Consider the following 72,089-nt stretch of genomic DNA (forward strand, 5'->3'; position numbering starts at 1 on the left):
GAAGATGGGTCACGGCTGGGTCTAGTGGTATCACAATGATCCAAAAAGAACAAAAACAAGGCAACTAAAGAGCCGTTCTGTAGGGGCATTTCAAGGTTATAGAGTGGCCTAGAAAGTTAGACCTAAAACCAAAATTTTAGAAGGGAACTGAAACTCAATGGGGCAGATTTACTTACCCGATCCTGTCGCGATCCAGCGGTGCGTTCTCCGACGAGGATTCGGGTCTTCCGGCGAGTCCCCCAGGTGTCGCTGCTGCGCCGAGGTCCGCCGGAGTTCACCTGGTTCTTTTGAATCCATCGGGTTTTCCGAATCCATCGGGTTTTCCGCCGATTTCTGTCACGTGAAAGCCGGTGCTGAAATCCGATGACGTGCGCCAAAATCCTGGCAGAATTTGGTGCAAAACGGAAAAAGTCTGGAAACCCGACTAAAGTGCCCCAAATGAGCCCCAATGTTGCCCACAGAAAGCTGAAAAATCTGGAGAAGATTTGTATGAAGGCGTGGGCCAAAGTTCCTGCTGTCGTGTGTGCAAACTACAAGAATTACAAGAAACTTCTGACCTCCGTAATTGCAAACAAAGGTTTCTGTACCGAATATTAAGTTTTGTTTTTCAATTTTATCAAATAGTCATCTCATGCAATAAAATGCTAATAATTTTTTTTAAAAATCAGAGATATGGATTTTTTTTTAAGTCTGTAGATAAAAATTACAGACCTCTCATCTCTTTGTAAATGAGAAAATCTGCACGATCGGTAATGTATCAAATATTTATTCCCCCCACCCCACTGTGTATGTATACTGTATGCATCACCCCTACTGTAGAGCGAAATGTGAATTGTGATGGGTCTAGATACTGGTAATAGGTTCCTTTAAAATCATCTACTCATGTCCTTGAAATTTTATACTACTTTACCCTGGAAACCTGTAATTTGTTTCATCCCGGTGCACACCTCCTATTATCGTAGGTCAATTTTGTTTCAATGCTTTTACTATATGAGAATGGACTTTCCCTGATTCTAACCTTCAATTCAGTCTCAATCTTTTCATCTCCTCCCTATTCTTACTTCTAAAGGTCAACTGCTGATTCAGTTCCCGGGAATTTTCTTCTCTTTCGGTTGCACTGATTTCATCCACACAACAGCTATTGTAATGAGTGACACCTTTAACCATGTCCTTAATGGGGGTTTTTACACTACAATACTCAATGTCCCCTCAGGAAGAGGCTATGAAATGTCCTTTATAGCATGGAATTATTTCTGGTAACCACATCCTCGTGATGATTAATGGTCAGTACGTCTTATTTTGTGAAATACCGTACATACTCGAGTATAAGCCGACCCAAGTATAAGCCGGGGGCCCATAATTTTACCACAAAAACCCGGGAAAACCTATTGACTCAAGTATAAGCCGAGGGTGGGAAATGCATTGGTCACAGCCTCCCCGTTATATAGCCTGCTGGACCCTACCCCATAGTATATAGCCAGTACCTTCCCCCCAGTATATAGCCTGCCAGCCCATATCCCCCAGTATATAGCCAGCGGCGGGGGAAGCCGGAAAGGTGAGGTTTGATATATTTTTTGGACTCGAGTATAAGCCGAGTTTGGGTTTTCAGCACATTTTTTTGTGCTGAAAAACTAGGCTTATACTCGAGTATATATGGTAATTAGATTAAAATCCAATTGTCTGACTCCCGAAGCTCAAACTGATGTCTTGACTTGATATCTCAACACTGGATGGACATCGAAGCAGAAGGCTCCATCCATTGTATAGTGCTAGCTTAATGGTAGCCGCATTACCCCAGCTTGGCCACTATACTATGGTTGGAACTTTCTGCTTATGGTTCTGACCATTGTATCAGTGTGAATGACCAGAGGGTCCTGGTGTAGATATCGACAAGTATATTAAGGCCTGGAGTAGGAAGCTCCATTTTCCAGAAAGGTGAAGAAAAGCCTAGATTCCTCTCTCTCTCGTGCGGCATCCATGGATCTCGTCTTTGACCTCATATGACCTATTGCAGTAGTCATATACTCTTAGCTATTGGGTATTTATTTCAGATTCAGTCTTTTGCATATTATTTTATTTTTCCTTGAAGTAAGGTTTTATCCGATATTCATGCGCTGAGTCTTTATTTGCATAATTTAGCTGATAATCTCTAGGAAAACACAAGAAGAAGTCAATAAATTCCTTTAAGGAGTTTTTCAGGTAACTTATGTTAATGGGTCAAAGGCGAGTCTAAAGACGTTACGTTGGTTGAGGGAAAAATACGCTTTTACGAAATAGTTTACTATCAATTGGACAATGCTGTCTATGCCCTGCCATGTTTGTCTTGTGTGTTTGCATTGTGTAATGGGTTTGCAAAGCCGAAATTTATAAATCTGTTGACAGCATTAAATAAAAAAGAAGCAAATTATGTAAATCAGTTGAGGAAATGAAATTAATTTGGACCCTCTCCTTGTAGTTGTGGAGAAAAATAGTAAAAGAATGACCCATGACTGCAGCTTTAATGAAAAAGGGTTTATCTTCATAATGAAAATGTATTGGGGAGGAATTCCTTAAAGGGGTTTTCCTCCCACGAAGATAAGTTTCTAAATTATACTCAGGATAACAAAAGAACACATTCTCTAATTCACTGTTATTAACAAAAATACAGCATTTCACAGATATAATCCCAATCAGCCCTGGTGTTTACAATTTCGGTTGCCCTTGGTTTCCAACTCTTCTAACTTTAAAGTCGGCAGCCATCTTGCTTTTCTGTCTGATCATGTGATGCTGAGCACTTCTCTGCTCTCTGCCTTGAGCCCCGCCCCCTTACATTCCAGGATGAGCTCACACTGATACACACTGACTTCCTGCCAGCAAACATCAGCAGCAGTGAAAGGAGAACTAAAAGCTACAGGCAGATAAGTTCTTTATTCAGGGACAGGGAAGCAGATCAAATCAGTTTGTAGCTGAGATGTATCAAGAGCTGGAGAGTGTCATTGGGGCAGATTTACTTACCCTGTCCATTCGCGATCCAGTGGCGCGTTTTCTGCGGTGGATTCGGGTCTTCCGGCGATTCACTAAGGCAGTTCCTCCGACGTCCACCAGGTGTCGCTGCTGCGCTGAAGTCCGCCGTGGTCCGCCGGAGTTTACGATCCTATTCCTGGTGAAGGTAAGTGCGTGTCCCGCAACACTTTTTTAAAAAAAATTTGGCTGTTTCTCCGAATCCGTCTGGTTTTCGTTTGGCCACGAACGACGTGTTACCTGAATATTTCCGATTTGCGCCGATTTTCCCTCTATTGCCCCGGGATTTTGGCGCACGCGATCAGATTTTGGCGCATCAGCACTGTCACGCACGCGACGGAAATCGGGGGGCGTGGACGAACAAAAACCCAACGGATTCGGAAAAACCGGCGCATTTTTAAAAAAAATGTGTCGCGGGACTCGCGCTTACCTTCACCAGGTATAGGCTCGTGCATTCCGGCCGACCTCGGGGAACTTCAGCGCAGCAGCGACATCTGGTGGACAGTGGAGGAACTGCCTTAGTGAATCGCCGGAAGACCCGAATCCACCGCAGAGAACGCGCCGCTGGATCGCGAATGGGCCGGGTAAGTAAATCTGCCCCATTGTGTCAATCATTTCATATAACAAAGCCAAATTTGACACCATGAATTCTATTTTAAATTGAATAAAATATTTTTGTAGCTCTGTTTTTCGGTATTCCATGGTTTTACCCCAGTTAAGCGTGGGCTTGCCTTTTGTGGTAAGCTCTGATATCTGCACCTTGTAGGACCTGATGATTTGTTTTTTACAGAACCAGTTGTAGCTGTCTTTGGTAGTATTTATTTTATCGGACCCAGAGTCTAGTGTCTAGATGTCATAACAGCCAATGAATTGAGGGGGACTAATGGCATGAGAGAGGGAGCCGTATCCTCCTGAAGCCACTTACCGGTGGATGCTTTAGAGACAACTAAGATACCGATCCCTGCATTGGAGACCATAATAACCCTCGTGTTATCACAACCTCATGTTGTCTAATATTATGACATCACTACTTTGCATATTACACATTTCATCCTCTCATCAGATTCCTTAAATGTATCTTTTATTTATCTTAAAGATAATGATGTCCCGTTGTTTCCACAGCTACAAAACCTTATTTATTTGCCAATGTATCTGTGCTGGAACGTTCTAAGAATCTAATACTGTTACTGTATCGGCTGCTCTAATGCGGAGATGGAAGTAATGGTAAATATTTGATATCTTATCCTCGTCACATAGAGATTATGCTGCCAGATTCAGGGATTTCCAAGATTTTAAATAATCCTCCACCGATTACCATAACCAGTATTTCCTTAACAGTCCATGTCTTCACGACTTTAGCCGGCCACATCTATGAGGAAGCCAAATATTGTTTTACTAAAACTTTTGCAATATTAAAGGACAGCTGCCACCAATGATGAAAGACTGTATGCAAATGAGCCTGAGGGGCTTCATGCTCCATTAATACTTAGGGAGCTTGGAGCCCGTCAGGTTCATTTGCATACAGTCCTTCATCCTGGTGGTAGATGCGTAACTAGAAGCTGATTGGCCCCAGTGCAAAGTCTGTGCCAGGCCCCCGACTATAATGTATGGTTTATAGTAATAGTCTTCTCATATGGGAAAGTGACACCATAAGGGCCCCCTAAACCTCTTGGGCCCAGGTGCGAACGCAACCTCTGCACCCCCTAAAGTTACGCCCCTGTAGATGCCCTTTAAGTCTTATAAAGCCCCTGCCCCATGAGTGATTAGTGAAATATCTATTCCATGGATTATGATTATGGATACTTCATCCTAAGATAGGTATGGTCCAGGCGTAAGAGTGGCCTCCAAATTTCGGTCCCACTTGTAATATACAACCTGTCGTCAAAATCTGAAGCAACTATTAGTTTTGGGTCATTTGTATTAAGAGTTGGATCAGGTTTGTGAAAAAAAAGAAATTCAAATAACGTCAAAGAATTGACTTTTCCCATCACTCCAGACCTTTTGATCTTGAGAAGAACAGTCTGGTCACTGAGAAGACTTTAGATGACTTTCTTTAAAGGACAAAGAAAATGCGTAACTCATCCTTCCAATATTATATCCTTAAATTAAACAAACTTTTGCTGATTAGTGTCTGTAGTAGCCATGACGTAGAACACCACCATTGTCCCAAATTTCTGATCTACAAAAGAGCATAAGATTGCCATGCACAATGTCAACTATTGACAAGGCTGTTATAAAGAGTTCCACCTCTGGAGTCTGGAGACAAGGAAACCAGTTCATTGTATAGCTATAAACCAGTGAAGCCAACTGGGTTTGGTGGAGGCCTACTGTTAAATTTGGTGGAAGCAAGATAGGTCAATGGTTTGAGAATCACCCTTGTCCTGCATGAGTGTGCTCAAGTGCAAAAAGTAAGCTTCATCATGAGATGGTTTGTCAAATCAAAGAGGAACCCAATGCCCTGTCTGAAGCTCTGACCTCCACATTATCAAACACAGTCAAGATGAATTGATGGTCCTGACCTCCTCATTCATGGTACAATGGACCGGAACATGACTTAGACTTTTAAAACATCAACTTGAGACAGTGTAAGAGTTGATCTAGTACTTTATCTGAAGCCTAGATGGCTTTCTAATAGAGATGAGTGGACTCATGGGGGGATATTTATCAGGACCTCTGCGCACCGCCAGTGGCGCAGAGGCCCTGAAATAATCGCAAATGCTAGCTTTTACGATTATTTTCCCCAATCCGAAGGGGGGGCGTGGCCGGCTGAGCGGGGGGTGCGGGCGGACGGGAGTGGCCCGGCGCGGGGCGTTACTGTCCCCGCGCCTGTGCACTCGCTGCTGCTGGCGACTTTTCATAGGCCCTGCCTGGCGTAGGATAAATGCTGCGCTGCTGGCAGCCTGATACATCAAGAGGCGGAAGCCTCTTGATGTATCGGGCTGCGAATTTGCAGCGGCGGGGCTATCATATGATAAATATCCCCCATAGTTTCCATTCAGGTTATTAGCTCCGGTGACATAGACATATTGCCGAATCGGTGGCCAAACAGCCAGTCCGGCAAATTCATGCCTCTGGACAACTAGTTATGGATATGATTGGCCAGAGGTGTCCCCCTGGCCAATCACGGCTTTGCCAAATTGGCTGTTCAGCCGCCAATCCCGCAATATGTCTCCGTCACTCGGGACACACTCACACATGGAAACTTCATGTCCTCTTATCTCTAGTTTCTAACTAAATGGTACCTCCATAGCTATGATGGCTTTCCCCGTGATTGAATTTTCAAGGAACGGACCACTTAAAATGAATCAGTGTTAAAAGATAAGGGGGCTCATTTACTTACCCGGTCCATTCATGATTACGCAGCGCGTTGTCCGACGTTGATTCGGAGCTTGACGGGATTCACTACGGTCCGTGCGCCCGATATCCACTAGGTGTCGCTGCTGCGCCGAGGTCCGCCGGAGTTCACCATCCTCCTTCTAGTGCATGTAAGTGCGTGTCAAGCGACACTTTTTTTTTTTAAAATACCGCAGTTTTCCCGATTTCAGTAGCCTGAAACTTGGTGCCGATGCGCCAATCGCTTGCGCCAAAAACCCGAGGCAAAACGGCGCAAACCGGTAATTTTCGGAAAACCCGATGAAAATGAGCGATTCGGTCCCTTAGTAAACGAACCCCAAGGTGTTTGCATTGTGATCTTACTGTTACTTACTTAGGTTGTTAATCCCTTTAAACCTATAATGGGTCTAATTATAATAATATCTTAAATATATAAGAACTGCTCATTGTGTAGATGTAGATGGATATTTCTGCCCCCACGGATTAGAATTTCACAATCTATCAACCTTCACATAATAATTTATTTCATTATAAGTAACATGAGAACAAGGGAGGGGAGGAGTATACACAGCGCAGTTTATATAGTGGGTCGCAGAAGGCTGGAAGACATTAAGGGCACCATGTTCACCCTCTTCATTGTACTCCTTGGCTTCAGCCAAAACCTCGCAGTCAGCCTGGTAAGTCCTACTGGAAACTTCAGATTAGTAGTCATTAGTTTCTGTGTATTAATCCAAAACCATCTTCACTCGTTTCAAAACCTTCCTCACTCTTGCCTTATGGGACATAATCATTAGTTATATTGGTCGTAAGTGGCCACCAAGGGTGTTCTCTTATAAAATTAGACATGCAGCAGAAAAAATCCAAATCTTCAAAAACATCTACATTTTTATTAGTAAAAGAGCATGCTTCTTCCAAGCCATCTCTCTCTATCTCTGCCTGTCTTTGACTCTCTCTCTCTCTATCTCTCTCTCTGTCTTTGACTGTCTGTCTTTGTCAGTTTTTGACTGTCTGTCTCTGTCTGTCTTTGACTGTCTCTCTCTGTCTGCTTTTGACTGTCTCTTTCTGACAGTCTCTGTCTCTCTCTGGCTGTCCTTGACTTTCTCTCTCTGTCTGTTGCTATTTGTCTGTCTTTGACTTTCTCTCTCTGACTCTCTCTGTCTCTCTCTGTCTGTCTTTGACTGTCTCTCTCTCTCTGCCTGACTTTAATGTATATCTTTGACTGGCTTTCTTTCTCTGTCTTTGAATGTCTTTTACTGTCTCTCTCTGACTATCTTTGACTGTCCGTCTTTGACTGTCTTTCTCTGACTGTATTTGGCTGTATCCCTCTGCTAGTCTTTGACTGTCTCTCTCTGTTAGTCTATGAATGCCTGGCTTTGACTGTCTCTCTGTCTCTATCTCTCTTTGTCTGTTTTTCACTGTCTCTCTCTGACAGTTTCTCTAACTGTCTTTTACTGTCATTGACTGTCCCTCTATGTATTTTAATGTCTGTTTTTGACTGTATATCTCTATCTGTCTTTGACTGTCTCTCTCTGCCTGACTTTGATGGTATATCTAAGTCTGTCTTTGACTTTCTCTCTCTGACTGTCTTTGACTGTCTTTCTTTGACTGCCTCTCCGTCAGTCTTTGACTGTCTGTCTATGACTGTCTTTGACTGTCTCTGTCTGTCTTTGACACTATCTACCTGTCTCTGATTGTTTGTCTTTGACTAGCTCTCTTTGACTGTTCCTCTCTGTCACTCACTGCCTGTCTTTGACTATCTCTCTCTGTCTGTCTTAATCTCTCTCTTTCTCTGTATGTCTTTGACTGTCTCCTTGTCTCAGAGAGTGGCTGTGCAAAATTTTGTGATTGTAAATGTGACACTTGCGAACATACATACATGCATTAACACATACAAACACTCAGCTTTATATATTAAATTACCTGGCATCAGAGGGGTGTGTTTTGCTCAGCTGGCCCCTACCATCTACTACTCCCCATGTCCCATGCCTCTTCTCGGCGTGTGAAGTGGCCAGGGTGCTGTAATCTAAAGTCCTTTACACAGTAAGATTTGCAACTAATACCCCATGTATGTATAGGAGTAGAGGTCCATGGAGGATGGGGAGGAGTAGTCCATGATGGCATTCTGTAATTTCATGTTATCAGATACATATATGGGGTAGACATTGCAAACTGGGGAAAGGACCTTAGATGACATCATCCTGGTCACATGACATGAAGTGCTAAATGATGTAACAGAGCCCTCTCTGGTGATATTCCATATGGCAGCATGTCCAAGTAGTGAGACCTGTCAATCAGGAACAAGGAGTCAAGGCAATGCAAGTTAAAATTTAATATGGCGGACTCACTTAGCGCACTCACACAGTGAGATAGAACTCACATCAGTTGCATATACAAACAGTTTTTTAACATTACAGCCATGGAAAGGAACCATATAGGGATAAGGGAAATGCTTTTTAATCATAGGCCCACATTTATCAAAACTAATGCAGTCTGTACTATGTGCAGTTACCTGTGTAGTGTGCAGGGGGCGCCAGATACATCAAAACTGGCGCTAGCTCTTCATGAATCTGGCGCCCCCTGCACTGTTCGGAAGAGGGCACCATTTTTTGGGTGCACTTTGTTCATAGGGCAGAATTGTGGCGCAGGTCAGTAATAAATGTGGAGCAAGTTTGCCCCTTTAGGGGCACATTTTTTCTGTCTTGTTGACACAAAACTGCCACAGACACTTTAATAAATGTGGGTCATAGTTTTTATGAGTATTTATTTTGGGGGGTTCAATTGAAACCTTATAGTAGACATCAGGCCCCCCGAGTGGATACAAATACAAGCCCCACACCCCATTATAGCATTTTCTTATGACTGTATTATTGTGTTACTTGTTCATTGACTGAAACTTATGTTTCTATTTTTAATGTCCCCTATTAGCAGATTTATAACTCCACCGGCTCGCTGGATGAGCTGGGGGTCTGCCACTGCTCCGTGGTCCTCCCAGAATCCATCTTTCCAGCAGATCGATTAGAGAACTTGGAGATATCAAACCAGAACTTATCCATCACTGTGGAGGAGCAAATCACTAAGGTAATGGTAAAAAAAACTAAAACAACATATAATATACACAACCTCAGTCACTGTAATTCCATTATTATACTCAGATGCCAAATTAACTATATTACTGGTCCAGTACTACCCTCTACCTATATTACAGGTCTAGTAATACCCTCTACCTATATTACTGGTCCAGTACTACCCTCTGCCTATATTACTGGTCCAGTACTACCCTCTACCTATATTACTGGTCCAGTACTACCCTCTACCTATATTACTGGTCCAGTACTACCCTCTACCTATATTACTGGTCCAGTACTACCCTCTACCTATATTGCTGGTCCAGTACTACCCTCTATATATATATTACTGGTCCAGTACTACCCTCTACCTATATTACTGGTCCAGTACAACCCTCTACCTATATTACTGGTCCAGTACTACCCTCTACCTATATTACTGGTCCAGTACTACCCTCTACCTATATTACTGGTCCAGTACTACCCACTACCTCTATTACTGGTCCAGTAACTACCCTCTACCTATATTACTGGTCCAGTACTACCCTCTACCTATATTACTGGTCCAGTACAACCCTCTACCTATATTACTGGTCCAGTACTACCCTCTACCTATATTACTGGTCCAGTACTACCCTCTGCCTATATTACTGGTCTAGTACTACCCCTCTACCTATATTACTGGTCCAGTACTACCCTCTACCAATATTACTGGACCAGTACTACCCTCTACCTATATTACTGGTCTAGTACTACCCCTCTACCTATATTACTGGTCCAGTACTACCCTCTACCAATATTACTGGACCAGTACTACCCTCTACCTATATTACTGGACCAGTACTACCCTCTACCTATATTACTGGTACAGTACTACCCTCTACATATATTACTGGTCCAGTACTACCCTCTACCTATATTACTGGTCCAGTACTACCCTCTACCTATATTACTGGTCCAGTACTACCCTCTACCTATATTACTGGTCCAGTACTACCCTCTGCCTATATTACTGGTCCAGTACTACCCTCTGCCTATATTACTGGTCCAGTACCACCCTCTACCTATATTACTGGTCCAGTACTACCCTCTGCCTATATTACTGGTCCAGTACTACCCTCTGCCTATATTACTGGTCCAGTACTACCCACTACCTATATTACTGGTCCAGTACTACCCTCTACCTATATTACTGGTCCAGTACTACCCTCTACCTATATTACTGGTCCAGTACTACCCTCTACCTATATTACTGGTCCAGTACTACCCTCTACCTATATTACTGGTCCAGTACTACCCTCTACCTATATTACTGGTCTAGTACTACCCTCTACCTATATTGCTGGTCCAGTACTACCATCTACCTATATTGCTGGTCCAGTACTACCCTCTACCTATATTACTGGTCTAGTACTACCCTCTACCTATATTACTGGTCCAGTACTACCCTCTACTTATATTACTGGTCTAGTACTACCCTCTACCTATATTACTGGTCTAGTACTACAATCTACCTATATTACTGGTCTAGTACTACCCTCTACCTATATTACTGGTCCAGTACTACCCTCTACTTATATTACTGGTCTAGTACTACCCTCTACCTATATTACTGGTCTAGTACTACCCTCTGCCTATATTACTGGTCCAGTACTACCCTCTACTTATATTACTGGTCTAGTACTACCCTCTACCTATATTACTGGTCCAGTACTACCCTCTACATATATTACTGGTCCAGTACTACCCTCTACCTATATTACAGGTCTAGTAATACCCTCTACCTATATTACTGGTCCAGTACTACCCTCTACCTATATTACTGGTCTAGTACTACCCTCTACTTATATTACTGGTCCAGTACTACCCTCTACTTATATTACTGGTCTAGTACTACCCTCGACCTATATTACTGGTCTAGTACTACCCTCTACCTATATTACTGGTCCAGTACTACCCTCTACCTATATTACTGGTCCAGTACTACCCTCTACCAATATTACTGGTCTAGTAATACCCTCTACCTATATTACTGGTCTAGTACTACCCTCTACCTATATTACTGGTCCAGTACTACCCTCTACATATATTACTGGTCTAGTACTACCATCTACCTATATTACTGGTCTAGTGCTACCCTCTACCTATATTACTGGTCCAGTACTACCCTCTACATATATTACTGGTCCAGTACTACCCTCTACCTATATTACAGGTCTAGTACTACCCTCTACCTATATTACTGGACCAGTACTACCATCTACCTATATTACTGGTCTAGTACTACCCTCTACCTATATTACTGGTCCAGTACTACCCTCTACCTATATTACTGGACCAGTACTACCCTCTACCTATATTACTGGACCAGTACTACCCTCTACCTATATTACTGGTCCAGTACTACCCTCTACCAATATTACTGGTCTAGTACTACCCTCTACCTATATTACTGGTCTAGTACTACCCTCTACCTATATTACTGGTCCAGTACTACCCTCTACCTATATTACTGGTCCAGTACTACCCTCTACATATATTACTGGTCCAGTACTACCCTCTACCTATATTACTGGTCCAGTCCTACCCTCTACCTATATTACTGGTCCAGTACAACCCTCTACCTATATTACTGGTCAAGTACTACCCTCTACCTATATTACTGGTCCAGTACTACCCTCTGCCTATATTAATGGTCTAGTACTACCCTCTACCTATATTACTGGTCCAGAACTACCCTCTACCTATATTACTGGTCCAGTACTACCCTCTACATATATTACTGGTCTAGTACTACCCTCTACCTATATTACAGGTCTAGAACTACCCCTCTACCTATATTACTGGTCTTGTAATACCCTCTACCTATACTACTGGTCCAGTACTACCCTCTACCTATATCACTGGTCCAGTACTACCATCTACCTATATTACTGGTCCAGTACTACCCTCTACCTATATTACTGGTCCAGTACAACCCTCTACCTATATTACTGGTCCAGTACTATCCTCTACCTATATTACTGGTCCAGTACTACCCTCTGCCAATATTACTGGTCTAGTACTACCCTCTACCTATATTACTGGTCCAGTACTACCCTCTACCTATATTACTGGTCCAATATAACCCTCTACCTATATTACTGGTCCAGTACTACCCTCTACCTATATTACTGGTCCAGTACTACCCTCTGCCTATATTACTGGTCTAGTACTACCCTCTACCTATATTACTGGTCCAGTACTACCCTCTACCTATATTACTGGTCCAGTACTACCCTCTACATATATTACTGGTCTAGTACTACCCACTACCTATATTACTGATCTAGTACTACCCTCTGCCTATATTACTGGTCTAGTACTACCCCTCTACCTATATTACAGGTCCAGTACTACCCTCTGCCTATATTACTGGTCCAGTACTACCCTCTACCTATATTACTGGTCCAGTACTACCCTCTACCTATATTACTGGTCCAGTACTACCCTCTACCTATATTACTGGTCCAGTACTACCCTCTACCAATATTACTGGTATAGTACTACCCTCTACCTATATTACTGGACCAGTACTACCCTCTACCTATATTACTGGACCAGTACTACCCTCTACCTATATTACTGGTCCAGTACTACCCTCTACCTATATTACTGGTCCAGTACTACCCTCTACCTATATTACTGGTCCAGTACTACCCTCTACCTATATTACTGGTCCAGTACTACCCTCTACCTATATTACTGGTCCAGTACTACCCTCTACCTATATTACTGGTCCAGTACTACCCTCTACCTATATTACAGGTCTAGTACTACCCTCTACCAATATTACTGGTCTAGTACTACCCTCTGCCTATATTACAGGTCTAGTACTACCCTCTACCTATATTACTGGACCAGTACTACCCTCTACCTATATTACTGGTCCAGTACTACCCTCTACCTATATTACTGGTCCAGTACTACCCTCTACCTATATTACAGGTCCAGTACTACCCTCTACCTATATTACTGGTCCAGTACTACCCTCTACCAATATTACTGGTCCAGTACTACCCTCTACCTATATTACTGGTCCAGTATTACCCTCTGCCTATATTACTGGTCTAGTACTACCCTCTACCTATATTACTGGTCCAGTACTACCCTCTACCTATATTACTGGTCCAGTACTACCCTCTACATATATTACTGGTCTAGTACTACCCTCTACCTATATTACAGGTCTAGAACTACCCCTCTACCTATATTACTGATCCAGTACTACCCTCTGCCTATATTACTGGTCCAGTACTACCCTCTACCTATATCACTGGTCCAGTACTACCATCTACCTATATTACTGGTCCAGTACTACCCTCTACCTATATTACTGGTCCAGTTTAACCCTCTACCTATATTACTGGTCCAGTACTACCCTCTACCTATATTACTCTTCCAGTACAACCCTCTACCTATATTACTGGTCCAGTACTACCCTCTACCTATATTACTGGTCTAGTACTACCCTCTGCCTATATTACTGGTCTAGTACTACCCTCTACCTATATTACTGGTCCAGTACTACCATCTACCTATATTACTGGTCCAGTACTACCCTCTACCTATATTACTGGTCCAGTACTACCCTCTACCTATATTACTGGACCAGTACTACCCTCTACCAAAATTACTGGTCCAGTACTACCCTCTACCTATATTACTGGTCCAGTACTACCCTCTACCTATATTACTGGACCAGTACTACCCTCTACCTATATTACTGGTCCAGTACTACCCTCTACCTATATTACTGGTCCAGTACTACCCTCTACCTATATTACTGGTCCAGTACTACCCTCTACCTATTTTACAGGTCCAGTACTACCCTCTACCTATATTACTGGACCAGTACTACCCTCTACCTATATTACTGGACCAGTACTACCCTCTACCTATATTACTGGACCAGTACTACCCTCTACCTATATTACTGGTCCAGTACTACCCTCTACCTATTTTACAGGTCCAGTACTACCCTACTACCTATATTACTGGACCAGTACTACCCTCTACCTATATTACTGGACCAGTACTACCCTCTACCTATATTACTGGTCCAGTACTACCCTCTACATATATTACTGGTCCAGTACTACCCTCTACCTATATTACTGGTCCAGTACTACCCTCTACCTATTTTACTGGTCCAGTACTACCCTCTACCTATATTACTGGTCCAGTACTACCCTCTACCTATATTACTGGTCCAGTTCTACCCTCTACCAATATTACTGGTCTAGTACTACCCTCTACCTATATTACTGGTCCAGTACTACCCTCTACCTATATTACAGGTCTAGTACTACCCTCTACCTATATTACTGGTCCAGTACTACCCTCTACCTATATTACTGGTCCAGTACTACCCTCTACCTATATTACTGGTCCAGTACTACCCTCTACCAATATTACTGGTCTAGTACTACCCTCTACCTATATGACTGGTCTAGTACTACCCTCTACCTATATTATTGGACCAGTACTACCCTCTACCTATATTACTGGTCCAGTACTACCCTCTACCTATATTACTGGTCCAGTACTACCCTCTACCTATATTACTGGTCCAGTACTACCCTCTACCAATATTACTGGTCCAGTACTACCCTCTACCTATATTACTGGTCCAGTACTACCCTCTACCTATATTACTGGTCCAGTACTACCCTCTACCTATATTACAGGTCTAGTACTACCCTCTACCTATATTACAGGTCTAGTACTACCCTCTACCTATATTACAGGTCTAGTACTACCCTCTACCTATATTACAGGTCTAGTACTACCCTCTACCTATATTACTGGACCAGTACTACCCTCTACCTATATTACTGCTCCAGTACTACCCTCTACCTATATTACTGCTCCAGTACTACCCTCTACCTATATTACTGTTCCAGTACTACCCTCTACCTATATTACTGGTCCAGTACTACCCTCTACCAATATTACTGGTCTAGTACTGCCCTCTACCTATATTACTGGTCTAGTACTACCCTCTACCTATATTACTGGTCCAGTACTACCCTCTACCTATATTACAGGTCTAGTACTACCCTCTACCTATATTACTGGTCCAGTACTACCCTCTACCTATATTACTGGTCCAGTACTACCCTCTACCTATATTACTGGTCCAGTACTACCCTCTACCAATATTACTGGTCTAGTACTACCCTCTACCTATATGACTGGTCTAGTACTACCCTCTACCTATATTATTGGACCAGTACTACCCTCTACCTATATTACTGGTCCAGTACTACCCTCTACCTATATTACTGGTCCAGTACTACCCTCTACCTATATTACTGGTCCAGTACTACCCTCTACCAATATTACTGGTCCAGTACTACCCTCTACCTATATTACTGGTCCAGTACTACCCTCTACCTATATTACTGGTCCAGTACTACCCTCTACCTATATTACAGGTCTAGTACTACCCTCTACCTATATTACAGGTCTAGTACTACCCTCTACCTATATTACAGGTCTAGTACTACCCTCTACCTATATTACAGGTCTAGTACTACCCTCTACCTATATTACTGGACCAGTACTACCCTCTACCTATATTACTGCTCCAGTACTACCCTCTACCTATATTACTGCTCCAGTACTACCCTCTACCTATATTACTGTTCCAGTACTACCCTCTACCTATATTACTGGTCCAGTACTACCCTCTACCAATATTACTGGTCTAGTACTGCCCTCTACCTATATTACTGGTCTAGTACTACCCTCTACCTATATTACTGGTCCAGTACTACCCTCTACCTATATTACTGGTCCAGTACTACCCTCTACCTATATTACTGGTCCAGTACAACCCTCTACCTATATTACTGGTCCAGTACTACCCTCTACCTATATTACTGGTCCAGTACTACCCTCTGCCTATATTACTGGTCTAGTACTACCCTCTACCTATATTACTGGTCCAGTACTACCCTCTACCTATATTACTGGTCCAGTACTACCCTCTACCTATATTACTGGTCCAGTACTACCCTCTACCTATATTACTGGTCCAGTACAACCCTCTACCTATATTACTGGTCCAGTACTACCCTCTACCTATATTACTGGTCCAGTACTACCCTCTGCCTATATTACTGGTCTAGTACTACCCTCTACCTATATTACTGGTCCAGTACTACCCTCTACCTATATTACTGGTCCAGTACTACCCTCTACCTATATTACTGGTCTAGTACTACCCACTACCTATATTACTGGTCTAGTACTACCCCTCTACCTATATTACAGGTCCAGTACTACCCCTCTACCTATATTACAGGTCCAGTACTACCCTCTGACTATATTACTGGTCCAGTACTACCCTCTACCTATATTACTGGTTCAGTACTACCCTATACCTAAATTACTGGTCCAGTACTACCATCTACCTATATTACTGGTCCAGTACAACCCTCTACATATATTACTGGTCCAGTTCTACCCTCTACCAATATTACTGGTCTAATACTACCCTCTACCTATATTACTGGTCCAGTACTACCCTCTACCTATATTACTGGTCTAGTACTACCCTCTACCAATATTACTGGTTCAGTACTACCCTCTACCTATATTACAGGTCCAGTACTACCCTCTACCTATATTACTGGTCCAGTACTACCCTCTACCTATATTACTGCTCCAGTACTACCCTCTACCTATATTACTGCTCCAGTACTACCCTCTACATATATTACTGGTCCAGTACTACCCTCTACCAATATTACTGGTCCAGTACTACCCTCTACCTATATTACTGCTCCAATACTACCCTCTTCCTCAAACAGAAGAATCTGCATTTACAATTGTCAGGATACACAGATCAGATGCACAGATTCAGCAAACTGTTTGTGCTGGATTTGTGCAGTGAAGATCTTGGAGACATCAGAATTAAACAGAGATTTGAGAACCAAGCGAGTGAAGCTCGTAGTATATTCCTCAGAGAAGGCAACACTGCAATAGAAAATAATCCAGAGAAAGAACTCAATGAATTATTGGCAGTGTCGGACTGACCCACCAGAGTACCAGAGGAACTCCAGTGGTCCATCAGAAAACACCACAATTTGGAGGCTGCTAGAGTATATTTCCTGGGGAATAATGAAAAGTGGGCCCCCAAATTGATTTTATCTGGTGGGCCTAAGGAAACCCAATCCGACACTGATTATTGGGCACTTTTAAAGAGTTTTCCATCAAACAGTCTAGATAGAATCTGCTGGACAAAAAGAATTTTAGAACAATATTTAAAGGAGAACCTCATCGCTAGAGGCCGGAGAATTCCAATCCTTCCTACCTATGAAATCAGTAAACCAGGAAACCAGTGAAGAATAAATGGGAAACAATCTTATCTGCTCTAAGACGTTAATGTAGATTCTCATTGAAGATGAAAAATATATGCTGGAACAAATAGAGCCACAAATTAAGAGGACAATAGTAATTTTAGAAACAATGGGGCACATTTTCTTACCTGGTCCTGTCGCGATCCCGCGGCGCATTCTCGGTCTGCCGAATTCGGGTCTGCCGGGATTCACTAAGCTCTGTGCGCCCGATGTCCACCAGGTGTCGCTGCGCTGAGGTCCGCCGGAATTCACCTGCTTCTTTTTTAAATTCTGCGTTTTTTCTGAATCCGTTGCGTTGTCCGACAGCCACGCCCCCCGAAAGCGAAGAAAATAGGAGAGAAACGTCAAGAAGTGAGACATTACAAATAACATCACATCCAACAGCACAATCACAAATACCTCCGCCAATCCCAGAAGACCCTCCATCATCATTTTTTAAGAGATTGTATGAGATGGGGCTCCAGAGAACAAAGAAGAAAACAGACTTATCACAGAGGGAAAATGAGAGGAAGAGGAAGGGGGGAATACTAAAAGACAGACTGGAGACGGAGGATGACAACAGGTATATAATAGAGATGAGCGAACATACTCGTCCGAGCTTGATGCTCGATCGAGCATTAGCGTACTCGTAACTGCTCGTTGCTCGGACGAGTATTTCGCCCGCTCGAGAAAATGGCAGCTCCCGCCGTTTTGCTTTTTGGCGGCCAGAAACAGAGCCAATCACAAGCCAGGAGACTTTGCACTCCACCCAGCATGACGTGGTACCCTTACACGTCGATAGCAGTGGTTGGCTGGCCAGATCAGGTGACCCTGGAATAGACTAGCCCCTGCCCGCGCTGCTCGGATCATTCTGTCTCTGGATGCCGCTAGGGAGAGAGCTGCTGCTGGTCAGGGAAAGCGTTAGGCTGTTCTATTAGAATAGTGTTAGGCAGGAGTGATTCTACAACAACCCAACAGCCCTTCTTAGGGCTACAATAACGTTATACTTTTTTTTTTTATTTGCTTGTGGCTGGGCTTGCTGGCACTAGTAGTGCAGCTAGTACCATATTGTGAGGAATTAGCAGGGGGACTTGCTACCGTTGTGTTTAGCTCTTAGTGACACACATCCATCTCAAACACCAAAGTGGGAAAATTTATTAGGGGTTTGATTTCAATTAGGCACAGTCTGCCAGTTTCTTTTTATTTTACGTTTATTTTTTTAATAACTCAGTGTCATCTCATCTGGCATAGCAGTGTGCTTTAATACTTGGCTAGAAAATAGCCATAGGAGAATACAAACGGCTTAATTACGCCTACAGTAGCGTTATATATATTTGATTTCTGGTTGATCTGCTGGTGGCTGTAGTTGCTGCAGTGCATCTACTAGCAAATTGTGAGCAATTTGGAGTGAGACTTGCGACCACTGTGTTTTGCGCTTAGTGACGCACATATCCATCGCAAAGACCGAAGTGGGAAAATTTATTAGGGCCGGGGGTTGGATTTCAATTAGGCACAGTCTGCCATTTCTTTTTTTATTTTACGTTTATTTTTTTCATAACTCAGCGTCATCTCATCTGGCATAGCAGTGTGCTTTCATACTTGGCTAGAAAATAGCCATAGCAATAGGATAGCATCGTTTGGTTTTAAAAACTAAAAAACACACAAAAAAAAAAAAACACAAAAAAAAGTTAAAAAAAAAAAGTTATAACTCTCATTTTCAAAATGTTTAACCCGAGGGCTAGGGGTAGAGGACGAGGGCGGGGACGTGGGCGTCCAACTACTGCAGGGGTCAGAGGCCGTGGTCCTGGGCGGGGTGAGACACCAACCGGTTATAAGGGAGCAGGGGAACGCCGCAGAGCTACACTCCCTAGGTTCATGTCTGAAGTTACTGGGACTCGTGGTAGAGCACTGTTGAGGCCAGAACAGTGCGAACAGGTGATGTCGTGGATTGCCGACAATGCTTCGAGCAATTTGTCCACCAGTCAGTCTTCCACGCAGTCCAACCAAGTCACCGAAATCGGCAGTCCTCCAGCTCCTGCACCTCAGCCTCCTCCCCCCCAGTCTGCCCCCTCCCAGCAAAATTTGCCATTTGAACCGGCATACTCTGAGGAACTGTTTTCTGGACCCTTCCCACAGTCACAAACCACTTGTCCGGTTGCTGATGAGCAATTTTCCGATGCCCAGGTTTTCCACCAGTCGCAGTCTGTGGGTGATGATGACCTTGTTGACGTACTGGAAGAAGTGTGTAAAGAGGTGTCCGACGATGAGACACGGTTGTCAGACAGTGGGGAAGTTGTTGTCAGGGCAGGAAGTCCGAGGGGGGAGCAGACTGAGGGATCGGAGGATGATGAGGTGACAGACCCAAGCTGGGTTGAGAGGCCGGGTGAACACAGTGCTTCTGAGACGGAGGAGAGTCCTCGACCAGAACAGGTTGGAAGAGGCAGTGGTGGGGCCAGACGGAGAGGCAGGGCCAGAGCTGGTGCATCAGCGCCAAATGTGTCAACTAGTGAAGCTCCCGTGGCGAGGGCTCCTGCGGCGAGGGCTAGATTTTCAGAAGTCTGGAGGTTCTTTAAGGAAACACCGGATGACCGACGGACTGTGGTGTGCCACATTTGCCAAACCAGGATCAGCAGGGGTTCCACCACTAATAGCTTAACTACCACCAGTATGCGCAGGCATATGAATGCTAAACACCCCACTCAGTGGCAACAAGCGCGTTCACCTCCGGCCGTGCACACCACTGCTCCTTCCCCTGTGTCAGTCGAGGCCTTTCGCAGCCTCATGGCGGCGGCCGCCCCTCGGTATTCGGTCCCCAGCCGCCACTACTTTTCCCGATGTGCCGTCCCAGCCCTGCACCAGCACGTGTCAGACAACATAATCCGTGCCCTGACCAACGCCGTTTCTGACAAGGTCCACCTGACCACGGACACGTGGATGAGTGCTTCCGGGCAGGGCCACTATATATCGCTGACGGCACATTGGGTTAACTTGGTGGAGGCTGGGACCGAGTCTGACCCTGCGGCTGGTCATATACTGCCGACGCCGAGGATTGCGGGGCCTACCTCGGTCCAGGTGTTTCAGGCCTACTATGCCTCCTCCTCCTCCCACCCCTCCTCCACCTCCTCCTCCGAACGACCATCCGTGGGCATGGCGCCATCAGTCGGTAGCTCTAGGCACAGCAGCAGTGCCGTCGCTAAGCGACAGCAGGCGGTGCTCAAACTGCTGAGCCTAGGCGATAAAAGGCACACCGCCCAAGAACTATTACAGGGCATCACGGCGCAGACTGATCTGTGGCTGGCACCGCTGAACCTGAAGCCAGGCATGGTTGTGTGTGACAACGGCCGTAACCTGGTGGCGGCTCTGCAACTCGGCAGACTGACACATGTGCCATGCCTGGCCCATGTGTTAAATCTGATAGTTCAGCGTTTCCTCAAGACATACCCCAATCTGTCTGATTTGCTCACGAAGGTGCGCCGCATCTGTGCGCATTTCAGGAAGTCCAGCACAGATGCTGCCACTCTCAGGGCAGCGCAGCGCCGCCTCCAACTGCCCGCTCACCGACTGTTGTGCGACGTGCCCACGAGGTGGAATTCAACACTGATCATGTTATCCAGAGTTTACCAGCAGCGCCGAGCGATTGTAGACTGCCAGATGTCAACTTCCACCAGAACTGGTAGTCAGGTCAGTCAGCTTCCTCAAGTCTACAATGAGGAGTGGACATGGATGTCTGATATCTGTCAGGTGCTGAGTAACTTTGAGGAGTCAACACAGATGGTCAGTGGCGATGCCGCCATCATCAGCCTCACCATCCCGCTGCTTGGCCTGTTGAAAAACTCTCTGGTCAGCATGAAGTCGGAAGCTTTGCGCTCCTCACAAGAGATGGGGGAAGAAGATTCCCTTGTTGATAGCCAAAGCACCCTTAGATCTGTTTCTCAGCGCATATCGGAGGAGGTGGAGGTGGAGGAGGATGAGGAGGAAGAGGAGGAGAATGTTGGCGAGACACAAGAAGGGACCATTGTTGAGTCCTTCACTGTTGAGCGTGTTTGGGCAGAAGAAGAGGAGTTGGAGGAGTTGGAGGAGGAGGAAATGGACAGTCAGGCCAGTGAGGGGAGTGAATTCTTACGCGTTGGTACTCTGGCGCATATGGCAGATTTCATGCTAGGCTGCCTATCCCATGACCCTCGCGTTCAAAGAATTTATTCCAGCACCGATTACTGGGTGTTCACTCTCCTGGACCCACGGTACAAGCAAAATCTTTCCACTCTCATCCCTGGAGAGGAAAGGAGTGTGAGAATGCATGAATACCAGCAGGCCCTGGTGCACAAGCTGAAACAGTATTTCCCTTCTGACAGCGCTAGCGGCAGAGTGCGTAGTTCTGCGGGACAAGTAGCGAGGGAGAGTAGGCGAGCAGGCAGCTTGTCCAGCACTGGCAAGGGTACGCTTTACAAGGCTTTTGCCAGCTTTATGTCACCCCAGCAAGACACTGTCACCTGTCCCCAGTCTCGGCAGAGTAGGGCTGATCTTTACAGAAAGATGGTGAGGGAGTACGTAGCTGACCATACCATCGTCCTAAATGATCACACAGCTCCCTACAACTACTGGGTTTCAAAGCTGGACATGTGGCACGAACTGGCGCTGTACGCCTTGGAGGTTCTTGCCTGCCCTGCCGCTAGCGTCTTGTCCGAGCGGGTTTTCAGTGCAGCTGGTGGCATCATCACCGATAAGCGTACACGCCTGTCGACTGACAGCGCTGACAGGCTGACGCTTATCAAGATGAATAAAGCCTGGATTTCTCCTAATTTCCAATCTCCACCAGGTGAAGGAAGCTCAACCTGAATAATTTATCCACTCCTCCTCCTCCTCATTTTCCTCCTTCTCCTCCTCTTTGTACAGTAAAGCAGAGGAAACTGGCTATTTTTTGACAGGGCCCACTGGCTCTAGCTATAGTACTTTATGCATTTAATTTTTATGGAGGGCCACCGACCCGGTCCTCTGTTTTAAACAATTTTTGGGAGTGCCACATACAGGCACTCAATCTATTCAATTTTTCTGGAGGGCCACCTACCTGCTCCTCTGGTTTGAAAACTTTTTTGGACTGCCACATACAGGCACTCAATCTATTCAATTTTTCTGGAGGGCCACCTACCTGCTCCTCTGGTTTGAAAACTTTTTTGGACTGCCACATACAGGCACTCAATCTATTCCATTTTTCTGGAGGGCCACCTACCTGCTCCTCTGGTTTAAAAAGTTTTTTGGACTGCCACATACAGGCACTCAATCTATTCCATTTTTCTGGAGGGCCACCTACCTGCTCCTCTGGTTTAAAAACTTTTTTGGACTGCCACATACAGGCACTCAATCTATTCCATTTTTCTGGAGGGCCACCTACCTGCTCCTCTGGTTTGAAAACTTTTTTGGACTGCCACATACAGGCACTATCCAAATTGAATTGTCTCCATAGCAGCCTCTACACGTTGTCTCCATTGCTACCTCCAAAAGTCGTCCATATAGCTGCCTCCATACATCGTCCCTTTATCAAACGAGCTGTGTCAGGCCGAAATTTGGGTTGTTTTCATGGATTCCACATCAAAGTTGTTAACTTTGTCGCCACCCTGCTGTGTTATCCACAAAATACACTGGCAAACTTTTACCATTTACGGATATTATTTCAGCGCTTCTTGCGCATCTGTTTACATTCCCCTCACCCGCCATATCCTAAACTTATAAGAACGCTACTACACTTGATCTTATACAAAAGGTTCTTAGAAGTGCTGTTTGGGGAGTAGCCTAGAGACAGGGGCTTGGATTGGCGAAAGCTCGCCTGGCAGCGGAGCGCCAGCTCCATGCCAAGAACCAACTAACATAGTTTTAACTGCAGCACCTTTAATCTACTACTAGTTCACTGCCTCCATACATGGCCGCCTTATCAAACGTGCTGTGTCAGGCAGAATTTTGGGTTGTTTTTATGGCTTCCACAACAAACTTGTTAACTTTGTCGCCACCCTGCTGTGTAATCCTCAAAATATACTGGCAAACTTTTACCATTTACGGATATTATTTCAGCGCTTCTTGCGCATCTGTTTACATTCCCCTCACCCGCCATATTCCAAACTTATAAGAACGCTACTACACTTAACTTGGTGCAGGCTGGGACCGAGTCTGACCCTGGGGCTGGTCATATACTGCGGACGCAGAAGATTGCGGGGCCTACCTCGGTCCAGGTGTTTCAGGCCTACTATGCCTCCTCCTCCTCCCACCCCTCCTCCACCTTCTCCTCCTCCGAATTACCATCCGTGGGCATGGCGCCATCAGTCGGTAGCTCTAGGCACAGCAGCAGTGCCGTCGCTAAGCGACAGCAGGCGGTGCTCAAACTGCTGAGCCTAGGTGATAAAAGGCACACCGCCCAAGAGCTATTACAGGGCATTCCACATCAAACTTGTTAACTTTGTCGCCACCCTGCTGTGTAAGCCACAAAATATACTGGAAAACTTTTTTCATTTACGGATATTATTTCAGCGCTTCTTGCGCATCTGTTTACATTCCCCTCACCCGCCATATCCCAAACTTATAAGAACGCTACTACACTTGATCTTATACAAAAGGTTCTTAGAAGTGCTGTTTGGGGAGTAGCCTAGAGACAGGGGCTTGGATTGGCGAAAGCTCGCCTGGCAGCGGAGCGCCAGCTCCATGCCAAGATCCAACTAACATAGTTTTAACTGCAGCACCTTTAATCTACTACTAGTTCACTGCCTCCATACATGGTCCCTTTATCAAACGAGCTGTGTCAGGCAGAATTTTGGATTGTTTTCATGGCTTCCATGTTAACTTTGTCGCCACCCTGCTGTGTAATCCACAAAATATACTGGCAAACTTTTATCATGTATCGATATTATTTGAGCGCTTCTTGCTCACCTCCTTTGGTTCCTCTCTGCCACCCATTGGTTTGAAGCCTGAGTCCATTTAGGGTATGTTGCCATGACACTCTCTAGCCTGCCGCTGCTGCCGCTGCCTCTGCATGCCGTCCCCTATAGTGTCAGGGTCAATTATTGGATGTTTTAGATGCTATCTAGCCTCATTCTGTCACTCTGTCATGGCCATGCTGTTGCCCATAGTTTTGGCATAATGGTGCGATTAAGCAGCCTCAGAGGCATCCATGCATGCTGCCCCTGCTGTTTCCTGTCCATTTCCGTGGTGTTTCCATCCTTTTCTGAGGTTCCCAGGTGTTTGGCCAAGCTTCCCTGTGCAGAGCCTTGGTCCCCTTGAAAAATGCTCGAGTCTCCCATTGACTTCAATGGGGCTCGTTACTCGAAACGAGCACTCGAGCATCGGGAAAAGTTCGTCTCGAATAACGAGTACCCGAGCATTTTAGTGCTCGCTCATCTCTAGTAGATAATACAATTATCTCATGTACTCACAGGAGCACAGGCTTCAGCACTCAAGAAGGGTTTTCATTTTTGTCTACCAAGACTTCCCAACAAACATGAAATAATTAAGGATCTACCTTTATTTGGTAGAACATTCGTGTACAAAAACATTTTTAAGCCTAAAAAAAAAAAGTTTAAAGAGAAAACAGAGGAAGAAGAGAAGCTCTGGCAAAATTAGAATCTCTAATGTCAGAAAATTTTGTACTGAGAATACAGAGGATGATCGAGAAGCATTATTACATCTAATATCCAATTCTGAAGAAGTAGAAGGGGAAAATACTAAACAAACCAAAATCTAAAAATGTAACCATTCTGGAGAGGAGCCAACAAGTAAAAGTCTTCATAGACGTAGTAACATCTGATATCATGGCCCTCACAGAATAAGAAAATTATAAAAGTAATTTAACCAAAATTGAGAAGATTGCCCGCTGAGAATTGAGGGATTTAGATGATGTAGTGTCAAAGAAATTGGACGCGGGAGGCAACGCTGTCCTATAGCCTAAGGACATGTATGTGACGGAAGCTAATAAACAACTTCATAACCAAAAATGTTATAAAGTCCTACGGGCCGATCCAACCACGGACTCCGGGGAAGAATATGCAGATTCTCATTGCAGATGGCCAGGAAAATCGAGCAATAACGAAACAGGAAGAAGCTTTCCTCAGCAATAAACATCCTAAAGTGTTGACTTTATACATGTTATCGAAAGTACATAAGAATGTAGAATGTCCTCCTGGAAGACCGAATGTATCGGGCATTGGCTGTCCAACTGATAAGGCAAGCCAATGGCTGGACAATGAATCACAAAAATATCATACCAATTACCATCTTATACCAGGGGCACCATGTAGATCGTAGAGGATCTGGATGGTGTGACCCTTGAAGATGATGAGATTCTAACCACTTGTGATGTCGAAAGTTTAGGACATGATTTGGGTTGTAAAGCAGTAGAATTTTTCCTGCAAAAAGATTCTGAATACAACCCAAAACTGAGAAAATTTATCCTGCAGCTGTTACGCTTCATGCTTGATTTTATTTCCAATGGCCGATTCTATCTGCAAATCCATGGAACGGCCATGGGCGCCGCCTGCGCACCACCTTTTGCCAACCTATTTTTAGGATGGTGGGAGGAGGAGCATGTATTCAAAGAAGACCACCGAGGTCGGAAGAAACACATCGTTCTACGGTGTTGATACATAGATGATGTGGTATGCATCTGGAAAGGAAAGAAAACCGAACTTCTTGAGTATTTTGAAGCTCTCAATGAGAATGAACTGAACATAAAATTAACAGTAGAATACAGCAAAAATCAGGTTCATTTTCTGGATCTTAATATCTATAAAGGTGAGGACAAAAGGATCGAAACAAAGCTCTTTAGGAAGAAAACAGCAACTGACAGCATATTAGATGCACGTAGCGGCCACTTACCAAGGACCATCAAAGATGAAAGTGTTCAACCTTTGAAAAATTCAAAGAGGAAGCTCAAGAACTAAATATACGGCAAAAACAAAGACAAAGACATTATAGCAATAAATCAAAATAGCGCACAATGTAGCTTTAAGAACACAGAGAAAGGAATTGTTGAAAGTAAAAGAAAAAAGTAAGGAGGAAGAAATAAGGTTCATCATACGTTTCCCCACGCAATGTTTTTAATGTTTTTCTGCCCTCTACCTGTACATTTACTGTACTGCCCTCTACCTGTACATACACTGTACTGCCCTCTACCTGTACATACACTGTACTGCCCCCTACCTGTACATACACTGTACTGCCCTCTACCTGTACATACACTGTACTGCCTCTACCTGTATATACAATGTACTGCCCTCTACCTGTACATACACTGTACTGCCCTCTACCTGTACATACACTGTACTGCCCCCTACCTGTACATACACTGCACTGCCCTCTACCTGTACATACACTGTACTGCCCTCTACCTGTACATACACTGTACTGCCCTCTACCTGTACATACACTGTACTGCCCCCTACCTGTACATTTACTGTACTGCTCTCTACCTGTAGATACACTGTACTGCCCTCTACCTGTACATACACTGTACTCCCCTCTACCTGTACATACACTGTACTGCCCTCTACCTGTACATACACTGTACTGCCCCCTACCTGTACATTTACTGTACTGCTCTCTACCTGTAGATACACTGTACTGCCCTCTACCTGTACATACACTGCACTGCCCTCTACCTGTACATACACTGTACTGTCCTCTACCTGTACATACACTGTACTGCCATCTACCTGTACATACACTGTACTGCTCTCTACCTGTAGATACACTGTACTGCCCTCTACCTGTACATACACTGCACTGCCATCTACCTGTATATACACTGTACTCCCCTCTACCTGTACATACACTGTACTGCTCTCTACCTGTACATACAATGCACTGCCCTCTACCTGTACATACACTGTACTGCTCTCTACCTGTACATACACTGTACTGCCCTCTACCTGTACATACACTGTACTCCCCTCTACCTGTACATACACTGTACTGCCCTCTACCTGTACATACACTGTACTGCTCTCTACCTGTACATACACTGTACTGCCCTCTACCTGTACATACACTGTACTGCTCTCTACCTGTACATACACTGTACTGCCCTCTACCTGTACATACACTGTACTCCCCTCTACCTGTACATACACTGTACTGCCCTCTACCTGTACATACACTGTACTGCCTCAACCTGTACATACAATGCACTGCCCTCTACCTGTATATACACTGTACTACCCTCTACCTGTACATACACTGTACTGCCCTCTAAATGTACATACACTGTACTGCCCTCTACCTGTACATACGCTGTACTGCCCTCTACCTGTACATACACTGCACTGCCCTCTACCTGTACATACACTGTACTGCCCTCTACCTGTACATACACTGTACTGCCCTCTAAATGTACATACACTGTACTGCCCTCTACCTGTACATACGCTGTACTGCCCTCTACCTGTACATACACTGCACTGCCCCCTACCTGTACATACACTGTACTGCCCTCTACCTGTACATACACTGTACTGCTCTCTACATGTACATACACTGTACTGCCCTCTACCTGTACATACACTGTACTGCCCCCTACCTGTACATACACTGTACTGCCCTCTACCTGTACATACACTGCACTGCCATCTACCTGTACATACACTGTACTCCCCTCTACCTGTACATACACTGTACTGCCCTCTACCTGTACATACACTGTACTGCCCTCTACCTGTACATACACTGCACTGCCATCTACCTGTATATACACTGTACTCCCCTCTACCTGTACATACACTGTACTGCTCTCTACCTGTACATACACTGTACTGCCCTCTACCTGTACATACACTGTACTGCTCTCTACCTGTACATACAATGCACTGCCCTCTACCTGTACATACACTGTACTGCCTCAACCTGTACATACAATGCACTGCCCTCTACCTGTATATACACTGTACTACCCTCTACCTGTACATACACTGCACTGCCCTCTAAATGTACATACACTGTACTGCCCTCTACCTGTACATACGCTGTACTGCCCTCTACCTGTACATACACTGCACTGCCCTCTACCTGTACATACACTGTACTGCCCTCTACCTGTACATACACTGTACTGCTCTCTACCTGTACATACACTGTACTGCCCTCTACCTGTACATACACTGTACTGCCCCCTACCTGTACATACACTGTACTGCCCTCTACCTGTACATACACTGCACTGCCCTCTACCTGTACATACACTGTACTGCCCTCTACCTGTACATACACTGTACTGCCCTCTACCTGTACATACACTGTACTGCCCCCTACCTGTACATTTACTGTACTGCTCTCTACCTGTACATACACTGCACTGCCCTCTACCTGTACATACACTGTCCTGCCCTCTACCTGTACATACACTGTACTGCCCCCTACCTGTACATACACTGTACTGCCCTCTACCTGTACATACACTGCACTGCCATCTACCTGTACATACACTGTACTCCCCTCTACCTGTACATACACTGTACTGCCCTCTACCTGTACATACACTGTACTGCCCTCTACCTGTACATACACTGTACTGCCCTATACCTGTATATACACTGTACTGCCCTCTACCTGTACATACACTGTACTCCCCTCTACCTGTACATACACTGTACTCCCCTCTACCTGTACATACACTGTACTGCCCTATACCTGTATATACACTGTACTGCCCTATACCTGTATATACACTGCACTGCCATCTACCTGTACATACACTGTACTCCCCTCTACCTGTACATACACTGTACTCCCCTCTACCTGTACATACACTGTACTGCCCTCTACCTGTACATACACTGTACTGCCCTCTACCTGTACATACACTGTACTGCCCCCTACCTGTACATACACTGTACTGCCCTCTACCTGTACATACACTGCACTGCCATCTACCTGTACATACACTGTACTCCCCTCTACCTGTACATACACTGTACTGCCCTCTACCTGTACATACACTGCACTGCCCTCTACCTGTACATACACTGCACTGCCATCTACCTGTATATACACTGTACTGCCCTCTACCTGTACATACACTGTACTGCTCTCTACCTGTACATACACTGTACTGCCCTCTACCTGTACATACACTGTACTGCCCTCTACCTGTACATACACTGTACTGCCCTCTACCTGTACATACACTGTACTGCCCTCTACCTGTACATACACTGTACTGCCATCTACCTGTACATACACTGTACTGCCCTCTACCTGTACATACATTGTACTGCCCTCTACCTGTACATACACTGTACTGCTCTCTACCTGTACATACAATGCACTGCCCTCTACCTGTACATACACTGTACTGCCTCAACCTGTACATACAATGCACTGCCCTCTACCTGTACATACACTGTACTCCCCTCTACCTGTACATACACTGTCCTGCCCTCTACCTGTAGATACACTGTACTGCCCTCTACCTGTACATACACTGTACTGCGCTCTACCTTTACATACACTGTACTCCCCTCTACCTGTACATACACTGTACTCCCCTCTACCTGTACATACACTGTCCTGCCCTCTACTTGTACATACACTGTACTGCTCTCTACCTGTACATACACTGTACTGCTCTCTACCTGTACATACACTGTACTGCCCTCTACCTGTACATACACTGTACTGCTCTCTACCTGTACATACAATGCACTGCTCTCTACCTGTACATACACTGCACTGCCCTCTACCTGTACATACACTGTCCTGCCCTCTACCTGTACATACACTGTACTGCTCTCTACATGTACATACACTGTACTGCCCTCTACCTGTACATACACTGTACTGCCCCCTACCTGTACATACACTGTACTGCCCTCTACCTGTACATACACTGTACTGCCCTCTACCTGTATATACACTGTACTGCCCTCTACCTGTATATACACTGTACTGCCCTCTACCTGTACATACACTGTACTGCCCTCTACCTGTACATACACTGTACTGCCCTCTACCTGTAGATACACTGTACTGCGCTCTACCTGTACATACACTGTACTCCCCTCTACCTGTACATACACTGTCCTGCCCTCTACCTGTAGATACACTGTACTGCCCTCTACCTGTACATACACTGTACTGCGCTCTACCTGTACATACACTGTACTCCCCTCTACCTGTACATACACTGTTTTCCCCTCTACCTGTACATACACTGTCCTGCCCTCTACTTGTACATACACTGTACTGCTCTCTACCTGTACATACACTGTACTGCTCTCTACCTGTACATACACTGTACTGCCCTCTACCTGTACATACACTGTACTGCTCTCTACATGTACATACAATGCACTGCCCTCTACCTGTACATACACTGTACTGCCTCAACCTGTACATACACTGTACTGCCCTCTACCTGTACATACACTGTACTGCCCTCTACCTGTACATACACTGTACTGCCATCTACCTGTACATACACTGTACTGCCCTCTACCTGTACATACGCTGTACTGCCCTCTACCTGTACATACGCTGCACTGCCCTCTACCTGTACATACGCTGTACTGCCCTCTACCTGTACATACACTGTACTGCCCCCTACCTGTACATACACTGTACTGCCCTCTACCTGTACATACACTGTACTGCCCTCTACCTGTACATACACTGTACTGCCATCTACTTGTACATACATTGTACTGCCCTCTACCTGTACATACACTGCACTGCCCTCTACCTGTACATACACTGCACTGCCCTCTACCTGTACATACACTGCACTGCCCTCTACCTGTACATACACTGCACTGCCCTCTACCTGTACATACACTGCACTGCCCTCTACCTGTATATACACTGCACTGCCCTCTACCTGTACATACACAGTACTGCCCTCTACCTGTATATACACTGTACTGCCATCTACCTGTACATACACTGTACTGCCCTCTACCTGTACATACACTGTACTGCCCTCTACCTGTACATACATTGCACTGCCTTCTACCTGTACATACACTGTACTGCCCTCTACCTGTACATACACTGTCCTGCCCTCTACCTGTACATACACTGTCCTGCCCTCTACCTGTACATACACTGTCCTGCCCTCTACCTGTAGATACACTGTCCTGCCCTCTACCTGTACATACACTGTACTGCCCTCTACCTGTACATACACTGTCCTGCCCTCTACCTGTACATACACTGTCCTGCCCTCTACCTGTACATACACTGTCCTGCCCTCTACCTGTAGATACACTGTCCTGCCCTCTACCTGTACATACACTGCACTGCCCTCTACCTGTACATACACTGTCCTGCCCTCTACCTGTACATACACAGTACTGCCTTCCACCTGTACATACACTGCACTGCCCTCTACCTGTACATACACTGTACTGCCCTCTACCTGTACATACACTGTACTGCCCTCTACCTGTACATACACTGCACTGCCCTCTACCTGTACATACACTGCACTGCCCTCCACCTGTACATACACTGCACTGCCCTCTACCTGTACATACACTGTACTGCCCTCTACCTGTACATACACTGCACTGCCCTCTACCTGTATATACACTGTACTGCCCTCTACCTGTATATACACTGTACTGCCCTCTACCTGTATATACACTGTACTGTCCTCTACCTGTACATAAACTGTACTGCCCTCTACCTGTACATACACTGCACTGCCCTCTACCTGTACATACACTGTACTGCCCTCTACCTGTACATACACTGTACTGCCCTCTACCTGTACATACACTGCACTGCCCTCTACCTGTACATACACTGTACTGCCCTCTACCTGTACATACACTGCACTGCCCTCTACCTGTACATACACTGTACTGCCCTCTACCTGTATATACACTGTACTGCCCTCTACCTGTATATACACTGTACTGTCCTCTACCTGTACATAAACTGTACTGCCCTCTACCTGTACATACACTGCACTGCCCTCTACCTGTACATACACTGTACTGCCCTCTACCTGTACATACACTGTACTGCCCTCTACCTGTACATACACTGTACTGCCATCTACCAGTATATACACTGTACTGCCCTCTACCTGTATATACGCTGTACTGCCCTCTACCTGTACATACGCTGTACTGCCCTCTACCTGTACATACACTGCACTGCCCTCTACCTGTACATACACTGCACTGCCCTCTACCTGTATATACACTGTACTGGCCTCTACCTGTACATACACTGTACTGCCCTCTACCTGTACATACACTGTACTGCCCTCTACCTGTACATACACTGTCCTGCCCTCTACCTGTACATACACTGTCCTGCCCTCTACCTGTACATACACTGTCCTGCCCTCTACCTGTACATACACTGTCCTGCCCTTTACCTGTACATACACTGTACTGCCCTCTACCTGTACATACACTGTACTACCCTCTACCTGTATATACACTGTACTCCCCTCTACCTGTATATACACTGCACTGCCCTCTACCTGTACATACACTGTACTGCCCTCTACCTGTACATACACAGTACTGCCCCCTACCTGTACATACACTGTACTGTCCTCTACCTATACATACACTGTACTGCCCTCTACCTGTACATACACTGCACTGCCCTCTACCTGTACATGTACTGTACTGCTCTCTACCTGTACATACACTGTACTGCCCTCTACCTGTACATACACTGTACTGCCCCCTACATGTACATACACTGTACTGCCCTCTACCTGTACATACACTGCACTGCCCTCTACCTGTACATTCACTGTACTGCCCTCTACCTGTACATTCACTGTACTGCCCTCTACCTGTACATACACTGTACTGCCCTCTACCTGTACATACACTGCACTGCCCTCTACCTGTACATTCACTGTACTGCCCTCTACCTGTACATACACTGCACTGCCCTCTACCTGTACATGTACTGTACTGCTCTCTACCTGTACATACACTGTACTGCCCTCTACCTGTACATACACTGTACTGCCCCCTACATGTACATACACTGTACTGCCCTCTACCTGTACATACACTGCACTGCCCTCTACCTGTACATTCACTGTACTGCCCTCTACCTGTACATTCACTGTACTGCCCTCTACCTGTACATACACTGTACTGCCCTCTACCTGTACATACACTGCACTGCCCTCTACCTGTACATTCACTGTACTGCCCTCTACCTGTACATACACTGTACTGCCCTCTACCTGTACATACACTGTATTGCCCTCTACCTGTACATACACTGTACTGCCCTCTACCTGTACATACACTGTACTGCCCTCTACCTGTACATACACTGTACTGGCCTCTACCTGTACATACACTGTACTGCCCTCTACCTGTACATACACTGCACTGCCCTCTACCTGTACATACACTGTACTGCCCTCTACCTGTACATACACTGTACTGCCATCTACCTGTATATACACTGTACTGCCCTCTACCTGTACATACACTGCACTGCCCTCTACCTGTATATACACTGTACTGGCCTCTACCTGTACATACACTGTACTGCCCTCTACCTGTACATACACTTTACTGCTCTCTACCTGTACATACACTGTACTGCTCTCTACCTGTACATACAATGCACTGCCCTCTACCTGTACATACACTGCACTGCCCTCTACCTGTATATACACTGTACTGGCCTCTACCTGTACATACACTGTACTGCCCTCTACCTGTACATACACTGTACTGCCCTCTACCTGTACATACACTGTACTGCCCTCTACCTGTACATACACTGTACTGCTCTCTACCTGTACATACAATGCACTGCCCTCTACCTGTACATACACTGCACTGCCCTCTACCTGTATATACACTGTACTGGCCTCTACCTGTACATACACTGTACTGCCCTCTACCTGTACATACACTGTACTGCCCTCTACCTGTACATACACTGTCCTGCCCTCTACCTGTACATACACTGTCCTGCCCTCTACCTGTACATACACTGTCCTGCCCTCTACCTGTACATACACTGTCCTGCCCTTTACCTGTACATACACTGTACTGCCCTCTACCTGTACATACACTGTACTACCCTCTACCTGTATATACACTGTACTCCCCTCTACCTGTATATACACTGCACTGCCCTCTACCTGTACATACACTGTACTGCCCTCTACCTGTACATACACAGTACTGCCCCCTACCTGTACATACACTGTACTGTCCTCTACCTATACATACACTGTACTGCCCTCTACCTGTACATACACTGCACTGCCCTCTACCTGTACATGTACTGTACTGCTCTCTACCTGTACATACACTGTACTGCCCTCTACCTGTACATACACTGTACTGCCCCCTACATGTACATACACTGTACTGCCCTCTACCTGTACATACACTGCACTGCCCTCTACCTGTACATTCACTGTACTGCCCTCTACCTGTACATACACTGTACTGCCCTCTACCTGTACATACACTGCACTGCCCTCTACCTGTACATTCACTGTACTGCCCTCTACCTGTACATACACTGTACTGCCCTCTACCTGTACATACACTGTACTGCCCTCTACCTGTACATACACTGTACTGGCCTCTACCTGTACATACACTGTACTGCCCTCTACCTGTACATACACTGTACTGCCCCCTACCTGTACATACACTGTACTGCCCTCTACCTGTACATACACTGTACTACCCTCTACCTGTGCTACCTGTACTGTACTGCCCTCTACCTGTACATACACTGCACTGCCCTCTACCTGTACATTCACTGTACTGCCCTCTACCTGTACATACACTGTACTGCCCTCTACCTGTACATACACTGTACTGCCCTCTACCTGTGCATACACTGTACTGGCCTCTACCTGTACATACACTGTACTGTCCTCTACCTGTACATACACTGTACTGCCCTCTACCTGTACATACACTGTACTGCCCTCTACCTGTACTACATGTACTGTACTGCCCTCTACCTGTACATACACTGTACTGCCCTCTACCTGTACTACATGTACTGTACTGCCCTCTACCTGTGCTACCTGTACTGTACTATTTTCTACAAATTGTACTTCTCCATAAAGCCTCCTTCTATTGTTATGTGTAATGTTCTGCTCCCTGTACCGAATGTGTCAGCTGCTCTGCTACCTACAAAGAGAACATACAACAGAGAAAAAAATATATACAGTGGGCACGGAACAGAAAAAGTATGAAAAAAATGAAAAGGCCATCTCACCAGCCAGCACTTTGTACTCTTCTCAATGTCACTGCTGTCCCATGAAGTCATCTCCTGGAGGGATTCATGGTGCACAGACAGAAATATCTTGCCGGCAGAGACAGCGAGATGCCAAAATGATAGAACAGGTGAATCCAGCACTCGTGGGTCAGGACATGATGTCGGCCGTGCATAGGAGACACAACAACATGTAATTTTGGTTTAACATTCGAGTACCAAGTGCAGGATTCACCAGTCCTATAGTTCCTGTAACATATTAGTCATGTCACTTCCAATGTAACTGTAATATCTTTACAGATCCACCACTATGAGAGGACACTGGCTGTCTCCATGGAGAGACTGGTGAACCTGACCAAGCGTGTGGAGGTGATGGAGATGGGAGGATTGTCCTACACGGAGCTGGACTTTGAGTTGGTGAAGTTGGAGATTAGAGAAATGGAGGCTCTGATACTGCAGCTGAAATCTTCTATGAATGGAACCAATGTTCTGGTGGAGACTCTGCACCAGGAGGTGAGTGAGGTCATGTCCATTATATTTATTGTGGGTGGATTCTGCTTGGATATAAGCACAATCAACCAACTGGATGTCTTCTTTCTTCAAAAAGATAGATGTATAGATAAAGATATAGTTTAAAGTGAACAATAATTCTCGAGACGTTTGTTCTTCATTCTTCATTCTGCTATAGATCCGTAACATTTCCATCATGGTGAACCATCTGGAGGTCTACGATAAGAACAACGTCCTGGTTATCAGAAGAGAAATTGCTGCCCTGAAAAAACGCCTTGAAAATTGTGAAAAGAACCAGATGAACCCAATGCCGTACCCTCTTCCTCCTCCAGTGAGCAATGGTATGTCATCACAGAATATTGTTTTTTACACTTCATCCTAGGACAGACCCGTTTTAGCACATTTGGTAAAGCATGTTAGTCTGCCATATTGTTGCACAAGTTTCTTTGCTCTTTTAGCTAATCACACAAATTAAACTATTCAGTGTCCAAATGGTAATTTTGGATGAATTATTATGGGAATTTACCCAATTTATTATGCTGTTCAGTTGCTACCAAGTGTTGGGGCAGGGACATGGACTTCAGGTGCCAAGGTTATTGTATGACTTATGTGGTAGGGAAGGGTTGAAATACTGGGGCACATTTACTTACCTGGTCCAGTCGCGATCCCACGGCACTTTGTCCGACGAGGATTCGGGTCTGGCGGGATTCACCAAGGTCGTGCCCCTGATATCCAGCAGGTGTCGCTGCTATGCCGATTTCCGCCGGAGTTCACCTTCTTCTTCCTGGTGCATGTTAGTGCGTGTCTTGCAACACAAATAGTTTTTTGAATTCTGCGGTTTTTCCGAATCTGCCGGGTTGTCCGACGGCCATGCCCCCCTGAATGCTCTGTAATATTAACTGCAGGGATATCCAATTGCCATGAAATGTTTAGCCACAGGAACTAGTGCTTAATTATAATGGCCATGGTAGTCCATCAATATCTGTCCAGTGAGTAATCACTGGTAATGTTCTTGCCTTCCATGCTCTGGGTTGGAGGTCGATTTCACCACAACCAAGTAAATTTAAATGGAATTATCTAATTATAGAATGTGTGTGGGGGACGATCCCTGAGATGGGAAATTACCCTGTATGGTACAGTGAATGGGCTTGACCTGCTGTTCAAAGTATGGAGTCTACTCATAGGATTACTATTGCAAAGCAGGAACAATGTCAGCTCCAGACCAGGCCCCATGCCGAGAGGGAGAGCTCAGAAAGCCATCTCTGGCACTAGGCCAAAGGTTCACCAACAACGGTAAAGCAATAATATGCTAAACCCCCAGTCCATGCCCTTCAGCATCTTATCTAAGGTGCCTTGACCACCTTCCTCCACCTCACTGTTCTGAGCTTTTGGCCACCGGTACCATTGCCTGGATCCCAAGGGAAGCATGTTCCAGGTTCTAAAATTAGATGGCCACTGTGTCCCAACATTATTTCTACTATGTTGCCTCAAGCAATTTATGGCACCTTCCACCCAGGAAAATAGGGACAAACCGATAAAGACCAGACCATAAATTCCCGTGTTTCCTAGCTGTGTTGTTGGCCTCTGACCATTAGTTCCCATATTCTTCTATAGGTGACGATATTCTAGCTTGGCTTTATGTAAAACTGTAGCTGCCTGCTCGGACTTTTAGCCTCTGACCTTTTCACCTCTTCCTGCCCTGACCACAGCCTATCTATAAATATTCTATGTTTAGATTTCTACCCAGGGAATAAAAGTTGAAATCCAACAGGGGTGGTTTAATAGCTCCCATAGCATTGGGAGCATTGGTCCCAAGTTAGGCCGCTTGGCTGGGCCATAACCTAGGTGAGCACAACGCCATGAGCAGGAGAGAGGAGGGGTGAGCACTCTTCACCCCTTCCCTCTCCAAAGGAAGCCAAGAGGCCATCCGGCTTGGTCACGGTGTGGTGAGACCAGAACATGGCCCCCATAACAGTTGTGTGTATGAGGCCTTAAACTGTTCTGAGGGCACAGTGGGTCCAAAGACCACTCTACCTTATACTTACAATAGACAATTAATAAAAATGTGTAATATGATTTGAGAGACCTCCCAATTCTCTGTATCTTGATTTGTTTCTTTATCATTGTATGGAACCTCTGCTATTCACTAAAAATACATGTGATGGTTTTATCGTGCAGGTACCTGTCTACATAGATCCATTATGAACATCAGTAAACCATATGTGGTCCAACTCAATTATCTAGGAACCGGCTACAGATACGGAGGATGGGGAAGAGATTCGTTAGCCGGAGCTGATCAGAACGTTTACTGGGTGTCTCCTCTCAATACAGATGGACGACTCATGAACTATTTACGTATCTACAATACACACAATGATCTCGTGATCCACAATCACTACTTGGACAGAGGGATCCCTGGTGGACATTATGGGCAAGGCGGTGGGATGATTATGTTTAATAAAACAATGTACTATAATTGTTACAACAGTAGAAACCTCTGCAAATACAACCCACAGCTCAACAGAGTGGAAGTGAACATTGGACTTCCGGATGCGGCTTTCAACAACCGGTTCTCCTACTCATCCTCACCATTCCAGGACATTGACATGGCCGCCGATGAAGAAGGGCTTTGGGTAATTTATGCTACTGAAGCAAATGCTGGAAACATTGTCATCAGTAGAATAGACCCCATATCTCTTGTCGTGAAACAGACCTGGACCACTTCCCTGTACAAGCCGGCGGCCACCAATGCGTTCATGGTGTGCGGCGTCTTGTATGTGACTAGAGCCATCACCATTAAAACAGAAGAGATATTCTACATGTATGATACAAAAACCGGGAAGGAAGGGTGGCCCAGTATTCCCCTGGAAAAACCTAAGGAGAAGGTCCAGAGTCTGTCTTACAATCCAAACGACCATAAGCTCTACATGTACAACGATGGCTTCTTAGTCAACTACGACCTCACTTTTAAGCCTTCTCAAATATAATCATATACAGGCGGTCCCCTACTTAAGGACACCCAACTTACAGACGACCCATAGTTAAAGACGGACCCCTCTGCCCCCTGTGACCTCTGGTGACCTCTCTGGATGTTACTTTAGTCTCAGGCTGCAATGATCAGCTGTAAGGTGTCTGTAATTAAGATTTATTGATAATCCTTGGTCCCATTACAGCAAAAAATTTGAAACTCCAATTGACATTTGACACTGGGACAAAAAATTTTTTGTCTGGATCTACAATTATAAAATACACAGTTTCAACTTACATACAAATTCAACTTAAGAACAAACCTACAGAACCTATCTTGTATGTAACCTATCTTGGTTCTGACCTTTAGAAATCAACTCATATTATGAATATCAAAACATACAAACAATAAATGTGTTTCCTTGGCAACAGACAAGAACAAATCTTGTGTAGTCTGATTGTGCACTCATGCTCCAATTTACTTTCTGCTAATTTACCGAATATCTATTAGAATGAAGTAAGATATGAAATAGAGTGTGGTCAGCATGTACAGGCAACATTTTTGTAAGGAAAGTCTCAAGGATTTCTCATTAAATGAACACTAAATTATGAATCATAAAGCAGATAATAATAATAATAATAATAATAATAATAATAATATAATGCAGATTAATAATCATTCATCTATCCTTACTGCAATCTTTAAACATGAAATAATTTGTCTTTCAACAATATCATATAATTTATGTGGATTTAATTTTCAAAAAAAGTTGCAAATACATTGTACATCATTTTAGTGGATATTTGGTATCCCTGGTGGGCTAAAGGTTAATACTGATGTGCAGTCTATTGTTTATAGAAGTCTCAAGTGGTTTATTTCCTGCATGCACCTGTGTGACCATCACATCACCATGAACAAAGTTCATAAACATAGAATGACAGCAAGAAGAGATCTAGAGGAATTGCTACAGAAAGTATATTGGAAAATTGTAAACTATATCAAATTTTTGCTGAAAGTGGACGACTCCTTTAACGTTTCTTTTTATATCAATGTGTAACCTATAAAATCTGTTGAAATGTGGACGTGAGCTTCTGTATATGACTTCTACAATTTCGATTTTCTTTGATGGAACTGGTTTGGTTTTTTCTCTTTCTTTCGTGAATAAAATCACACACAAGCACAAAATTGTGATAGTTTCTTTTCATTTACCCCTTATTTTTCCACATAGATTATTTATTATGCTTTAAGACCATTCCGTTATAGGATCTACATTTGTACAGTCTATGTATGTTGAACTCATGTATTTTGACTCAAGCAGATATCCGGACACGGTCACAAACCTTGTTGTTTGCTACATCTGTCTTATTTTATGCTTTGATGGTATCAGATGTGCCACAACTTTTAATATTGTTTACGTATTGAGTGTTGGGAACATTTATTCATTATATTTTATTGACAAATCCTGGAAAGAAAGAAAGAAAGAAAGAAGAAACGGCTCTCCTTAGCAACAGTGTAACTAAAGGTTGCTAAGGAGAGGCTGCATTCAGCATGAATTTGGTTTGTCAATACAAGCTGAACATGGCTTATGGCTGATAGCTCTGCTTAAACTGAGTTTATAGAGTTGTGTAGTGACTGTGTAGTGCTGACAGCTCAGCTTCTTTCTGTGCCTTTTTTATGTAGCAGAATGGAAGAGACGCATAGAGACATGTCAAGCGGAGATAGATAGGGTGTGCGAGCAGACACTGCCAGTAGAACAGGAGGAGAACAGATAAGGTATTAGGACCTTTCTGTAACAAATGTTTAATAATGGAGAAAATCTCAATATTTATGCAGTTTTTTAGAAATATCCCTTGAGTTTCGAAAAGAGTATTTAAAAAAAAAATGGAATAGCATAGACCATGTGATTGATATCCATTATGCCACTGCTCAAAAAAATGTCCAGTGATATACAAGACATTTCTGATATACAAGACGTATATAAAGATGTCTCAGGACACATGGAGCTTTAAAACTGTCCCCTGCCTTCTTGCCTCATGTATCCTGAGATGATAAGGGACAACTAGGTGCTGTTCCCTCCCTATGCCAAGGTGCGGACACAAAAAAACACAAAAGCGAGGTCAGGGGTCCAGGTCACAATGAAGTAAGCAAATACGGCACAAAATCAGACTAAAAAAGGGATAGACAAAAATACAAAAGCAAATATCGAAACACTAGAGCCATCAGAAATATAGCAGGTAAACAGTAACAAGAAGCTAAGTTAGCAGTATAAGTTTAACCAGCCCCGGACTAGCTGTGATGAGAGAGGCCGTGCCCCAGGTGACCCGCGCAGAGGTCAGTCCATTACCATTGGTAACTGTTACTGGACCGGAATTGTAGAGGAATTGGGTTTGGTGCAATCGGTCCCAATAGACTCAACTGCTTTAGATACTCTGATCATTGACAGAGGAAAGCAAAAGACAGGAGAAGGAAGTTATATTAAACATATTATCATCACCTGCGCTATTGAGAATCACTTCCTGGAAATTATTACACAGGAGAGGCAAAAAGTTTAATGATCCCACATATTCTTTTACCAGTTGGGTATTGGACATTATAGATCTTACTTTTTGTAGGTTGGAAATTAATTTAATAGGACAGCCTCCTCCTCATTTTCCAGATTAGAGAACGGCCTATATCAGTGGTCCCGTACCTTTTTGTAAACCCAAAAACATTTTTCCATCGACCGGAACCATGGTTGCTGGAAAAAGAAATTTTGTGCCCAGAAAATAGCCCGTATACAACCCCAACACATTTCCTGAAGCCCACTATCTAAAATGCCCCCTTTTCCGAGGCCACCTTCATAGTGCTCTCTTTTATGTAACCCCCTCCCGTTACTCGATCCCCATTTATAGTCCCCCCTTTTATGTGAACCCCTCCTGATAGTGCTCCTTTTCCTGTAGCCCCTTTTTATCTCACACATACCCGAGTATGAGTCGACCTGAGTATGAGCCGAGGCGCCTAATTGTACCACAAACTAATCAGGGAATTTTATTGACTTAAATATAAGCCTAGGGTGGGAAATGCAGCCGCTACTCATTAACAAAATGTCTACAGCAGAGCCCCCTTAAAAATGCCCAGCCCTCTTATTGATGTCCCCTTGATACTCCTGCTTAGCCAAGACCCCAAAGTCATGTGCTCAGCCCCTATAATAATGTGCCCTGTCCAGCCCCCATAGTGATATGCCCTGCTGTGCCCCCCCAGTTATGTGCCCTGCCAAGCCCTCATAGTAATGTGCTCTGCCATGCCCAGCCCCAATAGTAATGTGTCCTATCCCCACAGTAATAAAAAACTGTATACTTACCTCCGATGCTCTTCTGCTCTCCACGGCTCCAGGTTCTTCTTCTGCCTGTGGCTCCCGGCAGATGGCCGATGCACTATTATGCGAGCTGCCGGTGCACACACTATGATGTAATCATAGTGCCACACTGGCAGCGCACGTAGAAGGGCCTCTACCCATCTGCTGGAAGCGGGACCTGCGGGGAGAAGAGGCGCATTGGAGGTGAGTATACAGTTTGTTTGTTTTTTTCAGTTCACGGAGCGGGACCGAGTGCTCCACGGTCTTGGGCTGCGGCCCAGTGGTGGGGGACGACTGGTCTGTACCACGTCTCACTGGGTCTTAACAATTATTAGTTTCTCCAGATTCTCCAGAGTTTTAGTTACCAGAAAAACTCTTCCATCTGCACTGGAGCTGTAGACATAAAGGAAGGTAGGAAAATGTTCATGAACATGATGGGGCAGATTTACTTACCCGGTCCATTCGCGATCCAGCGGCGTGTTCTCCGTCGCTGATTCTGGTCCGGCCGGGATTCACTAAGGTAGTGCGCCCGATGTCCACCAGGTGTCGCTGCTGCGCTGAAGTCCGTCGGAGTTCACTGGAGTTCACCAAGCAAGCCTGGGTGCAGGTAAGTGCCTGTCAAGCGACACTTTTAAAAAAAAAATACTGCGGTTTTTCAGAATCCATCGGGTTTTCCGACTGCCACGCCCCACGATTTCTGTAGCATGCATGCCGGCGCCGATGCGCCACAATCCGATCGTGTGCGCCAAAAACCCGGGGCAATTCGGCGCAAAACGGTAATATTCAGGAAACCCGACGGAAAACTGGGATTTGGGCCCTTAGTAAATGACCCCCATTATGTTTCTTACTTCTCAAACTATTATGGAACTAAACAAAATGATCTAGAAATATTTTTAAAAACAAGCATAAGTGAAATACAGAAAGCCTAATCCTCACACATACAAGGATATTCAAACTAGCACTGTGACATAAAGTAATGATCTCAAATGGCTTTCATATTTGGTCAATGAAAAACAGCGGGTCAAAGGTCACTGAAAAATTTGCTGGAATGTTCCCATAAGGCACCTTTGTGGTTTTTGTATTTTCAAACAATACACAACTTTATAAAAATAGCAGTGGTCCTGGAGGCCCTATGACCCTATGACCCATTCCCAGAGAGTTGGAAAATAATGAAAAATGTCCCTAAACTGACAGTAGCATGAGATACTATGTCCATCAGATCCCCATAAAACACATCGGAGTAAGTCTAGAATATTCCCTGTAGATGTCAGTATTACACTACAGTTGTATGTCATCTGTTTCCACAGGTGCATAACAGAAATGTGAAAGTCATATCTGTTCTTTGGGATTCAACCACTTTCCAACAAATTGTAGTTGCAGAAGGTTCCCCCCCAAGCACCACCCGGACTAAATTGTGGTCACATGATCCAAGAACGAGGGAATATCTCTTCTAAAGTTTTTGGTAAGTGATAAATGAGGACATCATATTCCTAGTAATCTTGTCTGAAGATCTTCTCAGGAAGAAGATCCCCCCAAAAAACTCTGACCAACTTTATCCTCTACTACAGTGGTGGCGAACCGATGGCACAGGTGCCAGAGGTGGCACTCAGAGCCCTTTCTCTGGGCACCCAGGCCATGACCAGAGATGACTCCAGGTATCTTCCTGCAGTCCCAGACAGCCCAGGACTTGATGTGCACAGAGCTATTTTAATGTGGCAGCGCTACCTGGGACTACTAGAGGAGTGGAGGGGGGGAGGGCAGATCTGGATTATCATTATGTAGCTCCTACTCCGGCCCTGACAATTGTTCCTCTTTATGGGACCCTGGAGGGAAACTACAATGATCATCCAAATTTTCTGCTTTATTGGGGTCCTCAGCGTGCTGATATGAATGAAAACTGTGACAGAGAAGGGAGTATAAATCACAAATTACATTTCTGTGTTGGCACTTTGCGATAAATAAGTGGGTCTTGGTTGTAGTTTGGGCACTCGGTCTCTAAAAGGTTCGCCATCACTGCTCTACTAGTTAGGCCTTTGATGAGGACATAGTCATATAAAACCAGAGTACCGTAACTGTCAGTGAGAATCAGGAATCTTTGCCCTCCACTATTACCCCTTGTATCAGACATGTTATTTAAAAGAGGCCAAGGGGGTCGTGGTCTGGGTACTCAATACCCTTGCAAACCATAAATGAAATTGTTGTAGGCTGTTACCTTAATATTCACGGCATTGTGATAGGTCTTGATGATGTATATCTGAGGTAGGTTGGGCCAAATTTGAAGTTAGTGGCTCTTCCAAATGTTGAGTGGATCTCAATGAGACCTTTTTTCTTAAAGGTGGGCCATATGGAACATCTCAGAAGTAGAGAAATCGATCAATTCATAGGTTCCAGTCAATCAGGCCCCAATCATTTACGGTATATAAAGTTGAATATATAGGAGTCGGAGAGGAACAATTTTTAGTGAATAGAAGGGTGTCAGTTCATTACTAGGGCTCTATGGGAACCTGCCACTAGCTGTAATAGTGAAAAATGTGGTGACAGGTTCCCTTTAAATCACTTTCTCAAATACAGGCTCTAAGGGTTGAGGAGAAGACAACCTTTTTATATCAAACTGTGGAGCCCACTACTTACAAGAAGAGGCTTAGGGATTTTTTCACAAAAAAAAAACGATTATATTACCGATGATAAAAATGCACAAATATCCAAATTCAATGTACGTTTATTGATTCTGTAGCTTTTACTTGGAATAAAGAGGGAAAAGAAGTACAAAATGGGAAAATTTCAAAAGATCTGATTTAAAAAGTTCTGATAAAGAAAAATTTACTGTGATTTGAAGTCAATCTACTCAACTTAAAGACAATTCTAAGATTTGCCTTCGGTCAGAGGCTTGAATTGAAGATCGTAAATGGCTTCAAAGCCGTTGTTGTACATGTAGAGCTTACGGTCATTGGGGTTGTAGGAAAGACTGTGAATGTTCTCCAACAACTTTTCAAATGGGATTCTCAGATGACGTTCCTCACCCGTGTTGGTATCGTACATGTAGAAGATCTCTTCTTCTCTAGTGCTGAGGGTCCTGGTGGCATACATGACCCCACATACCATGAAGGCGTTGGTAACTCTAGGCATGTATGCCGAGGTGGTCCACGTTTTGATCACTTCAATGGATGTTGCATTCACCAATCCAATGACCATGTTACCCAGAACATCTTCCCTCGAATAAAGTACCCAAAGACCATATTCATCTGCTTCCAGGTCCATGTTATGGTACTGGTTGGATGTGTAGAAAAATCTGGTCGCTAAATTTTGTACATGTTTCTCTTCTCTTTTTAGAGTATCTAAGTCAAACTTACATATTCTACTACTGTGACAGTCATAGTAGAAGGAATTGTTATACAGAGTCAACGCATTCCCTTTCCCACTGATTGCTTGGTCTTTGTAGGTTTTGTACTGCCTGAGGTCTTTATAGGATTGATAAAGTCTGACGGTAGTAAAGTAAGAATTGTAATCACTGCTGAGGACCCAATGTAATTCACTGGTAGAGCCAAAAAATGCCTCTTTGCCCCATGCTCCGCTCGGGTAGGATGTTCCTCTCCAGTTGACCTGGACGATTTGGGGTTTGCCGACATCCATAATCTCACCATGTTGACAAGTTCCTGGAAACAATAACACGAGTAAAGTGAATTGCATCATAAATTGTATCATGTTGGTTTCTCTACTGCATTTACGAGCCAAACCAAAAAATACGATATTAATGTAACACCCCAGTGCCAGACATTCCAAATGTGAACTCATCTTAACTGTCTCTGGCAGAGGGAACCTCTAAAGTTGGGTACTGTGCAATAACCCACTTTTACTCTACTGCTCTCCTAGGACATCTTTCCAGAACTGTTATATATTACGTAATTAACTATTATTGCTACCAACCAACCAAAGTTGTCAAAACAACTCCCCGTTTTATGACATCACTAAGACCTCTGCAGCCATTGGCTGATGCTACATAGATGCCCTGTTGTGCCCCATCCCTACATATACTCGGTTATTGTTGAGCGGGATCTAACATGTGAGGACCTAACTGAACTTTGCGAGGTGGGCCCCAAACTGGGATACAAACTTTAGTCCGATCATGTCCAGTTATGTGTCAACACCACCGCCATTATTAACCATGATCGGTGCTGGCACTGATCCCAGGTGTTGTCTATTTACATGCTGGCAAAGCTTAAATTAATGTAGGCCATATGTGCTGGCTCTTAGTAGCTGAGGAGAGGAGTATCGGCGCTCCCCTATAACATCCCAAGGAGTGCCAATCCTCACCAAAATGGCTGGTAAGCTGGTAGCACGCCCCACATTATTTTAAGTGTTTTGGGGTGTTACTGTGTGGGCTTCTGGTCCTGTATCTGGGCCCAAACAGGATATTTTAATAGTCCACTCCTCTCTACACTCTAAGCATAATAGCAGCATTACAGACGCCCCCTGTAGGAAATCAGTGAATTACATTATTTTCTTTGCTCTTAATTTGAGTGTTGGAAACCCAAATTTGCCATAATTTTACTATCGATTTCATCACTATCTCTTCTTCCACTAAAGCACAATATTATCGCAATTATGGATTTCGAACAAACTACCAATGGTAAAAATAGCAGCACACAGGAAGGTAATTGATACCAGATTTCATGTATAAATTTGTGGTTAAAATGTGGACTTACCGTAGTGCGACGTGATTGGCGATTTACTATCTTTGCATTCATCAAGGCGTTTTTGTAAGGAAGCAATTTCCTTTCGTACTTTTAAAATGTTGTTCTTGTCATGTCTTTCCAGCTGGTTCACTATGACGGAAATGTTCTCAACCTATATAAAAAATATCTTCTATGAATATAGTCTTATGTAGCATCTATAAATGCTCTGACCAGAGTCTAACAGCTAGTGTTAATTAGATGGCAAAAAGTTACCCCCAGTTAAATTCACCCCCATTAAAAAGATCTGCAAGGAACCACCAGGTTGCTACCTCTTTGAGTAGTCACCATTCAGTGACAAGTGACTTGGACCTGGCGCCAAAGCGGTTGAGGTCAGAACAGGTGAAGGCTTCAGAGGTTCAGAGTCAGGTAACACAAGCAGAGGTTAAACATGGGTCATTCAGACATGGTAGAAGGTCTTAAAATATTGGGGCACATTTACTTACCCGGTCCAGTCTCGATCCAGCGGTGCATTCTCCAACGAGGATTCCGGTTCTGCCGGGAGTCACTAAGGTCGTGCGCCTGATGTCCACCTGGTGTCGCTGCTGCGCCGAGGTCCCCCGGAGTTCACCTTCTTCTTTCCGGTGCATGTAAGTGCTGATCTTGCGACACAAATTATTTTTTAAATTCCACGGTTTTTCCGAATCCGATGGGTTGTCCGGCGGCCGCAATCCCCCATTTCTGTCGGGTGAAAGCCGGCGCCAATGTGCCAAAATCCGATCGCGTGCGCCAAAATCCCGGGTCAATTCAGGGCACATCGGAAATCGTCAGGAAATCTGATGAAAGTGCGCTATTTGGACCCTTAATAAATGAGCCCCATTGTGTATGTGTGGTGATAGGCGCACACAAACCTCCTCTTAGAACTAGAGATTGTGCTGTCCCTAGGGACCTTACCAGCAGTAGAAACCGAGGCAGCTTATTCATGACAGCATTAAGACTCTGTAATCTACACTTCTTTTAACACCTCAATGGTTTGTCTTCTCTATGTTCAATATATCATGTCCATTAGATGTTAGCCAGTCAGCAGCACTTACCTCTATGTACAGGTCTCTTACTTTATCATTGGAACCAGTTAATGAAGTTTTCAGTTCTATCACCAAGGATTCCAGCTCACTGATCTCCAGCTTCAACATCTCAAAGTCAAGTTCACTGTAAGAGACACCTCCCTTGTTACATAACTCCACCCGAGTTGTCAGGTTCTTTATATTCTCTAGGTAAGTATCCAGTCTATGTTGGTAGTCTTGTATCTAATGAATCGGAAGACAAGAATATAAACATGGCATGACATGGAACAACAATGTGGTCAACAACAATGTGGTCAACAGCTATTATAGATGTCTCTGTTCTGTTAGATGTCCCAGGTTCACAAATAGACACGGGTCCAAATTCAATCAGCCCAAACTGATGTTGCTCCAATTTTCATGGAAAACCATATGTAACCACCTCTAAAACACAGATGTTTCCTAAAAATGTACTATTTCATTTGGTTAATTTTTTACATATATTTAACCTTCCCTCGCTCTTCCTCCTTCTAATCATGGCTTGGTTCATCTAACAACGGTGATATTTTGGACACTGTCACATTCCCAGTAAGATGATTCTCTCCTGGCACTGCACACCACCTTATCTCCTTCTCCATGCTACCTCTAGTAGTCATTACCACTTCTCTACCCCACTACCTGTTCTGTCTTTATCTGACGAAGGTCCAACATGGACGGAAACATTGGGGGTCATTTACTAAGGGCCCGATTCACGTTTTCCCGACGTGTTACCCGAATATTTCCAATTTGCGCCGATTTTCCATGAATGGCCCCGGGTTTTTGGCGCACGCGATCGGATTGTGGCGCATCGGCGTTGGCATGCACGCGACGGAAATCGGCGTGGTCAAATGAAAACCCGACGGATTCGGAAAAAACACTGCATTTAAAAAAAAAATTGGTTGCACGCGCCATTCGTGCATGCACCAGGAAGAGATCAGTGAACTCCGACGCAACTCGGCGGACATCGGGCACAGGACCTTCATGAATCGCCGGAAGACCCGAGCACTCGTCCGAGAAGCCGCCGCTGGAACGCGAATGGACCGGGTAAGTAAATGTGCCCCATTGTATTGTTGGGATTGCTGTACCCTTTTGACAATAAAAAAAAACTAATTTGCATCATTCAGGAGGGACAAGTTTCCTTTTCATAAATACTGAACATGGCGGTACCCTGCTTGAGCACCCTACCAGTTCCAAGTTGAGTACATATGATTCCTACTCTACCAGAAGACAACTTGATCCATTTGGGTGTCACCGCCTTCCCCTTATGGCGCTTAAAACCCTCTCTGACATGAAAAAGATTTCTCCAAAGTGAATCAGAAAAGATTCAATTCAGATAAAATTACGAACAAACTAATGGATCCGCTCATCTCTACCGCCCACCTTTATGGAGTCTCCAGGATCTACACTTTCTCAGAAAACTTCAAGAACTTTAGGCTAGATGAAGTTACTGGAAGTGAATAAAGGTTTAATGAATTGTGAGTGACTTTCCACGACACCTATTTTCCCTCTAACTGTTGTCATCTTCATATAGACTTATTTTTCAGCCACTTCCCTTTGGACCCTCCAAACCAAATATCCAATAAAAGTGAGGTTAAAAAAAGAAAACAGAAAGTCCCTGAGCTGGAATCAGACAAGGACTATACCCTCCACTACAATTGTAGTACATTAGTATATGAAGGATACATTATAGGGATCTGTATTGATCTAAGTGATGGTTTGAGGAGGCCATGGGTTGGTCAAAGACTTTCCATTGACACCCTCCACCACCACAACATAAAGCCCGTGAGATATAGACGTTAATCGGAATTAACTCAAGCACAGCCACCATACTAAGTACAACGCTGTGATTGGCAGTGAAGAAGCCACAGTGCTCATCGGAACCACACAGTCTCTCCAACCATCCAATAGTCCTGGTGCTGGGTGCCAAACCTCTACCAAACTAAGTCTAAGTATAAGTGATCAGCAAACAAATCTCAGGCTACACCTTTTATATATTTTCTTTTATATAATTTACTTTGGGTCATACATTTCCGATGTTAGGCAATGATAATAACAACCCCCTTACATAGTGGATGACTACACGTAATAAAGATAAAGCCCCCAAATATTTCAGTACCTTGTTGATTTCTTCCTGGAATTTGAGACTCAAGTTAAGGTTGGATGTCTCCAGTAACTCCATACGTTCAATGGGAAATGTGAAATCTGTGATGGCAAGAGAACAATGGCAGACCCCCAGATCATCCGATGAGCCCGGCACAACCTTCGGCTTTGAAGAAGAATCACCTGGACCCTATTGAGATAAGAAAAGTTATCATGCTAAACATCTGATTTAAATAGGTTTTCTATCGTGGTCAGCTTTCAACATGGAAGATTTTCAACCTAAAATTATGAAGGAGAGTCTAATCATTATATCCTACATACTGCAAATGCTGCATGGGTCTGGAAGATCCCAAGGCTGAACCATAGTAGAGTGATGGCCTTCATCTTGTCTCTGTCTTCTGTGTGACTCTTGGTACTATTTAGGATTAGTTTTTATATACATACTTTAAAGGAGGGAAGGGCAAATCTTTTATACTAAATTTCAAGAGCTCCACCCCCTTTTTCTGGGCCAAGTGTTTATTTTGTATGTGGTTGATCTATATTCAAGTATAGACAAGTCTGGTAAATCCAGCGTGTGTGTCCTAGGATACTAGTAAATAAAGATTTGTCCGTGGAGATGTTGTTGACAAACTATTACAGGATGTAAACTTTTCTACGGATATAACATTAATATTTATAGATGTTCCATCTATAGGAAATTTAAATTCAACATAAATAACCTGTCACGGGTGACCCCGCGATCCATGGCTCGCCCCGCCGGTACTCACCTCTCTTGGCCCCTGGCTCTGCGTCGGTCCCGAGTAGGCCGCGATCCTTCCATCTGACAAGGCCGCGCGCTCCCGCTGCTAGGGTGCGCCCGCCGACTCGTCCTGATTTAAAGGGTCAGCGTCCTCCTTATAATCCGCCACCTCCCTTCACTCTCTGCCGGATCTTCAGTTTCTTCCACTGAAGAGAAAGCTTTCTGTGTTCCTCTTGTGCATTTCCAGACGCCTCCGTGGACCTGTGTTCCTGTGACGGTCCTGTGTTCCTCTTTTCCTGTGCCAGTCCTGTGTTCCTGTGGTGTTCCTGTGGTGGTCCTGTACTCCTGTGGCAATCCTGTACTCCTGTGGCGATCCTGCACTCTTGTGGCGATCCTGTACTCCTGTGGCGGTCCTGCCTTCCAGAGGTCCTGCCTTCTAGAGGTCCTGCCATCCTGAGGTCCTGCCTTCCAGAGGTCCTGCCATCCCGAAGTCCTGCCTTCCCGGGGTCCTGCCTTCCCGGGGTCCTAGCTTCTTGAGGTCCTGCCTCCTGCTTTCCTACCTTGGCTGCCACCGCGGGCCTAGTCGCACCCGTGGAATGACCTAGTGGCTCCATAGCAAGACCATCCCACTTTGCGGCGGGCTCTGGCGAAGACCAGGCGCCACTTAGATTCCGGTCCCGGGTTGCGGCTAGTACCATCATCTCCCGTGGTGGCCCAGAGAGTCCACAGACTCTTGCCCCAAGAGACCCTCCCACACCCCCGTGTGTGACATAACCAAGGCAGAAGTCAAGCTTTATACTCTGCATGGTGGCCCACCTTGTGAACTGAAGCTCAGCTCATGGTAATTTTAATGGGAGTCAAACTGAAGTTCAAAGAACCGGCCTTCTGTTTTGTTCTTTTGCAGAATCAGAATCACACGATTGATGGTGGTTCCTAGTGCAAGACTCCCATCTATCTAATATCAATGTCCTTACCTACAGACAGGTCATCCATATATGAAGTCTATAAAGCCCCTTGAAGACACAAATAAGTCTTTAAAACATGTTCTTGACGTCCATTTTTAATTTGTCGTCGACAATCCTAAATCCTAATTTAGGGTGAAAAAATACGAAAAAATGCAAAAAAATTGTAGGGTGAGAGAAGACCTAGCTACCTTCTATCTGGTGACAACCATGAATCTCATTAGAGAATACTCACCTTGCACTTCTAATGACCTACTGCGGTAGACGTGAGATTTATAATAAGGAACAAATCTAAAGTATTTTGTATGTTTATTTTAGATTTAATCTTCTAAAGTTTTTGTTGTTTTTTCCGGGTAAGAAGTTCCATCCTATTTTCATAAATGAAGTCTTTTATTTGCACAACTTAGTAGATAATCTCTGTGTAAACAAGTCAAGAAATAAATGTATCCCTACAGATTCCCCTCAGTTTATGTCCCTTTACGATTTGCGTACGGTCAATGGAGGATTCAGGACAGTCTTTGAGGACAATGAGTTGTTTGGGAAGGAGACATGTCCAAGCTAGATAGTTTACTTAGTCGGTTGAAAAGACAATGGGGCAGATTTACTTACCCGGCCCATTCGCGATCCAGCGGCGCGTTCTCTGCGGTGGATTCGGGTCCAGCCGGGATTCACTAAGGCAGTTCCTCCGACGTCCACCAGGTGGCGCTGCTGCGCTGAAGAGCATCGGAACGCACTGGAATACACCGAGGCCGGCTGAGTGAAGGTAAGTGCAAGCTCCGCAACAGATTTTCCATTTTTAAATGCGCCGGTTTTTCCGAATACATCGTGTTTTCGTTCGGCCACGCCCCCGATTTCCGTTGCGCGCATGCCAGTGCCGATGCGCCATAATCCGATCGCGTGCGCCAAAATCCCGGGGCAATACAGGGAAAATCGGCGCAAATCGGAAATATTCGGGTAACACGTCGGGAAAACGCAAATCGGGCCCTTAGTAAATGACCCCCAATGTATGTCATGGAATGTTTATCTTGAATAACATAATTGAAGTAGCATAGCTTTATAAATTTACTAATGGAGGTGTGGTCTCATCAATAATAACAAATATATATAATAGAGGGGGCAATTATTTTGTTTGGACCCTCTTCTATTAGGAAATGTGGAAAATTATGGTAAGAATGACCCAACTTGGGCTTTAATCTCAAATGGGATTGTCCTTATGAGAATCCAATAAGAAGCTTTGTATACCTGTGTATATTCCTTTACATCAAACCCGACCTAGGACTATTCATGGATGTCTCCATGTGATCTGGACTGTTCTCTGCTATGTGTTGGAACCAGTTTTTTATGTCACGGGAGGTAGTTTTTTTTTTTAATGGAACCATTTTAACTCTTTGGGGGATGTGTCTCAGACTCCGGCAGTGCAGAGCTGGGCGCCACTAGTCTTGTGCTGCACCAGATTCGTTATTGTGATAATGAACCTGGACTGTCGAGTTCTAGTTTTAGACCTGCTTTTAGCTGGTCTAAACTGTGCGCCACATTTCGACACAACCGCCATTATTTTTTGGCACATGGGCTAATTTCCATACAATCACTCCCCTTTCTCCAAAACCACAACCCTGTTTGTAAGGCCACACCCCCCTTTTCCGACCGTATAGGAAAGCAGCCAAAAATTAGTTTGGAAGTCTTCGTACATGTGCCTGAAGGCAGTTTTTTTGGACGAAAAGCATCCTTTTCCGGCGCAAAGGCAATCATGAGTTCCCCCCATTGATTTTTTTTCTGATGATGCCAAATCGGGGGAATAATTAATAATCATTGGCATTTTACATTTCTACTTTTTCAACATTCTTCTTGCAGCATCAACAACATATCTTCACTCCCTGGGCCATGCAATGACAGCAATACCGAATTTTAAAACTTTAAAAATCCTTTCTTTGCACAGTTTTTACATTGCCGTATTTTTTTCTGTGAAATGATTTGTAATAACATCACTTTTCTTATTTGCAGAGCGAGTTATCTGCGGTATTTTAGGTACCTATGACTTTTGATTACTTTATTATGCTACTTTTTGGGAGGCTGAAAAAAAAAACTATTTTTCATGTTTTGTTTTTTTCTGTACACAGTTCTAGGGTCGGAGTGGGGGACCAAGGGCCCACAGGTGACATTGATTTTGGGGGTCCACCTACTGCTTCATGGGAATATTAAATGTACCGTATATGCTTGAGTATAAAACATCTTTTTCAGCATAAAAAACCCAGGATACTGCATCACACGTGGCATCTAAGGGGTTAGACGGCCTTCATCAACCCATGATGTTAAAGTAGGTGCTTGATTTTCACAAAACAGCAGATCCCCCTCCTCCATGACCATGAGGGACGTACAGTAAAAAGTGGCTGCAGTTAAAAGGCTTAATTGGTGTTCACTAAATAAGACAAGACTTTCTGCTTCTCACGGGAAGGTGCTCCCTATAACTTCATACTGTTCGTACTAGTTGCACATTAGACATTTATTGCAACTTCTCTAAATTCATTTTATAATAGTTTAAAAGATAACGGTGAGATATTTATACAGGTACAAAATGTGTTTGTCATTCTCAGTGATGTAAGTACTGGAAATATCAATATTATGCACAGGAGTGGATTATAACATAGCGGTAGCCCGGGGCCCAAGTCTTCTAGGGGACCAATGGCCACCCAAACCACTCACCATATTTTAGACTGAGAAGGACTTTTACCCACGAAATCCTCAATGGTCTTAATTCACAGATACACAAGAGCCACAAGTTTTAAAAGTAGGCAAAAAGCTGATCCTAGTACCAGATGTAGGATGTGATTCCAGACTTGTAGAGGCCATAATATTCATATAGTCCAGGGCCCATGGAGGTCTTCATCCAGTGTCGGACTGGCCCACCAGAGTACCAGAGGATCCTCCAGTGGGCCCCTGCTCAACCCAATACTGAACCCCAGAGGGCCGTCAGAAAACACCAAAATTTGGAGGCTGCTAGAGTCTATTTCCTGGGGGATAATGAAGAGTGGGCCCCCTAAGGAAACCCAATCCGACACTGTCTTCATCCACCCCTGAAATAGGCGATGTCTATAATGAATCCCAACAGGTCAATAAACCAATTGTTGTTTTACTAAACTTATATCATCACAAGTGCAAAAATAAAGCCCTTCAATTTAAAAGAGTCCTGTATCTTCTGCCATGAGTCAAAGTGAAGAGTTAATATGAACTTCCACTCAATAATCTGTAGATCTCATTCATGGATTCCATAGACAAGTATCTCCAAAGCCACCAGTGATACAGCATCTCCTCTTACAATGTTCTGCCCTTTATACTGTAAAATATAATGTTTTATAATCAACGCCCTCTACTAAAAGCTAGCATGCTCCTGGATATTTTAAGTTCACATGCTCTTGACCTTCCTCATCACCCCCCACCCATGATCCCATAAAATAAAACACATTCAAGTAGTTAACACCCACCATAAATATGTATGAAGAGGGCTGTCAGGGTTAAGGGTCAGTGGACCCTCTGGACCACCATGGGAGATGGTACTAGCCGACACCTGGGACCGGAATCTAAGTGGCACCTGGTCTTCACCAGAGCCCACCGCAAGGCGGGATGGACTTGCTGCGGCAGGGTGCCACCAGGTCGTTCCACAGGTGCGAATAACTTGTGTTGACAACCAAGGTCGAGGTAAAGATACAGCAGGCGGTCTCGTAGTAGGATACAGGCACAAAGTCAGGGCAGGCGGCAGAGATGCAAGGTCAAGTCCGAGGTCAGCAACAGGAGATCAGCAAAAACCGGGAACAAGAAATGGGATAGGAAGAAACAAAGGAAGCTTTCTCTTCTCACTATAGTTCAAAGATCCGTCAGGGAATCCTGGGAACAGCTGGCCTTTAACCCCTTCCCGCCACGGCCCTTTTTCGATTTTGCGTTTTCATTTTTCACTCACCACATTCAAAAATCTGTAACTTTTTAATTTTTCCATGTACAGAGCTGTGTGACGGCTTATTTTCTGCGTAACAAATTACACTTCAAAATGGTGGTATTTAATATTTCATGCCGTGTACCAGGAAAAAAATTCCAAATGCTGTGAAATTGGTAAAAAAAACGCATTTGTGCCATATTCTTGTGGGCTTGGATTTTACGGATTTCACTGTGCACCCCAAATTACATGTTTACTTTATTCTTTGGGTTGGTACAATTACGGGGATACTAAATTTGTATAGGTTTTATAATGTTTTCATACATTTAAAAAAATTAAACCCTCCTGTACAAAATTTTTTTGGGGATTTTGCCATCTTCTGGGGCTAATAACTTTTTCATACTTTGGTGAACAGAGCTGTGGGTGGTGTCGTTTTTTGCGGATTTTGATTACGTTTACAATGTTATCATTTTTAGGACTGTACGACCTTTTGATCACTTTTTATAGAATTTAAAAAAAAATTTTAAATGGCTAAAAAGTGCCCTTTTCGACTTTGGGCGCGATTTTCCGTTACGGGGTTAAACGCAGTGAAAAAACGTTATCATATTTTGATAGATCGGGCATTTTCGGACGCGGCAATACCTAATGTGTTTATGATTTTTACTGTTTATTTATATTTATATCAATTCTAGGGAAAGGGGGGTGATTTGAATTTTTAGGTTTTTTTATTATAATTTTAACTTTTTTTTAATTTTTATTTCTACTATTTTTCAGAATCCCTAGGGTACTTTAACCCTAGGGTGTCTGTACGATCCTATCATATACTGCCATACTACAGTATGGCAGTATATGGGGATTTTACTACTCATACATTACCATGTGCTGACAGCACATGGTAATGAATGGGTTAACCCGAAGTAGCTTCGGGTCTTCGTGAGACCCGAAGCTACCATGGCGACGGATCGCCGCTCCCCGATGACGTCACCGGGAGCGACGATCCACGGAAAGATGGCATGCGCGCCGCCGTCTTTTTGATGCCGCGGGCACCTTTGCCGGCGGCGATCAGCGGTAAAACATCCGCGCACGTGGACCAGGCCGGACGGGAGCAGGAGTGTGGAGAGGTGAGTTTGGAGTGTGGACCGGGGCAGTACCACAGAGAGGGGCACGGATGGGGGGCACCCATGACAAGGGCTCAGCTGTGATGTATTGTTATTATCCGCCTTGTGTTATAAAGGTGTTAGAAAAAAACATCGGGGTTTCAGGTCTCTATTAATTTACTTCTCACGTTCTATAAAGGTCATCATTACCAATAGGCAAGAAATCCCCTTTAAATGAAATTGTGTCTTTGGATATTTTCTATTATATGAGATTATTTAAGGGCACATTCACATACAAATGCTTCTCAAAAAACTATAAAATATCAGCAAAAGGTTTTTTTTAGTAATTCAATTCAAAAAGTGAAACTCATATACTATAAAGAGTCCTTACAAACAGACTGAACTTTATACTGAAGTGTATATTCATGTTAATGTTGATAATTATGGTTTACAGCAGAAAAAACAAAAGTCCTAGGGCCCCGTTTATCAAAACTAGTGCAGTCTGTACTAAGTGCAGTGTGCCAGTGGAGTCTGCAGGGGGCACCAGATTCATCAAAACTGGCACACGATCTTCATGAATCTGGCGCCCTGTGCAGTGCTCGGGAAGTGTGCTCCATCTTATTTTTCTGGTGCCCCTTTAACATAAAGCATGCATAACAATTCTGTCGAGTTGCTATAATAAATGTGGTGCATGGTCCAAACCGGCACCGGAAGACGGGTCCAAAAAATTTGAATATTATAAAAGACCAAATGTAAAAAAATTTTGAACACAGAAATTTTGGCCAAATAAAAAGTCTATACAGTAAATCATGTCAATAATTGGTTGGGGCTCCTTTTGCATGAATGACTGCATCAATGCAGCGTGGCATAGAGGTGATGAGCTGTAGAGTTATTGTGGCATGGAGGGATCAGCTGGTGGTGGTGCAGAGGTGTTATGGCATGGAGGGATCAGCTGGTGGTGGTGCAGAGGTGTTATGGCATGGAGGGATCAACTGGTGGTGGTGCAGAGGTTGTATGGTATGGAGGGATCAGCTGGTGGCGTTGCAGAGGTGTTATGGCATGGAGGGATCAGCTAATAGCACTGCAGAGGTGTTATGGCATGGACGGATCAGCTGGTGGCGTTGCAGAGGTGTTATGGCATGGAGGGATCAGCTGATAGCACTGCAGAGGTGTTATGACATGGAGGGATCAGCTGGTGGCGTTGCAGAGGTGTTATGGCATGGAGGGATCAGCTGATGGCACTGCAGAGGTGTTATGGCATGGACGGATCAGCTGGTGGCTTTGCAGAGGTGTTATGGCATGGAGGGATCAGCTGATAGCACTGCAGAGGTGTTATGGCATGGAGGGATCAGCTGGTGGCGTTGCAGAGGTGTTATGGCATGGAGGGATCAGCTGGTGGCGTTGCAGAGGTGTTATTGCATGGAGGGATCAGCTGATGGCACTGCATACGTGTTATGGCATGGAGGGATCAGCTGATGGCGCTGCAGGGGTGTTATGGCATGGAGGGATCAGCTGATGGAGCTGCAGAGGTGTTATGGCATGGAGGGATCAGCTGATGGCACTGCAGGGGTGTTATGGCATGGAGGGATCAGCTGATGGAGCTGCAGAGGTGTTATGGCATGGAGGGATCAGCTGATAGCACTGCAGAGGTGTTATGGCATGGGGGGATCAGCTGATGGCACTGCAGAGGTGTTATACCATGGGGGGATCAGCTGATGGCGCTGCAGAGGTATTATGGCATGGAGGGATCAGCTGATGGTGCTGCAGAGATGTTATGGCATGGAGGGATCAGCTGATGGCGCTGCAGAGGTTTTATGGAATGGAGGAATCAGCTGGTGGCGGTGCAGAGGTCTTATGGCACAGAGGTGATCAGCTGATGGTGCTGCAGAGCCCAGGTTGTGCGATAGCAGCCTACAGCTCGTCTGCATTGTTGGATCTGGTGTCCCTCATAGATTCTCTATGGGGTTAAGGTCAAGTGAGTTTGCTGGCCAATCAAACACAGATCCTGTGGTTATTGGACCATGTATTGGTACTTTTGGCAGTGTGTACTGGTGCCAAGTCCTGTTTAAAAATGATTATTCCATCTCTAAACAGCTCGTCAGCATGAAGTGCCCTAACATTTACCCTGGTAGACGGCTGCACTGACTTTGGTCTTGATAAAACACAGTGGACCTACATCAGCAGATGACATGGACCCCAAACCATCACTGATTGTGGACACTTCACACTAGGCCTCAAGCAGCTTGGATTGTTCCTCTCCTCTTCCTCCAGACTCTCGGACCTTGATTTCCAAATGAAATGTAAAATTTACTTTCATCTGAAAACAAGACCCTGGTCCACTGAGTAACAGTCCAGTTCTTTTTATTCCTTGGCCCAGGTAAGACTCTTCTAGCATTGTTTATTGGTCGGGAGTGGATGACACATGGAAGACGACAATTGTAGCCCATGTCCCGGATATCTCTGTGTGTGGTGGCTCTTGAAGCACTGACTGCAGCAGCCTCCACTTCTTGTGAATCTCCCCTACATTTTTGTATGGCCTCATCTTAACAATCCTATGGAGGCTGCGTTTATCCTGCACTTTTTCCTTCCACTCAACTTGCATCCATGCCTTCTGGACATCTGTAAAGTCAGCAGTCCTTTCCCATGATTGTGTCACCTACTGAACCAGACTAAGGGGTCATTTAAAAACTCTTGGGAAGCCTTTGCAGATGTTTTGGTTACTAATTCTAATTTTCTGATATAATGGGGCAGATTTACTTACCCAGTCCTTTCGCGGTCCAGCGGCGCGTTCTCTGTGGAGGATTCGGGTCTTCCGGCGATTCAGTAAGGTAGTGCGCCCAATGTCCATCAGATGTCGCTGCTGCAGTCCGTCGGAGTTCACTGGAGTTCACCAAGCCAGGCCGGGTGCAGGTAAGTGCGTGTCAAGCTACACTTTTTTTTAAAAAAATACGGCGGTATTTCTGAATCCGTCGGGTTTTCTTACGGCCACGCCCCCCTCCCATTTCCGTCGCGTGCATGCCAGCACCGATGCGCCATAATCCGATCACGTGCGCCAAAATCCCGGGGCAATACAGGGAAAATTGCCGCAAATCGGAAATATTCGGGTAACATGTCGGGAAAATGCAAATCAGCCCTTAGTAAATTACCCCCAAATGACTTTGGGTTTTTCCTTGGTTGTAAGCCATAACCATCAAAATTAACCTCAATATACTCTTTGAGATGTTCACTCTGTTTGTAATGACTTGAGTTTCACTTCTTGAACTGAATTACTGAAAACAAAATTCTGCTTTTTGCGAAGCTTTTGTATATTTGTAGTGTCCTGCCAGAAGTTTCATGCAAGCGCTGATGTACTGGATGTCAATCCCATGGAAGACACAGGGGTCTGTTCTGCCATCATTTGCCTTTTCGGCACCAGACCGGAGGAAAACCTACATTGATATCGGTAAGATCTGGACACGCCCCTAGCACCATAATCTGCCGACTTCTACGTAGATAACTTTATTAAGTGAAGGCATTTCACATGACCCCAAATTATTTTACGGTCACTTATCTTTCACTGGTCGATAAACAGAAGTTATTATGTGTGATTCATGATGATGGGTTTGTGTTATTCCTTCCTGTTCTTTACGGTCACATTATCGGTAGAGTAGAGCGGGACATAGGATGATAACTATGACCGGTCACTACAGGGTAAAGCGTTTAACTAAAGGTCTTGTAGTTGTATTATGTATGTAAAGTCCTGATACTAAAAATATGTAAACTATAATTGAGAATAAAAGAAAGTGAACCCTTTCGAAGTAAATTGGGCAGCAATTAAAGAGTTACCCCCATGACCTGTGTTAGCATTTACCACAGGTATTACCACTGCGGGTGAGGTCTTGGTACCTACGAACCCGAACTTTGCAGTTTGGGTCTGCTCCACACTAATCAGAACCCTTCACAATGTATCAGAACTCTGCAGCCGTCTCTCCCGACATTCTAGTTCTACAGAAAACTCTTCAAGAAATTGGGTGTTGCCGGTTGTGATGTTCTTTGAAATATCTGCGCTGGAAATAGTTCTTTAACCCCTTAGTGACGCGGCCTGAAAAGACTTTAGTGACCGGACATTTTTAGCAAATATTTAGGGCAATAACTTTTTTTTTTTTTTCTTTGCGTGCTACTTTTGTGTTGTTTTTTTTGGGACACATAGGTGCACATTTACTTACCCGATCCTGTCGCGCCCCCTGAGTCATCGCGATTGCGCCAAAATCCGATTTACTGCAAAACGGAAAAAGTCGAAAAACCCTTACTAAATGAGCCCCATAGAGCTAGTTAAAACATAATAAAAGTTTGAATTTTTTGTTCTCATTTATATTCTTATTTGGGATGAAAAGAGGAAAAGAGTCTTTTTTAAAATTCATAGTACATATTTTTTTAATAAAAATTAACTCAAAATGAACATTAATAAGGAATTCCCTATTTTTTTGGTGGTTTTGATACAAAATATGTATAGTTTCAGCCAAACGGGGCGACTATTGTGTTTTTTGTGTTTTTTTGTAGTGTAGTGGGGGATTTTTTTTATTTTATGGGGAAAGGTCATTGTATTTTTATGAGTATTTATGAATATATTTTGTGTGTTTGTGATTTTTTTTATATGTCCCCCATAAGGTCATAAAAGATCCCTGGGGGACATTTTCACCTTTTTATTTTTTTTAATTTTACTGTATTTTTGTTTTACAAGTTTTACCCTGTAGCTGAGGCATCTATAAGAGCCTGTCACTGGTGGTGCTGATCAGAGCTGGACTGGGTCTAATTAGACCCAGTAGCTCTGGTTAACCCCTTTAGACACGGTGGTCACGTGACCTCCAAGTCTATAAAGCCTGCGGCAGTGCCGGCTCTGCTCCTCTCTGCACCGCGCTACTTCAGTATAATGCTGTGAGGAGCGGAGAAGGGAGAAACGGTAACGAACTGCATCTCCCTTCTCCCTAAGGACTCCGGGTTTCAGAGACACCGGGTCCTGCTCCCACGGCTAGCAAGGAAGCAGTAGAAAACTGCAGACTCCGAACCTGTGCCCGCTGACATGTAATTTTGTGTTTCCTTATGGCCATTATGTACTCTATACAGGCGGTCCCCTACTTAAGAACACTCGACTTACATACGACCCCTAGTTACAAACGGATCTCTGGATATTGGTAATTTATTGTACTTTAGTCCTAGGCTACAATGATCAGATGTAACAGTTATCACAGGTGTCTGTAATGAAGCTTTATTGTTATTCCTGGTTCTTATGACAATCCAACATTTTAAAAATCCAATTGTCACAGAGACCGAAAAAAGTTCTGGCTGGGATTACAATGATAAAATATACAGTTCCGAATTACATACAAATTCAACTTAAGAACAAACCTACAGACCCTATCTTGTATGTAACCCGGGGACTGCCTGTATGTTCCAAACCTTGGGTTGTCAGAACCCTCTGAATGGATTCTGGGCTGCACTGTTCTGAGCTTCATATCCGTACCCAAGGCTGTGATTGGCAGCTTCCATGTAGAGTTAATTCCCTTGTCTAACCTGGGTGTGTGCTTTGTGGAAAGCTCGGTGGTTTCATCTTGTTTCTGAGTTGGGGGTTTGGTTTTTTTTGATGGGTGGCCAAACCGGTCAGATTCACGGGCGGCATCCAGGAACACCTTAAATATCCAATCCTCAGTTCATTCAGTGATGGTTATACTTTCTCCAGTGATTGGTAGTGCTACTGTCTGCTTGTCTTTTGCTGTTTTGAACAACAGCCTGATTAAGTACCCTGAACCTCCAACCTGATTCAGAACAGTGAACCTCTACCTGAGCCTGTATCCTGTCTGATAAGGAACCCTGAACCATTAACCTTATCGGGAACCCCAAACCCATACCTGAGCCTGAATCTAGTTTGAACCCTTGACCCCAATCCTGTGCCCGTTTCCCAATTCTCTTGTGTCCGTAGATTTATCTGTCTTTTCGTTTTCCTTTTTCTCTGAGCATATACTCAGAGTATGGATTGTCTTTAGGTTTTCCCTTACCATTTAACTAATACAGGCAATTAGGTAGGGAATTTGGGTTGTAGGTGAGTTCAGTGGCTGCACCTCTTCCTATTTTGTTTTTGGGAAGATGTAAATAGACTTGATGATTTACCCTTTTCATGTTCAGCGATCAATATACAATATCCGTCATGTTCAGTGATGGATATATCCGTCGCTAAACTGATGCCGGTTCAGTTCATCATTGGAGCTGGACCGACATCAGTATACACAGGGTCAGTTGTACTTAACAATATTTAACCAGTTAAATGCTGCGGTCAGCTTAACCATGGCATTTAAATTACCTTCTGGGGGTCTCTCTCCCACAATTGGAACCCCTTTACACCCCCGCTGTCTTAGGGGGACGCCTATAGTTACAAATGTGGGTCTGTGACAGGATCTTACAGTCACATACCCACACTTATTAAATCCTTTGTGCCAGCTATCTGTCGGACTTTGCACTGAAAAGACTGCAAACTGCTTGTACATGTATTTAAGAAGTGTCCGTGACACAAATGATACTTCAGAATCATACTGGTTCAAGTACAACATATCCCGCAAAAAGCAAGCTATCAACCAGGTCTGTAGGCATAAAATAGAAGATATATGCCACTTGGAAGACGGCAATGCAAAAACCATTTTTCGTAAAAACTTAAGAAAACACATCTAAGTATGGTATCCCTGTAATTGTCAGTGGCGTAGAAGGGCGGGGGAAGGGCAGGTGAGCAATGGGCGTGGCCAGCAAAAAGTGGGCTGGCGGGGGGCGTTTCTGTCCCCACACCTGCGCACTCGCTGAAGCCAGTGAATTTTCACATGTAGCGCTGCGCAGGACCCCACAGGATACATCAATAGGCTTGATGTTTATTAGGCTATATGGGGTACACCTAACAAAAAAGTCAAAAATCAATTACAGAATTGATACTTTTCTACTCCTCTCGCCCAAAAACAGTTCATACATTTTCAACAATAGGGCAAAATAGTAACACTGCAAAATGCATCGCATCCCGCAAAATAATCCCCTCAAATGGCCCCCATAGCCCCACTAACAGAAATCCTAAGGGGGGCAATGAAGAAACTAAAATCCTCTAAGTTCTATAGGATAAAACTGGCAGCTGTGGGTCCCTCCTTCCCTCCTGTGCCTCGATGTGCTCCCGTACAACAAGTAGCAGCCAGAAATTCCATAACAAATTTTAAGATGGGTTTTATGTAAATTTTATGGCTAAATAAATGGATTTCCAACAAAATAAGACCATTCTAAATTACCCCTGCATTTTATTTTAATTACTATGCAGCGCTCAAAGGGTCAAACATCTTTCTAAAAGCGATTTTTTTTAATAGTTTGAGGGGTGCAGTTTTGAAAATCAGACAATTAGAGGTCAACAGTAAAATTACTACGGTATATACTGCAATACAGAGGTATTGCAGTATATTGTATGAGCAATCAGACCCTGCAGGGTTAAAGTACCCTAGGGGGGTCTCAAATAATAGTCAAATAAATATTTAAAAAATTTGTAAAATTAAAGGTTAAAATCATCCCCCTTTTCGTATAGATAATATAAAAATGAATAAACAGTAAAGATCATAAACATGTCAGGTATCACCCTGTCCCTTTTAACCCATTCTGTAGATAATTTTTAAAAAGTTAAAAAATTACCAAAATCTAATTTTTGGATCAAAAAAATACTGTACCTCAAAATTCTATCAAAAGAAACATCAGATCTTTTCACACAAAACAAGCTGTTGATGGAAAAATTTATAGATATATATTTTTTTGTTTACTGAAACTAGTGAAATGACCTGTGTATTTTGGGTAGTGATACTATTATATAGAACCACAAACAACAAAAACTCCATTATACACATAAACGCGGCGGAACTGCCAGGTTTTTCATGTTTCAGTTGAGTACGGTAGTTGATAAAAATGAATCAATAATCTCACGTGGTCTCTATGTTAAAAACTCATCAATCTACGAGACCCGTCATTGTAATTACTCATTAGGCAGATATCCGGATCTCATGGGATTTCTTTCCAATGGATGAGAACCGAATATACGTAACATGAGCTGATAACACGGAGTAGGGGGAGTATACCCATCGCTGTATATAAAGTCGGTCATAGTATCTGTCCGGTAGTGAAGATTGGAAACCATAATGGGCACCATGATCCCCTTCTTCATTTTGCTCCTTGGCATCTGCCAAAGTCACGCCGCCAGCCTGGTGAGTTCTACTCAAAGAGCTTTTACATTCTTTCCAAAAAGTTTGTCGTAGGTTTTACTGAGCTTATGCTGAGCTGGGATGTAAAAGTTGTTGTACCAAGTATGATGGTTACCCCCTACCCATAGGACTCCCTGCTGTAACCCCACCGATCACAAGACCAAATCCTTAGACCGTTCCCACTAATTCAAAACATCCTGTCACCCATTCATATTTTAGGATCTCCTTTAATGAAGCGGTAAAGCAAATGCTAAACCTCCGCCTCCACTTGTGACAACGGGAATCGGTCGGGGAACATTGTGATGGTTGTTATGTGAACAGGGAATAAAAATCAACCTTGGTATATTACCTTAAACTCTGCTGGAGCCAAATCTGCTCACCAAAAATTGTCCCTCCACCACCATCCCTGCATCTTTTTACTGGAGAATTCATTGTTTCTGTTATTGATGGAATTTTACTTGTATTTACAAATGCTAAATTCACCCATTGATTGATTCTTCTGTAAGACATAATGTTGTGTCTCACCAGATTCATAACTCCACCGGCTCGCTGGATGAGCTGGGGGTCTGTCACTGCTCTGTGGTCCTTCCAGACTCCACCTTTCCAGTAGATCGATTTGAGAAGTTGGAGATATCAAACCATAACTTATCCATCACTGTGGAGGAGCAAGTCACTAAGGTAATGGAAAAATACTCAAAAAAAGACCAATACTACTACCCTCTACTTGTATTCCTAGAAGGGTATATGTTATTCTTACCCCTGCTACATGAACTGTACTGCCCTCTACCTGTACTACATGTACTGTACTGCCCTCTACCTGTACTACATGAACTGTACTGCCCTCTACCTGTACTACATGTACTGTACTGCCCTCTACCTGTACTACATGTACTGTACTACCCTCTACCTGTACTACATGTACTGTACTGCCCTCTACCTGTACTACATGTACTGTACTGCCCTCTACCTGTACTACATGTACTGTACTGCCCTCTACCTGTACTACATGTACTGTACTGGCTCCTACCTGTACTACATGTACTGTACTGCCCTCTACCTGTACTACATGTACTGTACTGCCCTCTACCTGTACTACATGAACTGTACTGCCCCCTTCCTGTACTACATGTACTGTACTGCACCCTACCTGTACTACATGTACTGTACTGCCCTCTACCTGTACTGAATGTATTGTACTGCCCTCTACCTGTACTGAATGTATTGTACTGCCCTCTACCTGTACTACATGTACTGTACTGCCCTCTACCTTTACTACATGTCCTGTACTGGCCTCTACCTGTACTACATGTACCGTACTGCCCCCTACCTGTACTACATGTACTGTACTGCTCTCTACCTCAACTACATGTACTGTACTGCCCCCTTCCTGTACTGCATGTACTGTACTGCCCACTACCTGTACTACATGTCCTGTACTGCCCTCTACCTGAACTACATGTACTGTACCGCCCCTACCTGTACTACATGTACTGTACTGCCCTCTACCTGTACTATATGTACTGTACTGCTCTCTACCTGTACTACATGTACTGTACTGCTCTCTACCTGTACTACATGTCCTGTACTGCCCTCTACCCATACTACATGTACTGTCCTCTACCTGTACTACATGTCCTGTACTGCCCTCTACCCATACTACATGTACTGCCCTCTACCTGTACTACATGCACTGTACTGCTCTCTACCTGTACTACATGTACTGAACTGCCCTCTACCTGTATTACATGTACTTCACTGCTCTCTACCTGTACTACATGTCCTGTACTGCCCTCTACCTGTACTACATGTCCTGTACTGCCCTCTACCTGTACTACATGTCCTGTACTGCTCTTTATCTGTACTACATGTTCTGTACTGACCCCTTCCTGTACTACGTGTACTGTACTGCACTCTACCTGTACTACATGTCCTGTACTGCCTTATACCTGTACTACATGTCCTGTACTGCCCCCTACCTGTACTACATGTACTGTACTGCCCTCTACCTGTACTACATGTACTGTACTGCTCTCTACCTCTACTACATGTACTGTACTGCCCCCTTCCTGTACTACATGTACTGTAATGCCCTCTACCTGTACTACATGTACTGTACAGCCCCCTATCTGTAATGCATGTACTGTACTGCTCTCTACCTCTACTACATGCACTGTACTGCCCCCTACCTGTACTAAATGTACTGTACTGGCCTCTACCTGTACTTCATGTACTGTACTGCCCTCTACCTGTACTGCATGTATTGTACTGCCCTCTACCTTTACTACATGTCCTGTACTGCCCTCTACCTGTACTTCATGTACTGTACTGCCCCCTACCTGTACTACATGTACTGTACTGCTCTCTACCTCAACTACATGTACTGTACTGCCTCCTTCCTGTACTGCATGTACTGTACTGCCCACTACCTGTACTACATGTACTGTACTGCCCACTACCTGTACTACATGTCCTGTACTGCCCTCTACCTGTACTACATGTACTGTACCGCCCTTACCTGTACTACATGTACTGTACTGACCTCTACCTGTACTATATGTACTGTACTGCTCTCTACCTCTACTACATGTCCTGTACTGCCCTCTACCCATACTACATGTACTGTCATCTACCTGTACTACATGTCCTGTACTGCCCTCTACCCATACTACATGTACTGTCCTCTACCTGTACTACATGTACTGTACTGCCCCATTCCTGTACTACATGTACTGTACTGTCAGATACCTGTACTGCATGTACTGTACTGCCCTCTTCCTGTACTACGTGTACTGTACTGCCCTCTACCTGTACTACATGTCCTGTACTACCCCCTACCTTTACTACATGTACTATACTGCTCTCTACCTGTACTACATGTCCTGTACTGCCCTCTCCTTGTACTACATGTATTGTACTGCCCTATACCTGTACTACATGTACTGTACTGCCCTCTACCTGTACTACTTGTACTGTACCGCCCCTACCTGTACTACATGTACTGTACTGCCCTCTACCTGTACTATATGTACTGTACTGCTCTCTACCTGTACTTCATGTACTGTACTGCTCTCTACCTGTACTACATGTCCTGTACTGCCCTCTACCCATACTACATGTACTGTCCTCTACCTGTACTACATGTCCTGTACTGCCCTCTACCCATACTACATGTACTGCCCTCTACCTGTACTACATGCACTGTACTGCTCTCTACCTGTACTACATGTACTGAACTGCCCTCTACCTGTATTACATGTACTTCACTGCTCTCTACCTGTACTACATGTCCTGTACTGCCCTCTACCTGTACTACATGTCCTGTACTGCCCTCTACCTGTACTACATGTCCTGTACTGCTCTTTATCTGTACTACATGTTCTGTACTGCCCCCTTCCTGTACTACGTGTACTGTACTGCACTCTACCTGTACTACATGTCCTGTACTGCCTTATACCTGTACTACATGTCCTGTACTGCCCCCTACCTGTACTACATGTACTGTACTGCCCTCTACCTGTACTACATGTACTGTACTGCTCTCTACCTCTACTACATGTACTGTACTGCCCCCTTCCTGTACTACATGTACTGTAATGCCCTCTACCTGTACTACATGTACTGTACAGCCCCCTATCTGTAATGCATGTACTGTACTGCTCTCTACCTCTACTACATGCACTGTACTGCCCCCTACCTGTACTAAATGTACTGTACTGCCCTCTACCTGTACTACATGTACTGTACTGCCCTCTACCTGTACTGCATGTATTGTACTGCCCTCTACCTTTACTACATGTCCTGTACTGCCCTCTACCTGTACTTCATGTACTGTACTGCCCCCTACCTGTACTACATGTACTGTACTGCTCTCTACCTCAACTACATGTACTGTACTGCCTCCTTCCTGTACTGCATGTACTGTACTGCCCACTACCTGTACTACATGTACTGTACTGCCCACTACCTGTACTACATGTCCTGTACTGCCCTCTACCTGTACTACATGTACTGTACCGCCCTTACCTGTACTACATGTACTGTACTGACCTCTACCTGTACTATATGTACTGTACTGCTCTCTACCTCTACTACATGTCCTGTACTGCCCTCTACCCATACTACATGTACTGTCATCTACCTGTACTACATGTCCTGTACTGCCCTCTACCCATACTACATGTACTGTCCTCTACCTGTACTACATGTACTGTACTGCCCCATTCCTGTACTACATGTACTGTACTGTCAGATACCTGTACTGCATGTACTGTACTGCCCTCTTCCTGTACTACGTGTACTGTACTGCCCTCTACCTGTACTACATGTCCTGTACTACCCCCTACCTTTACTACATGTACTATACTGCTCTCTACCTGTACTACATGTCCTGTACTGCCCTCTCCTTGTACTACATGTATTGTACTGCCCTATACCTGTACTACATGTACTGTACTGCCCTCTACCTGTACTACTTGTACTGTACTGCCCTCTACCTGTACTACATGTACTGTACTGCTCTCTACCGGTACTACATGTCCTGTACTGCCCTCTACTTGTACTACATGTACTGTACTGCCCTCTACCTGTACTACATGTACTGTACTGCCCTCTACCTGTACTACTTGTACAGTACTGCCCTATACCTGTACTACATGTACTGTACTGCCCTCTACCTGTACTACTTGTACTGTACTGCCCTATACCTGTACTACTTGTACTGTACTACCCTCTTCCTGTACTACATGTACTGCACTGCTCTCTACCTGTAAATACTTACCTGTTTTGCTATACGTGCTATGATTCACTCTTCTCTACTCTCCCTATAAGTAGTGCTTATATATTGCTATATAGGCGTTATTGCTAGGTGCCCCCCTACACTGAAAATATTTTCAGTGTTTCTTTGTTAGAAGCCTTTAGTTGTATGCTCCTGAAATTAACCAACCTGCCACATTCCCACAGATCCAGCACTATGAGAGTATACTGATCATCTACACCGAGAGACTGGTGAACCTGACCAAGCGTGTGGAGGTGATGGAGATGGGTGGTCAGTCATACACGGAGCTGGACTTTGAGTTGGTGAAGTTGGAGATTAGAGAAATGGAGGCTCTGATCCTGCAGCTGAAATCTTCTATGAATGGAACCAATGTTCTGGTGGAGACTCTGTACCAGGAGGTGAGATCAAGGCCTTCGCTTTTATTGTAGTCTGGATTCTGCTTAGATATGAACACAAGCAACTGGACGTCTCCTCCATGGCGGATGAAAAGATACATGAACTGAAAGTTAATTATAGTTAATAAATAGATTGATAACTTAGAACCGTGATTGCTACTCCAACAAACCACCCTCATTTTTTCTACATTCTGCTCTAGATCCGTAACATTTCCATCATGGTGAACCAGCTGGAGGTCTATGATAAGAACAATGTCCTGGTTATCAGAAGAGAAGTTGCTGCGCTGAAGGAAAAACTTGAAAATTGTGAAAAGAACCAGACAAAACCTCTGCCGGTGCCTTCACTTCCTCCACTGGACAATGGTATGTTATACATTATCTGATTATGGACATTTGATGGTAGGTCTCCCCGATACACGTACATGCTAGGAGACTACTGTAACCCATGTAACTTAGTTTGTCCTGAATATATTCTGACCTATTGTTACTACTGCTCAATTTATGAAAATTCTTTAAAGGGGTATTCCAGGAATAAGTATCATTCATATAGTTGTTAGTTGTTATTTAAATTATTGCTCCCCTTATCAGAAAAATGTTGTGGACATACAGTGTAATGGAGAATTAAAATGGAACCTGCCCTTTAATCTCCTAATGTAGAGGAGACACGGGACAGAAGATGGCTGCTGGTCACATGTCCTGCTGCACCTTCCTGCCAGGTCATGTGATCATCACTACATTTGGCTGTAGTCGGCTGGTTGCAGTGCATCCAGTATGGCCAGTGTTGTAATGAGACCCAACTCCATGAGGCAATGTGCAGTGATGGCAATTAGACACATCATTACTATGGTAACAGAGCAGGAGAGTCTGTTAGATCATCAATGGAAACAGAGCGTGAGAGGGGGAGTTGTTACTGAGTGATCATGGGAGTTGTAGTTTTAGCTAGCAGGTGTCTTGAATACAACTTTGCCTATTCTAGAAAACCTATAAAAATTGGTGAATCATAAAAGCAAAGTTTTTAAGCTCTGTTTTGTGATTAAAGACATGGGGGCACATTTACTAAGGGTCCACGGACTGCATTTTCGTCGGGTTTCCCAACTTTTTCCGTTTTGCACCGCATTTAACTGGGGTTTTTGGCATACGCAATCGGATTTTGGCGCAATCACACCAACTTTCATGCGACACAAATCGGGTGTGTGGCCGTCGGCCTTAAGCGCGGGATTTAACATTCAAAATTGTGTCGCAAGCCAAGCTCTTACATGCACCGGGACGACGAAGGT

At 44.3% G+C, this 72,089-nt stretch overlaps 3 protein-coding genes across 3 annotated transcripts in view; 2 read left to right on the forward strand and 1 right to left on the reverse strand.

The window, feature by feature from the left end:
• Window positions 1–6,848: 6,848 nt before the first annotated feature.
• On the forward strand, window positions 6,849–39,492 carry LOC140077511 (olfactomedin-4-like). Its single transcript, XM_072124757.1, has 5 exons — window positions 6,849–7,010; window positions 9,259–9,411; window positions 36,296–36,508; window positions 36,684–36,846; window positions 38,684–39,492. Exons 1-5 carry the CDS (start codon window positions 6,873–6,875, stop codon window positions 39,490–39,492), a joined length of 1,476 nt encoding a protein of 491 aa, XP_071980858.1. The 5' UTR covers window positions 6,849–6,872.
• A 6,058-nt stretch (window positions 39,493–45,550) lies between these two features.
• On the reverse strand, window positions 45,551–51,118 carry LOC140077100 (olfactomedin-4-like). Its single transcript, XM_072123993.1, has 5 exons — window positions 50,999–51,118; window positions 50,694–50,867; window positions 48,572–48,784; window positions 47,511–47,652; window positions 45,551–46,460 (listed from the first exon to the last, which is right to left on the reverse strand). The coding sequence occupies exons 1-5, from the start codon at window positions 51,059–51,061 to the stop codon at window positions 45,670–45,672; spliced, it is 1,383 nt and encodes a 460-aa protein (XP_071980094.1). The 5' UTR covers window positions 51,062–51,118; the 3' UTR covers window positions 45,551–45,669.
• A 14,463-nt stretch (window positions 51,119–65,581) lies between these two features.
• LOC140076820 (olfactomedin-4-like) overlaps window positions 65,582–72,089 on the forward strand; it is a 7,714-nt gene continuing 1,206 nt past the window's right edge. The window contains exons 1-4 of the mRNA XM_072123558.1: window positions 65,582–65,646; window positions 66,172–66,321; window positions 70,603–70,815; window positions 71,013–71,175. Coding sequence (XP_071979659.1) covers window positions 65,590–65,646; window positions 66,172–66,321; window positions 70,603–70,815; window positions 71,013–71,175 — 583 coding nt within the window. The 5' untranslated portion in view covers window positions 65,582–65,589. The remainder of the gene's footprint in view (window positions 65,647–66,171; window positions 66,322–70,602; window positions 70,816–71,012; window positions 71,176–72,089) is intronic.

Source organism: Engystomops pustulosus, chromosome 9 (assembly GCF_040894005.1).
Source record: "Engystomops pustulosus chromosome 9, aEngPut4.maternal, whole genome shotgun sequence".
Taxonomy (NCBI): Eukaryota; Metazoa; Chordata; class Amphibia; order Anura; family Leptodactylidae; genus Engystomops; species Engystomops pustulosus.

Excerpts from the sequence above, each read along its gene's own strand:
- LOC140077100 (XM_072123993.1), bottom strand. The coding sequence starts at position 51,061 with ATGAAGGCCATCACTCTACTATGGTTCAGCCTTGGGATCTTCCAGACC. Across the intron at positions 48,785-50,693 it reads TCCAGGAAGAAATCAACAAG|ATACAAGACTACCAACATAG; the intron begins GTACTGAAATAT and ends CCGATTCATTAG. Across the intron at positions 46,461-47,510 it reads GCCAATCACGTCGCACTACG|GAACTTGTCAACATGGTGAG; the intron begins GTAAGTCCACAT and ends TATTGTTTCCAG.
- LOC140077511 (XM_072124757.1), top strand. The coding sequence starts at position 6,873 with ATGAGAACAAGGGAGGGGAGGAGTATACACAGCGCAGTTTATATAGTG. Across the intron at positions 7,011-9,258 it reads AAAACCTCGCAGTCAGCCTG|CAGATTTATAACTCCACCGG; the intron begins GTAAGTCCTACT and ends GTCCCCTATTAG. Across the intron at positions 36,509-36,683 it reads TGGAGACTCTGCACCAGGAG|ATCCGTAACATTTCCATCAT; the intron begins GTGAGTGAGGTC and ends ATTCTGCTATAG.